Genomic DNA, 72,089 nt, shown 5'->3' with positions numbered 1-72,089 from the left:
GAAAAAAAGAAAAGAAAAAAAATATTGGCAAAAAAAAAACAAAAATATGGAAAAGAAAAAATAGCATTTAAAATAAACTAAAAATTAAATAGGTAAAAATAAAAAAAAAAATTAAAAAAATTAAAAGAATTAAAAATTAAAAATTAAAGACAAACTAGATTTAAAAAAAAAATAGAAACTTAACAAAACAAAAAAATTAAAAAATACTAAAATTAAAATTAAAATTTATATTACTTAAAAAACAAATATAAAATATATATAAAAAAGACAAAAATGAAAAATAAAAAATGTTAAAAAAAAATTATGTCATAAACCATAAAAGAATTTGGAAAAAAATAAAAATATAAAATTAACTAAAAAATAGAGAAATTAAAAAAAAAACATTAGCAAAAACTAGGAAAAGAAAAATTAAAAACAAGCTAATTTAAGAAAAAAAAAAAAGATTAACCAAAAAATTAAAAAACTAGTAAAATTAATATTAAAAAAAAAAAACAAAAAACAATTCAAATTATAAAAAAAGACCAAAACATATGAAAATTATTTAAAAAAAAAAAACCAGAAAATATTAAAAAAAATTAACATTAATTTTTTTTTAACAACTTTTTTTATTAAAAAAAAATATTATTATTAACTCTATTTTTAAAACAAATTTTGTTGCTTATTTAAAAACAAAAATCATTAAAAAATTCTTAAATTTTTTTTAAGCGAATTAAAATTTTTAATTTTTAATTTAAAAATTATTAAAAAATTATTTAAAAAATAAAAATTTAACTTAAAAATTTATTTTTAATTTTAATTTAAAGTTTTAAAATTTATAATTATTATTTAAAAAAAGTTATATGATTAAAATTTTTTTATTAAAAATTTATAATTATTATATAAAAAAAATTATACGATTAAAAATTTTAATTTAAAATTTTGAAATTCATAAATATTATTTCAAAATAATAAGTGTAAATTTTTAAATTTTAAATTTAATTTATTTTTTTTTTAAATAATTTTTTTTAAATTTTCAAATTTTAAATTAAAATTTTGAATATGCTTTAAAAAAAATTAAGAATTTTTTGATATTTTTTTTTAAAATAAGAAACAAAATTTGTTTTAAAAAAAGGGTTAATAATAATAATTTTTTTTTAATAAAATAAAATTGTTAAAAAAACAAATTTAAATGTTAAATTTTTTTTGGCTTTTTTTTTTTTTTTTTTTTTTTTTTTTTTTTTTTTTATATTTTTTATATTTTAATATTTTTTTGGTTTTTTTTTTTTTTTTTATTTTATTTGAGTTAATTTTTGTCTTTTTTTAATATTAATTTTACTAGTTTTTGCTAATGTTATTTTTTTTTAATTTCTCTATTTTTCATTTACTTAATTTTATATTTTTAGTTTATATATATATATATATATATATATATATATATATATATATATATATATATATTCCAAATTCTTTTATGGTTTATGAGATAATTTTTTTTAACATTTTTTATTTTTCATTTTTGTCTTTTATATATATATTTTTATATATGTTTTTTAGAGACAATTATTTCATGTGGATTGAAAATTTAATTAACGATGTATAAATATGTAGAATATCAAAAATGCAAAATATCGACCTTCTTCTTTAAATATGCAAAACAATAAAAACCTCACTAAAAAAAATAAAAAAAAAAATAAAAACAAGAAAATATGAAGAAGAAGACCACTTCCAAAGTTATTAAATTTACAAAATAATTATTTACATTTCATAAATTATAAAATTAAAAGTTAAAAAAAAAAAAAAAAAATCCTTTTAAAAAAAGGGCATGGTGTAGAATTACCACTTTTTTAAATCAACATCAAAATCACTATCATTCTAAAACGCAATGTACATAAAAAAATTTATAGTGCCAAAAACTATGCTCTAAAAAAAACATGTGTGTTCTGCATCACCCCTTTTCAAAATCAGGTCACTTTTTTGCTATCTCTACAAAACTGGTAATAGTATCAGTTCCCATTTCAAAGTTTACGTTGATGGTCCATGAGAATAAAAATGAACCATTGTGTGGAAAAAATGAGAAAGACATGAAAGAAAAGAGAAATTGCATTTTCCATGATAAAAAAATATTTAAGGTTATTGAATGGTTTCGGGTAACCTTGAAAATATTTGGGAAATGTATGCTTGGCATGACCAAGACACCTCCATATGCATTCTCTATATCATAATATGGAGAAGCAATGAAATTTGTCCTTCAAACCTATAGTTATGTGGTAGAGAACCATCATAGTAGCAAGATAAGATATCTATGTTTAAAAATATTATTGTTGTGTAATGGCACATGAACAACATGAGTGAAGAAAATGTTGAGTTTAAACACATTGTTGAATATGGTAGCAAGAATAATACCCACTAAATGTACTAATGGTGGAAATAAGGTAAAAGGGAGGAATTTAGATAAAATAATTACTTTGGCAACATTGGAAAATATTGTTTCAATTATATACATTCTTTACATAGATGCAGGAAGTTCTCTAAAATATGATCTCATCAACACATGTGATTATGTGTGTGTATCTATAATCATGAACATGGTAATGCATAAATGAAGATGTACAAATTCCATTGAAATTTATAGGTTCTCGTCAGGGATCATTTTCATGGAAGAATAACTAATCATGTTTATGAATTTAATGCATGTATGGAGATTCTTGGTTGTGCGAGGATTTAATTGGGAAAGATGAAACCTTGATAATTCATGATTTTGTCATCACGAGATTAAGATACTTTTGTTTATGTCATGTTTATGAATAGGAAAGGTTGAAGGTTATGTTAATAGGTATATTAATTTCAAACTATATCTGTGGTTAAATAATGAGACACATATCCTATCATTTACAATCCACATACATAGACCACCTAGATTGTGGGCTTCCTAAGCCTGGGGGAAGTGATGGGAAGTCCTGATGTTGTGTAATATGTATATGTGTATATCTTTATATGTTGTGTAATGTGTATATGTTCATGTGTGTGTGTGTGTGTGTGTGTTTGTGTGCGTGATGTGAGATCAATCGTCATACTTACTACAAATAGTGATTTGGACAAGCAAGATTGGGACTGCCTGGGCCTATGATGATATTCGGATAATCATGTATGGGACTATGTGAGTGAGCCAATAATAATATTCTTGTCAATAAAAAATTATTGAGATTCATAGTGCCCATACTCATGGTGAAGCGAATGGGATTTGTTTGGAGCATATCCACCACTAGATGATACCAGTTTTGGAAACCATATTAGTGTGTGTGAGTTGAAGGCTACATGGAGATGTGTGAGCACTACTAAGTGCTAACTAGGCTTGTAAAATCACTTAGTATCTATGGATTAAAAAAGAAAGAGAAATCCAGAGATAAGTATTAGTTGTTCCATTTGATTTAATGAATCTCTAAATCATTGGCATGATTTAGTTTGATTTAAAGTAATGATTTATGATGATTTGGGTTATGGACCAATTATGTTTGGATGTAATTGGAACTAAAATAAAATTTATGGTTTCACCTCAAAAATAAATATTCTAATGAGGTATTAGTTAAACTTATTGCAAATTCTTTATGAGGAGTCTCATGATAATTTTCATGTTGTGATGTATGAAGGACAATGGAATTCCCAGTTTGGGTTAAGGAAACTAGATAAAATGTAAAATAACAAGAAGTTTAAGCATAGTGGGTAGTAGTGAATAGGGGCATTGTGGTGTCACATGATCCCAATATTAACTCTTGATTTTCGTGAACCATGCCATGAAGGATATGACTTGTGTTGAGGCAACTAAATGCCTAACTTATGAAACTCTTCCAATGTGAGGAAGTCTTGCCAAGGGAAGGGGTTTCCAAAACATGGAAGCTGAGTGATTGCACAAAAGAGAAACTAGATCACTTGCGGGAAGGGGAATTAAAGAAGGGGATGTTGGGAGTTGAATTTGTTTTCAAGTATAGTCACAACCATGGCAGATTGGGATCAAGGTTACATTGGATGTGTCTGAGGAAGCAAGTAACCAAAAGTGTGTGTGTGTGTGTGTGTGTGTGTGTGTGTGTGTTTGTGATGTGAGATCAATAGTCATACTTACTACTAATAGTGATTGGGACAAGCTAGATTGGGACGGACTACCTCAACCTATCATGATATCGAGATAAGCAGATCTGGGAATATGTGGGCCTATAATAATATTCTTTTCGATAGAAAACTATTGAGATTCATAGTGCCCATAGTCATGGTGAAGCCAATGGGCTTATTTGGAGCATATCCACCACTAGATGTTACCAAGTTTGGAAACCATATTAGTGTGTGTGAGTTGAAGGCTACATGGAGATGTGTGAGCACTACTAAGTGCTAATTAGGCTTGGAAAATCACACAGTATGTGTGGATTACAAAAGAAAGAGAAATCTAGATATAAGTATTAGTTGTTCCATTTGATTTAATGAATTTCTAAAATATTTTCATGATTTAGTTTAATTTTAAGTAATGTTTTGTGATGATTTGGGTTATGGACCAATTATATCTGGATTTAATTAGAACTAAAATAAAATTGCAGGGTTCACCTCAAAAATTAATATGCTAATGAGGTATTTTTAAATTTATTGAAAATTCTTTATGATGAGTCTCATGAGGATTTTCATGTTGTGATGTATGAAGGACATTGGGCTTCCCAGTTTGGGTGAAGGAAACTAGATAAAATGTAAAATAACAATAAGTTGAAGCAGAGCGGGTAGTAGTGAATAAGGGCATTGTGGTGTCACAAGAACCTAATATTAACTCTTGAATATCGTGAACCATGCCATGAAGGATATGACTTGTGTTGAGGTAGCTAAATGCCTGAGTTATGAAACTCTTCAAATGCGAGGAGATCTTGCCAAGGGAAGGGGATTCCAAAACATGGAAGTTGAGTGATTGCACAAAAGAGAAACTAGATCACTTGTGGGAAAGAGAATTAGAGAAGGGGATGTTGGGACTCGAAATTGTTTTCAAATATAGTCACAACCATGAAAAATTATGATGAAGGTTACACTGGATGTGTCCCACGAAGCAAGTAACCAAAATTTTATTAAAGGAGCATTGAGCATGGTGGAAAGTAGTGTTAGACATTTTGGCAGACAACACTTTGGAAAAATAAAGTCATCAATGTTGGAAAGGCACATCAAGAAGCATAATGACCGAATGAAAAAATGTTTATTTAATGAATTTTTATGTCCATTGCGTTGCTAATTTAACAACTCTTTATGTAAAATTGTATTTGAAAATTGATCTATGTATATAAAGCTCACACTAATTTAAGCTTGGGGTTATGCATGTTTTTATATTTGTGCTTGAGATTAGAACATTGAGGATAATGCTCCTCCAAGGAGGTGGGATTTGTGATAGTCCCTTTGGAATAATCCCTTCTTGCAAACATTTGAAAAATTCTTGTAGTTAAAGTACAAAACTAGATGTGATATGGGACAAAAATTTGAGAGCTTACGATGGAGGTTGCTTGGGAATGGAAGGAAGCGGTTATTAATACAAGTCATGGGTTGACTAATGACCCTTTAAATGGTTGAATACACATTTAATTAATTTAGGGGAAGAGAGGATGAGCCCATACTCTTTTGTGAAATTCGACAAGAAAGAAGGTCAAGGATTAAAATAATTAAAACAAGTGCAGTGGTGTCAATTATAGGGGATAATGGTGTAGAGAGTTGGCATGAAAACATGGTCATAACCACTTGTGGCCATAATGGAATGAGGGGAGAATATAAAAAATAGAGTGGTGTAGCAAAGGGAGATAGGAGAAAATAATTACAAGGTGAGAGTTAGCGCGATATAATAGGGATAGGAGGGGACGAAAACATAGAATGAATGCATGGTGTGTTACAGGGAAAAGTGTCTATATATAACTGCTCTATCCCACTAAGGTGTGATAGCTGCCTTAGAAACAAACAGAGAAAAGCTACCTTTGTTTTTCCTTTATGAATTATAGATAGAGAGGAATAGGAAGACCAACCTCTGTATTGCGCTAATCCTTCGATTCGATCCCTCTCTTCTTTGATAGTCCTCAGCTACCTGCTTCCTTGCACACCCAGCTTCACAAAGTACCTGTAAGATCACAGAAGCATAGCACTATACAAAGACATGGATCTATAATCATAAACAATCTAGGATCAGATGTAAATTGACCATACAAATGTAGCAAGCATCAATGACACAAAAGCATGGAGGAAAACTCAAATAGTTTTTATTGATAAATAAGAAAAGATCCAGGAGGAGTTACAACCAGTTGTTCTGACCCAGCATCAACCTCCCAGCAAAGAAACCCCTCTTCACCTCAAACAAAGCATAGATCACCCAACAATCTGATGTTTGTCTCAAAAAACCAACAACAATTCCTTACAATATGCAAAATTCCAGCCTCTAGATCTCTGGGATGAGGGATCCATATATAGATATATGTAAGGGGGATGAGTCAGCTTGTGTTTTGATTAGTGTCTTCTCTCTAATAGTTCTTGCTTCCACTTGGAGATTGAGGGCCTCTTACTCATCCTTGGTCGAATTCAGTGAGGCAAGTGTCACAGGAGAAGATTCTGGAAGCTTCCATTGCCTCTCCACCTCGTGGAATGACACTTCCATTTGTCATTTATCGCCCATCGCACCCTACAGAAGGGACTTTTGAAATGCAACGCACCCTCACAGTGTATCTAGGTGAGATGCAACGCACTTAGCCAGTGGATCAGCTGCAATGATCCTGTTTTGACCAATTCTGAGTAGTTTCTCATGGAGAACTTCTGGGAGAAGCTGTAATCTGTTGACCTCATTCCTTTAGGGGTTAGAACAACACTTTTAGGGACTTAGGAGCCCTTGGTTTATGGACATTTCATGCTTGGGGTTGTAGGGCACAAAAATGTCTATAACAGTTGCCCCCTAAAGTATGAGGCCGTTAACCTTTTGGTGTTGAGTGAAATGCTTTATTATGAGGATCTGAAGTTCTTTCAATGCTGGGAGGAGACCTGTAATAAGATACAATACAATACATTATCTTTATAATATTTTCATGATCTAGCTGAGGCGGGCATTCCCATGCTTAGCTTTATAAATTCATTTTCATGTAAATAGGACAGACAATTGTTTGAGTGTAGACTGATGATTTTGATAGAGCCATCATCCTTTTGGTAGGATGATTATCTATGCTGCAATGATGTACATTTAATGTTTTTATTTCCCTGAATATATATTGCAGCCCGGATGGATGAAACTAGATCCGGGGTCTTCAATCTCGTCTGATCTTCACTCGAAGTACAAGTCGATCCATGTGAGAAATGTTCTGAAGTCGAACATGGAAATACATCGCTTGATTACCAGTCAATGACGTAAACTGTTAACAAGCGCGAGAGGAATCACCGATAATGATAATGACCCTCAAGGTACTGCAGTACAATTCACGTGGTGTGAATAAAGGACTTGGCGTCGAACACCACGCAAAATCTTCCGGTCGAATGCCATTGATGTAAACCTGTCGCCGGAAGTGAGAAACTTGCCATTGAGGCATGCAAGCTTCAAAGTACTGAATGGGGTGTTCCTAGATCAACTTCTTGGATAATGAGTTGATGTCGACAAGAAGTGATCCGTCACAGGAGGGCCTTAATGAATCCCACATCAATGACACGGAACGGAGAAAATGATTTTAATGGAGGTGAAAACGATCTGGTGATATAAGGTTCCGGGTGGCGGTCATGAAAGAATGGAGTATAATGTATGGTAGTGGGTGAGACACAGGTGAATCCTCTGAATGACTTCTCTTGAACATATCGGCGACACTGATGTGATGGATCGGTAGCATTAACCCCAAATATGGATGGTATGGTGTGACCATGGTGATGTGATCGGTGAATGGAACAACCCAACCCGACTTGGACACGGAGTGGAAGTGTCATGTTCAAGAGCGACTTGCTACCAACAAAGTTTCTTTGAGTTTTCTTCCCAATTTTTCCCTAGTCATTGCTGACCAGTACCTCTTTATTTTTGTCAAGCTTGAGGAGGATAACATATGCTTGTTCTATAATTTTCCCTTCGGGCAAACCCATCACTATGTTTTAACGAGCCTAGCGATAGTGAAACTCATTCTTGTCTATAGACAAGTTTGTCGCTATTAATATTTTTAACGAGATTAACGACAAAGATAACTCGATCCTTTTCAATTTTAGAGAGTCTGAAAAGGAACGTAAAGGTAACTCCAAAATTCCTTTTTTGTCATCTAATCCCTTAAGTCCGAAAAAGTATAAAACAATACAGAAGGGATGAATTTTCGATACTTTTAACGAGCCAAATAAAACAAGCGCTCGATCTTTTTGTGTAATAATCCCTCAGGTCCAAAAAGATTAAAATCTAGAGGAGGGATAGCACTTCCTGTCCCTTTAACGAGCTGGAGAGGCTAATGGCTCGGCAATCTTTTCATATTTTACGAGTCAGTTGAAAAGAGCTTAAAGGAGACTCGTCTTTTGAGGAACGAGTGATAAAACGGGTAGCAGCTGATTCCAAGTAAGGTTTGGAATTTTCCAATCACGGTAGTGTCACAAGTATGGCTAGTGAAATCACTCTTCGCAGTTGTTCCTCAAAATGGGTAAACAATCAAATGGTGGTGAATGATCGGCCAATGGAAAGTGGAGGTGACGGTGCAAACACGACCAAGGCTTTAATGGCTGAAGTACTACATTCACGATGGTTATTTACCGGGGAATAGTTCATTTTTTAACGAGCTTAAATGCAGGTGGAAACATTTGCTCATGTCTTATGTTTATTTTTTAACGAGCTTGAACTATGTGCTAAAACTGCTCGATTAATTCAGTCGTGTGATAAGAATGTCTCATATAAAAACGACAAATTTTAGAGATTTGCCCCACATCCTTTCTTTATGCAAGTTAGGAAATGACCAATCCTACGAGTTTAAACGATTATAGGTCCTATAAATTTAAAAAATAAATAGCCGCTCTTCGCTTGCACTCCAAAAGGTTTGCATGCCCCCAGGTATAAAACAGAATTTCAAGGTTACCCCTTCTTTAGTCCGTTAAAACATTTGTTTTACCAAGAGAGGCCTACCTCTTACAGGTTACCCAAAGATTGCTCTATTCACAGCGCAAACAAAACACTTCTTCGGTGATGTCTATTGAAACAAACAAAGGTGAGCGGCGATGCCCGCCAACTCACATAACTTTGACAAGAGAATCTTGTTCCAGAATAACCCCCTCTTCCAATCACGGACGAGGGTACAGACTAGTCATATTCCCTCGCGGAAACCTACCTTATACCCAAAGTTTCCCTACCGAAGCAGACCAGGGTGCATGCCCCCTAGGTTTCAGTCATGTCCCCACGAATCACTCGCGCTCATCGGGTGGACGGACTGGAGATTGAGACATTTCTTGCGTGAAAAGACCATTTAGGGATGGTATATGACTATTTGCTATGCGTGATCCGGGAAATGAAAGCTAGTATACGAGCTTGACCACTCTTCCTTCGTCAGGAAAACACATCACTCTAAAGAGTGATGAGACAATGGCTCTCATGCAATAAATATAGTCTCGTTCAAGGAGTAGATTGTAATCCAGGGGTCCTTGAACTACCATCACGTTCATGTGAACGGTTTTCCCTCTCAATGTTATGGGCACATTGGGAAGGATCCCTGACGGTTGACTGGTTCCTTTATCAAAGCCTGTCAGATTTCTCATCTCAGGCAAAAGCGATGGCGAACCAAGCGCTTTCCAAGCAGTTGAGGAAAGGATACTCACAGAAGCCCCCTCATCTATGATGGTACCAACCATAACCATTCTATATATTTGAACAATAATTCGGAATGGTACACTAGCTGGTAAATGGGGTCTACCTAGTTGATTCCAATCGAAGGAGACAACTAGGTTGCTTGGAGGTGGGACCGAATAGACGGCCGGATACGACTCTGACGAACTTCCTTCCTGCGGTAAAGGAACGGGTAAATTTCCCCCATGTTCATTGGAGTCTGTGCTTATGAAAAGAATTTGGACGGTGTCATCCTTGTTCTCTTCAGTGATTGCATCATCTGAAGATGGAACCTTTGAAGGAAAAACTGGGTCAACTGTCACCTCGACCTTTTGACTTTCGTCTGGTATGGATTCAGATGGTTTATATTCAATGATAGATGCTTCAGCCGACCACTTGAGCGGGTCTGCCGGATTTTCAACTGGTGACGGACTCGGTAAGAGTTTTTTATATCTAGGAGGAAGTCGTAATGGTGAAACCGGATGATCGTCCAAAACTATTTTAGCCTCGTCTAAGAAGGGACAATGGTGGATGGCATGATCGCCTTTGCATAGTTTACAAGGAAATCTATATTTTCCTTTTTGTCCTGGGTCTTCACTTTCACTAGTTGACGGTGTGTTTTCAACATGATCATCAGAGGTTGATGACACCGGGTTGTGCAAATGAGGAGACCAGTCCCTTAAGATCCGAGGGATGCAAGGACAATATCTGTGATAGTGGTCTCCCTTGCAAATGACACATGGCGATTTAGGCCTGGTCGGTGCAGTGTGTGGATTTTCGTTAGACGACACTCGTTTGCCCCCATTCGCTTTTGGCTCCTTCTTCTTCTTCTCTTTCTTCTTCTTTTCCTTCTCCTTAGGAACTTGACTTTTGGCTTTACCAGCCCCATCAAGCGAAGAGGAAGGAGGAGAGGAAGAATTAGAGGAAGTAGAAGGTTGGTGGGTAACTCTGGACTCGTCTAATTGCTGATTCGATTATTCAGGGATAGTGATGTTCTGAACGATAGAGGTTGAGAAGAGCCATACAGGCAGACCAATTGTCAATCCTGGAAGTGACAATGTGGCCATATGGGGTGCACCAACATCTCCCCAAGAGGAGAAGGGACTAGGATTTCCTCCAAGGGGAATTCCTTGGTTGGTGGACTCCATTTTCTCAACTCAAGATCAACGCAGGAAAGGGTAATGAATATTCTGTTTAAAATAAATTTTAGACGCTTTGACACAACTTGTTTTTTCAGTTTTTAAGATTCGAGAAAAAACAAAAGATGACTCTAGTCGCCTTCGATTTTTAATGAGCCTGAAGTGACAAGTGCTCAGATGGACGTTTTCCGTAAAGGAGTCTGAAAAGGAACGAAAGGGACTACTCTGGAAATCTAGGTAGAGGGAGTACCAAACCAATCGCAAAACTGCAGAATACTTATTACGGTACAGCAGTCAATCTTCCCGAATGTTGTGTTTAGTGCATTGCGATTGATAGGGCGGCAGACACGACTTCCTATGGATAAAGGATTTAAGCCTATAGGGGTCTCCCAAAATATACTCGATGGTACGTGGGAGCACAAGTCTGTACTGGCACTTATCGTCTCAGAGTGGAGGAATCACCCAACAATCAGTGAGAACAACAGTTACCAGGCTTTACGACGCTGAAATACGTCTCTAGCCTAGACTTCTAAATGTTGTGCGTTAAGTTCCAAAGCGTTTAGATTCATTGAATTTATTTTAAGTTGATCTTGTTTATGAAGTTTGCCTTTCGGGTTCACCACGAGATGTAGATGTAATTCCTAAAATGCAATCTAAAGATGATAAACAAACTTTTTATCTCTTTTGTGCAATGAAAATCCTAGCTACTAGGGAAAAGAAAGACAGAATCTTTTCACAAAGAGCAAAGAGCACACTGTAAACGCACTTTCCTAAATCAAGACAAACAGACTGTCTATATGCAAATGCACATGCATGTATTTGTTTTCGAATTTCTTAGTATATGGATGCTAAAAAAACAGTTGATGTACAAATCTGAATTTCTTTTCAAGCGATAAATATAAACAAGCTTCTTTTTGAAATAAAAAATAGAGATGATTACGACACCTTACGATTTTGAAATGAACACTCGTTCTTGACTCTAGAAAATTACAAATTCAGACCAAAAGAAATAGTAACAGGATAATTGACCATCAACAACAATCAAACTTTTTCCTACGATCGAAATCGACACTTGCGACATATTCAAATCAAAGGACGATAGTACGATTATTCCACTTTTGCAAAGGATAACTGTAAATGACTCAACAAACACACAAAAACATCTACAATTCTTTTTTACAAAGGAGGCAGAATAACAGCAAGGAAAAGGGGTTTCAAACAGACATATACTGATCACAGGCATCAAAATTTAGGAATAGAACTGGAAAGAATGAAGCACAGAAACCACAGCTGCACAGAGCTAGTCTGATCAGCGCACCTGTAAGACAGAGAATCTGAAATGCAGCGCAGGTTGTCCACTCGGGAAGTGCACTGAAATTTAGAATCTCTAAACAGTACCTGTGCTAGGCCAGAAACGAGACTTTGTTCGGATTCCGGGTCACAGTTTTCAATTCAGTTCTTGGTTTTTGGCTGAGTAAAAAGCAATCAGTAATGCAACAATCAGGGGTAGATCTAAGGAGGATCTAAGAGCTATCACAAGGGCAATCAGATAGTTTGTGAATCAGCTGTTTAAATCATAAACAGATTCAGTGAATGGATTGAAGCAGTAGTTATCTACTTTGCATTTGTTATGGCAAATGCAGTTCGAATGCTACTTGTAAGTTTATGAAACAAACAACAAAGAATGATAAACAAAAAAGCTAATTACCTCCCCAGCGGAGTCGCCATTTTGTTACAGGGAAAAGTGTCTATATAGAACTGCTCTATCCCACTAAGGTGTGACAGCTGCCTTAGAAACAAACAGAGAAAAGCTACTTTTGTTTTTCCTTTATGAATTATAGATAGAGAGGAATATGAAGACCAACATCTGTCTTGCGCTAATCCTTCGATTCGATCCCTCTCTTCTTTGATAGTCCTCAGCTACCTGCTCCCTTGCACGCCCAGCTTCACAAAGTACCTGTAAGATCACAGAAGCATAGCACTATACAAAGACATGGATCTATAATCATAAACAATCTAGGATCAGATGTAAATTGACCATACAAATGTAGCAAGAATCAATGACACAAAAGCATGGAGGAAAACTCAAATAGCTTTTATTGATAAATAAGAAAAGATCCAGGAGGAGTTACAACCAGTTGTTCTGACCCAGCATCAACCTACTAGCAAAGAAGCCCCTCTTCACCTCAAACAAAGCATAGATCACCCAACAATCTGATGTTTGTCTAAAAAAACCAAAAGCAATTCCTTACAATAGGCAAAATTCCAGCCTTTGGATCTCTGGGATGAGGGATCCATATATAGATATCTGTAAGGGGGATGAGTTAGCTTGTGTTTTGATTAGTGTCTTCTCTCTGATAGTTCTTTCTTCCACTTGGAGATTGAGGGCCTCTTACTCATCCTTGGTCGAATTCAGTGAGGCAAGTGTCACAGGAGAAGATTCTAGAAGCTTCCATTGCCTCTCCACCTCGTGGAATGACACTGCCATTTGTCATTTCTCGCCCATCACACCCTACAGAAGGGAATTTTGAAATGCAACGCACCCTCATAGTGTATCTAGGTGAGATGCAATGCACTTAGCCAGTGGAGCAGTTGCAATGATCCTGTTTTGACCAATTATGAGTAGTTTCTCATGGAGAACTTCTAGGAGAAGCTGTAATCTGTTGACCTTGTTCCTTTAGGGGTTAGAACAACACTTTTAGGGAATTAGGAGCCCTTGGTTTATGGACATTTCATGCTTGGGGTTGTAGGGCACAAAAATGTCTATAACATGGTGTTAGACCTAGAACAACACAAAATGAGGAGGAAACTCCTAGAATTCATGCAAGGAGGAATTCCTTGGAAGAGAAGTGATATTTTATTGAAAAGCTCAAGAGTGGCACTGCATGATAAAATATAGAGGAAGAGGATACACATGGAGAGGATGAGAAAAAGAGTAGAATACACACAAGGAGGAGAGATGTTGGATCAAGGAGGTGCACAATATGGCATGGAGGGCAAATAAGTGGCATGGGAGCACAAGTTTGTTTGGTAGAACCTTGTTGCAGTGATTAAACAATAACAATACCACTAGTAGGTAGTGTTCTAGTTCCTTTTGGTTTCCTTGGTTTAGGGTAGAGGCACTGGTATATCAAGTAGTTGGTAGTTGGGTGGAGATAGGTGAATATATTGACTCAAAAGGTGTTGAATGTGTGATTAGGTCTCTTGAGAACCATTCCTCAAGATTTAAGAGTTGTATCAAGAGTCACTGGTTGCAAGAAATATTGTGGTGAAAGCCAATCTAAGGTTGAATGGAGAGTTAAAGTCCCAATCTCAGTCGCCAAGTTTCCTACCTTAAGTTACATGTTATCGACATCTATTTGATTATAACTATTGTATAAATGTTCACTATGTGTTTAATGCACAAATTTATGCATAGAAATGTTATTTCCTTCATGTTTTTTAGGAGTGATTTAACTCCTATGTGATTGATGAAACATTGCCAAAATATGTGATATTTCTAGGTGAAAATTCCATCTAATTTACTGAGTATATGAGAAGGGTTAATCTATATGGTCTAACTAATATCTTAAATTAAAATGAATGGTAATAGAAGGCCCTATGTTATGTGATTTTCTTGTGGGATGCATGTTTTTCTGTTATTTATATTTATTCCTGTGTATGTTTATGTTTCTGTAATGGACGCAATGGCTAGGATGGATTAAATGCCATATAAGCTTAGGAGAGGTAGTGACACCATTATAAGCCAAGGATAAGGCCTTATGGATTAATTATTCAAGCTCGAGAGAGATATGTTGACATCGTAGGAAGCTAAGGGCATCCCTATCTAGATAGTCATAGATATGTATGTAAATCTTGGGGAGAACTTATCAATTAAGTGTAAAAAGTGGTATATAAGAACATATCTACATAAATGTGTGCTATATGTTGGTATAAAAGGAGTAATGGATAAGTTTTGGAGGGATTTTTTGGTTGGCTAAACAGTAGCAGTATCCCTATATTCATATATAAATATAAGCATGAACTAAGGAGAGATAGTCACGCGCTAAGTGCTAAGAGACTTAGTGAAGTCCCACCTAACCATATGTAGTTTGGGCATAAGCTCAGGAAGGATAGATTCCATGGTTATGCATTGAAAGCCTTCACAAAGGAATGAATACATACATACATACATACATACATACATACATACATACATACATACATACATACATACATATATATATATATATATATATATATATATATATATATATATATATATATATATATATATACCTAGGGGAGATGGGTAGTGAAATCGACTAATTATCAAGCAAGGAATTGAGAATTAATTTCCCTGTAGTTAATGCACTAGTAGAAAATGGTGAAATTAGTGACTAGGTGACTAAAAAAGTTAGTCACCACAATTTTTTCAAGTGAAATGCTACTAAAAATTAGAAATACTAGGAGACCCAACTAAAAATGACTAACATAAATGACTAATTTAGTCTCGATTTAAAATATACAACTAGCTAATAAGTAATATTACTGAAAATGACTAACGTGAATGACTAATTTAGTCTATGAACAAAAATATCACTACCTAACAACAACTACAATAATATGAATTAGTCATTTATGTTAGTCATTTTAATTGTGTCAGTTCAACAATCTATACCTACAACTGATAGGGGATTCAAAGCCTTTTATAGAGTGGATGAAAGGTTATACTTCCTTATACACTTATTTATTGGATCAGAGGATGATTGGAATTATGGAGCTTATTAGAATCCTTAGGGTTATATAATTTGATCACATTCACATGGAATTAAATTCAAAGGTTAACAAATTATCAAAAATGGGAGTGGGCCAACACCTCTTTTTGCAACATGACATGATCACCTAGCTTGGTCCACACCCGCCCTTAACATGACCAAATATTTACCTATAGAGTTTCAAATTGGTGACCTTATCACCATGAAATGCTTTCATAATACACCCTGTCATCATCTATTCTATGCCCCATGGACATAAATTACCACTAATTATTTTAGATAATTTACTTCTATTTATACGACTTATAAATTTTAAATAAAAATAATTGGTTCAATACCATAATCTCCCCTCCCTACTTTAATCCATTGTATATGAAAAGCTTTAATTACACCAAAGATATCCCTTTTTGAAATTTGTTAGGCTAAGCATCATCTAATACCCTTTTCATTTCCATTTGACATTTGTCTCGATGTACACCCATGAGATTTGTCTGATTCTCACGATTACCATTGTTATCAACTAGATTCTAATGTTGAGGATTGTTGGGAGACTTTCTCATGCCTGTTGGATAAATTCTTGGTATATCTAGTTTATTGGTTGTTGGATATACCCTTGCTTGTATAGTAGTATTCGCTAGTTTGACCATGAACATGGTCCAAATTACTTTGACAAATTATGGATTTAGCACCGTAAGAATAATGGAATAAGAGAAAAATTTTATGTAAAATTATGAAAAACAACAATCATCCACAATAATTATACAACTCTTTAAAAAAAAATCTAAAAATCTTGAATATATATATATATAAGAAAAAAATATCATAATTTTTTAATTAAAAAATACTAAAAATGTGCTCTTTATGTTAAAAACAATTTACACAATTTCTTTAAAAAATGTGCATTTCTTTTAAATACTTGAATCTCTAAACCATAGATCAGCTTACATAGTTAAAAAGAAAGCCACTAATATTTGAAAGTAAAATATATACATATTTTACATAAACATTGTTCATTTCTACAAAAATATATTAACTCTAATCCAATTTCATCTATAGTAGTAAAATATATTATTCCTAAAATAATATATTAAAAGTTAAATATCTTTTTTTTTCTCGGTAAAGGCTAATTCTATTAAAGGAAAATCAAAATAATGTTACAAAGAATTTGAAGCCTCAGGCAAGGGCATCTGAGAGCATTCAACGCATGAAAACTGTCCCAAGAATGGGAGAACCAGTTACAGAAAGCAAGGAGCCAAACATTGGAACCAGAATACAACGATAAGATCATAGGAACTTGAAACTGTCAAGACCAAAAACAAGAAACAGAGATGTAAACCAAATCCGCAGAAGAGCTACAGGCTGCCGCCCCACCAGGAAAAAAGAACCAAGCTACCCATCTACCGAGGGTAAACCAAAACCACCATCCTAAAACTGCCTGAACTTTAACCAAAGAACCACTAGTAAGAAACTGGGAGGACACGACATTGTCCAGGTGGCATCACATTTCCATGTCCTAGTCCGGAAGCTCCTCCACAACCAGGCATGCATTGCCATACCACGTTTCTTCATCCGTAGCCACGTCACCAGCACCACTTCTGTCTGGAGGAACTAACGAGGGACGGGTGTCGCTGGAGCTACCTACAATGGCCATCGAGACATAGGCTCCATGAGAGCTACCACCTGGTGCCTGAGTGTCGCCAAGAGCACCACCCTCGTCATGCTGCTCACCACTCCCTTCCACCTTGCCTTTATCTTCCAAATTCTTCTCAATGCCATGGCTGCCTACCCTTCTGTGACCACCCTGAGAAAGATCAACTGAAGTGCGCACTGTGGCTTGAGGTGGAGCCTCTTCTTCAGAAAAGATAACAGTGATATTGGCTGTGATAATGGGCCTATTTAGGCTGCTCTAAAACTTAAAATGAGTAGACTGAAAAGAATTATGCGGGAAAGGCCTGCAGGATGGTCTGAAAGGAGGCGAATTCGCCTGAGATAAGGGCTGAGTAGCAGGGGGGTGCTGATCGACAGAGTGAGCCATCTGAGAATGCCCACAACCACCATGGCTCCCTCCATGGTGGCTTCTCATGTGTTCACGGACCATGGTGAGGCCATGGAGGGAAAGCTTAGAAAAATAGGAATCTTTGGAGGGGAGACGAGACAGCACCAAGAGAATTCGAGCAAAGTCCAAAGAACAGTCCTGAGAATGGAAAGAGGTAAGTGCAATTCCAACTGCAGGAGCCACCAAGAGCGACCCACTGAAGGTAGAAGCCGAGAGCGACCTACAGAGAAATGCTACAAGGGACGGGCAAAGGCAAGTAGAAGGGGAGTAAATACTGGGATGAAGAGTCATATTCGCCATGATTATATCAGCAATAGCCTTGCCTCGGACAGAGTGAGAACTTAAGTCAATCTTCAGGTAAAATCGCTCTCGCCTTAGGTGAGCCAGCTTGAGCTAGATTTGAGCATGGAGAACAACACTATTCTGCAGCTGGCAGGACCGAGCTCCTGCGCCCTTAATTAATTCCATAAATTGACATTTAATTCACCCACATCCGGGTTATTAAAAGTTAAATATCATTTAAATCCATTAAAAAAAAATAATTATATTATAATGGCCTCCCACTTCCAAAGCTTCCATAAGAACAATGCCCACCATTAAAATTACCAAAGACCTTGTTACCGGTTCTACACAACGTGCAGTATGCAAGAATGAATTTGAAGTGCGCACCAAAGTAAGACAGATTCCCTATAAAACCATGTACCATTCTGTTTGCATTCTTCCGTGGCTTGAAAAACATAATTCTTGTCTAGTTTGTTGATATGAGATGCCACAGATGATGTGGAGTATGAGCAGGCTAGCTCCCTGCGCAAAGTTGTCCTTGTGTTCAGAATTCTGAGAGAACATCAGATGGTAAAGGTGGAAATCTTGATGGGTTTTTTTCATGGGGTATTTTTGGAACACCAAATAACAGTAGTAATGAATCTTTTGGGCCTGAAATGACCTCTAGCAATACCATGGTCGGTACTAGTAGCATTTCTCCAAATCATCGAGAAGCTTCTGGTGTTGTTGTTGCTATTATATTTCCTTCCCACAAAGAAACTAATGTTACTGCTATTATATTTCCTTCCCATGGAGTAGCTAATGTAAATGGTAGTGGTAGAGGGACAAGCAAGAACTTTGAGATCTCTCTTGTAGGGTCGTTCAGGGCTTCTTTTCAACAACTCAGCAAGCTGAAACTGAAATAAGCTTAGGTCATACAAATAGTGGAGAGATTGTTTCTAGCAAACCCAATGAGGGAAATGATGTTCATGGGAACAACGTAGCTATGATGAGGGCAGAGGATGATGGTGATACTCTTATGTATGGAGCAAGAGAGGGAGACTTGGAATGATGGTTTGTAACTTATATCATGCAACTGTGGCTAGCTAGAGTTCAACATTTTTAAAGGTGTGATTTTCAGGTCATTCAACAATAAGTAATCATTTGGAAAGGACATTACATTCCTCTCTTCTCAACATTGTTTTCCCTCAAGCAATCATTGTCACACTCTTCCATACCACAAGGAAATCCACTATGATGTAAACTATCCCTCATAAAAATCCCTGGATCCCAAGGCCACATTGGGATACTGACATTTCTATTATCTCCAAACTTCACCCCAATATTTGTTTCATTTCTCTGCAACCTAATATTGTACCCACCTTGCAGAAGTAAATTATAAATCCTGCAAGTTATGAATTCAAATTTAAAAGGATAAAGAACCCCCTCTTAAGTCGATGTATAACATGGCTTATGCCAACCATCCTTACCATCCTTATGTTGAAAAATGTGCAACAAGAAATGTTAAATTTACAGTGTACTAAAAATAGCATGTCTACAAATAACAGTTTGACTAGTGAGGTCATTGGCCACATTGGGTGAGAGGTGAAACTACTAAAAATAGAAAGTTCTAAAAATAGCATTTATGGGTCCCTTCCTATTTATAGCAGTCCCTAGTCTATCTATAGGAAGTAAAATTAATTTTCATCTTAACAGCAGTTGGAAATATTAATTAATTAATTCAGTTGAGTTAATTAGTTAAGGAAATTTGAATTTGAAGTCTTTGTGAGCATGCACATGAGTTGTCCCACTGATTGAGGAATTTATCACTAATTTTCTCCACTGATTGAGGGAATAAGTATGAGTTCTATAATGAGAGAATCAGTTGACTTAGTTTTAACTAGTCAAGTCCAGTTAGATTATTTTAACAAGTTGTTAAAATAATAAAATATAGTTTGTTAATGCTTGCATGCATGTGACAACTATTATTTTAGATAACTGAGAATTCACTCATGGATAATTGTTGCATGTCAGTTCTGTCAGAGACCCAGTTGAGATCAGATGTGGGACAATGTACTATCAGATGCTTGACTATTTCTAGTAAGCAGTTTTTTCATGGTTGAGGAGCTAGTGTCCTCAAGGATTACGTAGTTGGACCATTGGTTAACTTGGCATGTTTGGAATTAATTGCATAGGCTTTTTCTATTATTTCCTAAGCAAACTGTGCAAGGAAATAGGGATTGGACCATAGGTAAAGCCTTTATATACAGGGCTTGGTTGGTTCATGAGACATATCTTCATATCTTCATAGTTCATTGAGAATTGAATAGCTTGAGAGCTAATTCTTTTGTATTGTGAAGAGGATTTCCACTTGATTGATAATACATGGTTGGGGTTTTATGTTGGTGCTTTCCCCTGGATATATCTTGTGTTATGTGTGATTATTTCTCTTGATCAATTATGCATGTTTCTACTTGATGTTGCTCATGAATTCGATTATGCTTCCGCTTAATCTTTTGTAGAAGTAGAACAAGTATTATTCTTTAGGACATTGCAAATATCGGTTTGTTCTACAGGTGAAATTTCTACATGGTATCCGAGCACAGGTGATCAAGCAAGAATAATAATACTAGCAGGAGAAATTTGAAGTTTATTATTCTGGATATAGATCTCAAGTTCTTATCACATCTATTTCATTGATGGCATTCTATGGTTTGAGGCTTGAGTATGCCCTTGATGGCAGCTCAAACTATATAGCTTGGAAGGATCACATGGAGGCCGTTTTGGAAGATAATGGTCTTAAGGATTTCATTGATCAAGAAATTCCTAAGCCTACTGACATGACTGAGTAGGTGGAATGGAGGAAGTGTGTGGCTAGAGCTAGGAGAATTCTCTTGGAGGGAGTGCGAGATCACATTGTCTTGAGCCTCCATGGGAAGGAGACTCCGCATGCAATGTGGAAAACATTGAAAGATTTATATCAGAATAGCAGTGATCAGAGGAAGCTGGCATTGAAGGAAAAACTTCAAAAAATCAAGTGTGAATGTATCTGACCAAGCTCATCACATGCAGGGATGAGCTTGCAAGTGTAGGGGTTGTGACATCAGATGAGAATATGCTGAGTCTAGCACTCCTTGGCCTTCCTAAGAGCTGGCATAGCTACCAAGACTCAGTGAATGGAAGGGAGAAACTGCCAGATTGGGAACGGCTATGGTCAGATTTGATGCAAGAGGAGATTAGACGGAGCACCAGAGACAGTTCTTCATCCATGGAGGATGAGGAGAACTGTGCCTTAGCGAGTAAGGAAAAGAAGGGGAAGGAGAAGGTTTCTCTTTCCGAATCTAGTTCTTCCAATGGTGGGAAGAAGGTTGACAAATCGAAAGTGCGATGCTTTCGTTGTCATGAGGTGGGCCATTATGCTGCAAATTGTCCACAAAGGAAATCCAAGAAGGGATTCGGGGAAGGATCTGAAGGTGAGGCACTTGCTTCACAGTTTGAGTTGGATTTCACACTCTTCACATGCATGGTTTCATCCATGGTGGGAAGTGGTTGGTTTCTTGATAGTGGAGCTTCTTTCCACATGACCGATGATAAGAGTTTGTTCAGCACTTTGGAGGAGAAAGATCTCCAGATACTCATAACGATGGGTAATGATGAGAAGTATAGTGTCTCAGGTGTAGGCACGATTATTTTTCAGAGGGAGCATGGATCTTGCCTTACCTTGACCAATGTCAAGCATGTACCAGGACTAAAGAGAAACTTGGTGTCGATCGCAATGCTAGAAGACAGAGGCTATGATGTAGTCTTTAGTAAGGGAAAGGTTTTCCTTAGACATAGCATCACTAGACAGGTGAAGCAGATTGGTTCACGGGTCAAGAACCTGTATGCTCTTGAGGTTCAAGATGCATGCAAAGCCTTGAGCAGAAAGGCAACTGATGGAGACTGGTGGTTGAGAGGGAGGGTATATTACCTCTCAACATGCAGAGCCAAAAGAAGTCTCAGACGATTGTGGAGGAGCCATGATTGGTGCAGCAGCTTCAGGAGGTTGTGGAGAAGCCACAACAGGGGAAGCTCTGTTATGAAACCAGCTCAAGAAAAGATAGAAAAGAAAGATCAACGCCTTAGAATTCAGCCTCTTCGAGGGGGCAACCTCCTTTACATTACATAAATGAACAATTCTTGGATGATACAAATGACAAAACCTCCTTTCTATATATAGGAGTCTAAGGAGTCACAATATAATCCAGCCGACCTAACAATAATAATATAAAGCCACAAAAATAACAATAGAGGGATTCTATGGGGCACAAAAATAACAATATGGGGTAATAGGGGCACAACAATATAAATAAGGGGTATAACTACAATAGTAATGGGGTAATCACTAGTATTATAGGGACCCAACATGCCCCTCTCCTTCAAAAAAGTGTTGTCCTCAACGCTTGAGTAGTTCTGGATACTTCTGCATAAAATTCTCATCCTCCCATGTGGAATCTTCAGCGGATAAGTTCTTCCACTTGATAAGATACTCTGAAATTGATCGATTTCGTAGCTGTCGAGTTCTTGTTTCTGTGACTGCTTCCGGTTCCAATATAATTTTTCCTTCCTCGTCAAGTTCTGGCAATATTGTTTGAACTGGGAGCTTGTCGCCTATAACCTTCTTTAAACATGAAACATGGAAAACTGGGTGCAATCGAGAAGCTGCAGGAAGCTCCAATTTGTATGCCATAGTACCAATCTTTTGCAACACCTTGTACGGACCATAATACTTTGGTGATAATTTATTATCCTTCTTAGCTTGCTTTAGGGACATTTGCTTATATGGTTGTAGCCGTAGGAATACCCAATCACCTACATCAAAACTTCTTTCACTGCGATGTTGATCTGCCTGTTGTTTCATTCTATTTTGTGCCAACACGAGGTTATCCTTTAAGAGTTGGAGGACTTGTTGTTGATGTTCGATGTGATGTTCCACTGCCTGAACCTTAGAATTTTCTCTTAAATATGATGTGATGGATGGTGGTTGATACCCATAAAGTGCCATAAATGGGGTCATTTTTGTTGCTGTATGGAAGGAAGTGTTATACCACCATTCAGCCAGAGGCAACCATTTGACCCATTGTGTCTGTTTATCAGATACAAAGCAACGAAGATATCCTTCCAAACATTTGTTTACTATCTCAGTTTTCCCATCAGATTGAGGATGATAAGATGAGCTATGAGCTAACTGAGTACCAAGACAAGAAAATAATTTTGTCCAAAAATTTCCAGTGAAAATGGGATCTCTGTCACTTACAATAATCTTTGGGTTTCCATGTAGCTTTTGAATTGTTTCCATAAATGCAGTAGAAACTGTACTGGCTTTAAATGGATGTGATAATGCACAAAAGTGTGCATACTTGGTAAGTCTGTCAACTACCACCATGATGACACTCTTTCCCTCAGACTTGGGTAAACCTGTGATAAAATCCATTGAAACCTCCTCCCAACGTTGGCTTGGAATGGATAAAGGTTGTAATAGACCTGGTGTCTTAATTGTTTCAACTTTATTTTGTTGGCAAACCAAACATTCCGCCACAAACTTTTGAATATCTGATTTAAGGCCATCCCAAAAAAATTCCTTCTTAACCCTGTGGTAAGTTTTTAAAAATCCTGAGTGCCCTCCTAAGGGAGAAGTGTGCAATTCCATAAGAATCTTTTGTTTTAGCTGGGAATTCTTACAGAGGTATAAGCGATCTTTGTACCATAACGAATCATTTTTCCAGCTAAATGTATCAGAAGTACTGGAATCTTGTTGTAGCTTTCGAATAAGTGCCCACACTTCTTCGTCATTCTTCCATTCCTCCCTTGCTTCGTTTATCCAATCTGGTTGGATAATAGAAATGGCACACAACAATGCTTCCACATCCTCATCCTTTCTTGAGAGTGCATCTGCCACCACATTTTGCTTCCCTTTTTTGTAGATGATTTCAAAGTCATAACCCAACATCTTTGTGACCCACTTTTGTTGCTCTTCAGAGGATAATCTTTGTTCTAAAAAGTATTTAAGGCTATCATGATCCGTTTTTACCTTGAAGTGTCTTCCCATTAGGTAGGGTCGCCATTTCTTAAGTGCATGGAGTATTGCCAACATTTCCTTCTCATAAATAGCTTTGCTTAAAAACTTTCCCTTGATTGGACGACTTTCAAAAGCAATGGGTCTTTCATCTTGCATTAGAACAACACCAATTCCATTTCCTGAAGCATCACATTCCACAATAAAGGTTTTTGTGAAGTCCGGTGTAGCTAAGACCGGTGCTTGGCACATTGCCTCTTTAAGATGTTTAAAGGCCTTTGTTGCTTCCGGAGTCCATGAAAATGAATCTTTCTTCAATAATGTTGTTAGAGGTGCTGCTATTCTCCCATAATTCTTAACAAACTTGCGATAATACCCTGTCAACCCAAGAAATCCTCGCAGATGCTTTATGGATGTGGGGATTTTCCATTCCTTAATGGCTTTAATTTTGCTAGGGTCTACCTTAACTCCTTCATGAGATACAATATGACCCAAATATTCCACCTCCTGGACTCCAAAGAAACATTTGGATCTTTTTGCATATAATTGTTTCTCCTCCAATAGTTGTAGCACCTTGTCAACATGTTCAACATGATCCTTCCAAGACTTGTTGTAGATTAGTATATCATCAAAAAATACTAACACAAATTTTCTAAGGAATGGTTTGAAAATTGAATTCATCAAACCTTGAAATGTTGAAGGTGCATTGGTAAGGCCAAAAGGCATGACCAAAAATTCATAATGACCCTCATGAGTTCTAAATGCTGTTTTCGGAATGTCTTCAATCTTCATTCTGATTTGATGATATCCCGAACGAAGATCCAACTTGGTGAAGTAAATTGATCCATGCAATTCATCCAGTAATTCATCAATGACAGGAATGGGGAACTTATCTTTAATAGTGAGCTTGTTGAGCTCCCTATAATCTGGACACATGCGCCATGATCCATCCTTCTTGTGCACCAATACTACTGGAGCTGAGAAAGAACTTTGACTCGGTTGAATTATACCAGCCTCTAGCATTTCTGCAACCATACGTTCAATTTCACTTTTTTGGACATATGGATATCTGTACGGCCTGATGTTTGGAGGAACACTTCCTGGAATCAGATGAATAGCATGATCATGATCACGCATAGGTGGGAGACCTTTGGGAGTCTCAAATACCTTGGAATGATTGTCCAGGACTTTTTGGAGATCTGGAGAAATAGATGATTCCAATGTGGAAACATCTAGCGAACATAATTGTGCAATTACACCTCTTTGCTCCTTTTTTAGAAGCTTTGTCATGCCATTAGAGCTGATTATCTTTCCTGGTTTCCCTGCAATACCCCTTAATTCAACTTCCTTTCCTTCCACAGAAAATTTCATGAAAAGTTCTTGAAAATTAAAAGCTATTGTACCCAAGGATTGTAGCCATTGGACTCCTAGTACAACATCAGCACCTCCCATTGGAATGGAAAGCATTGGGCTAGTCAATACATATTCTCCCATGGATAGCTTGATATTATGGCACTTTCCAGAACAATTTATTGTTCCTCCATTTGCAATCATCACTTGACACTCTGGTGCTGGATATAGGAAGCAATTCAATTCTTTTGCTACCCTACAATGAATAAAATTGTGGGTGCTTCCTGAATCAATCAACACTATTACCTTTTTCTTCTTGATTTGTCCTTCTATCTTGATGGTTTGAGGAGTGGTAATTCCCGCCAATGCATTACAAGATATGGTCGGATTTATTTGTTCTTCATCTAGGCTTTGTTCCTGGAATATATCCTCTTCTTTTGACCTTTCTTGCTCCTTTTCTTCTTCCTCTTCACAATCTATGTAGAATAATTTCTTCTCAGCACACTTATGACCTTTTGTGTATTTGCTATCACAATTGTAACAAAGCCCTTTTGCTCTTTTTTCTTCCAATTGTTGTGGTGTCAACCTTGTAGGTTGTGGAAGACTATGGGAAACAACACTTCCGTCTTTATAGTTGTGAATGGTATGCTTCCTAGTTGCCATAATTTTGCTTTCCATTTTTCTTGCTAACCTGAATGCCTTCTCTAATGAATCAGGTTCCCAAAGGCACACATCATGTTGGATATTATCCTTTAAAGACCCTATGAACACATCAATCCTATGCTCCTCTGGAATATCTTTTACCCTTATGTTCAATTTTTGGAACTCCTCAATGTGCTCCATTATTGAACCCTTTTGTTTGAGACTTATCAATTGGCTAAAAAAAGTGTTGCTTTTTGTATCCTCATAATGTGCTATCAATTCTTCCGTAAAAATTGCCCAAGTGATAAATTGTTTACGAGAACAAAGCCATTGATACCATACAAACTGATTTGGTTCCAAATATAAAGTTGCCATACGTACCTTTTGTGTGTTTTGCACATTATTGAGATCGAAGAATTGCTCCATCTGTAATATCCATGTGGCGGGATCCTTGCCATCAAACTTCCTCATATCGATTTTTGGAACATGGTGAATCTTCGATCCAACATTAGAGTCTATGGAATCATGATTAACATTTCTTTTGTTCTCATCATGAGTTTCCTTTAGTACTCTTTCACCCTTAGTGACTATTTCTTGTAGCAACGTATCCATCTTATCACCCATGCCATCAATTTTAGCATCCATGCCATTCACCTTAGCTTCCATGCCATCCATCTTAGCTTCTACACCTTTCTTTAAACCATCCATCTTAGCTTCTACATCTTTCCTTAAACCATCCATTTTAGATTCTGTTGCTTTTTGTGCAAGTGACACTTGTTGCACTTGTTCTTGTAATTTTGATATATCATATAGCATTTCTTCTTCTTCTTCATGAGTCATGCTAGAGCTTTCAGGTTCCTTACTAGGTGTTTGCATTTTCTTTCCTCGGGGCATCAGTTACCGATAATAATTCTCTAATATGCCCTTTGAATTCCTTCAAAATAAATTTTCAAACCAAGCTTAAGCAAAAATTAAAGAAAATCTACACACCTTTTTTCACTTTGTAGGAGCTCGATATTGCCTCCAATGTATCTCTGTACTTTCTAATTATCTAGTTTTGAATTTGTGACCTGTAGTAGCCCTCTGTGTCCTCTTTCCAATGCCACAAGTCTGACCCAAATTGGATTCTCCAAGGAAGCGTTATGCGAAATCTCCCACAGTGACTTGATTATAGACTAGTTCAGTAGAGTGAACTTGTATGACGTGCCACGTGTCACTGATTCAACCTTTGACTCTAAAAAATATATAAAAGAAAACTACAATCCTTCCTATTTCTGTAACTTCTTACAAAATTTCAATCTGATGCTCAGAAAGAAAGTTATGACGATTTTCCCCAGGTCACCTGTTTTGAGTGTAATTCAGGAGTCTGCAAAAAGACCAACTTCCTCAGATCATATCTCCGAAAATATCGCGCGAAAAACTCTGAAATTCAGACCCAAGGTTCAGCGCGATTTCTTCTCCAATGGGTTTTTTTTGCAACTTCTGAAACGTCACATATAAAAGGTTATAGCAAAAATTCCATGATGACCTGTTTGGAGCAGCGAAACCCTAGAATCCAAAGCTCTGATACCAAATGTTATGTAACCAGCTCAAGAAAAGATAGAAAAGAAAGATCAACGCCTTAGAATTCAGCCTCTTCGAGGGGGCAACCTCCTTTACATTACATAAATGAACAATTCTTGGATCATACAAATGACAAAACCTCCTTTCTATATATAGGAGTCTAAGGAGTCACAATATAATCCAGCCGACCTAACAATAATAATAAAAAGCCACAAAAATAATAATAGAGGGATTCTATGGGGCACAGAAATAACAATATGTGGGTAATAGGGGCACAACAATATAAATAAGGGGTATAACTACAATAGTAATGGGGTAATCACTAGTATTATAGGGACCCAACAAGCTGAGTGGAGATCGAGTAGAGACATCTACTCATGCAGAGGCATCCAGTAGGAGGAAACTTCGAGCTAGGTGGGCTGACGGATCACATGTAGCCATACCTCTAGGAACTGACTAATTGGGTAGAGACATATGCAGATGGAGTGGCAGAGAGAGCGACAGTGCAAAGAATCCCAGGACAGTGCATAGCTAGCAGGCTACAGCAATGCAAGAGGCACAAGTGTTTTGCACAGTGCTAGGTGGCATAGAGAGGTGTGCAATGGTGTGAGATGCATGGAGATGTTGCAGTAGCGCAGATGTCAGAGAGGGAGCACTTGTCAGCTGCAGGTAGAGCTTCAGCATCAGAGTATGTTCCTATCCCAATAGAGTGGTTAGTTGGGAGTGTTTTTGTTCCAAGTGTTGTTGGAGCAAGTGGACCGGGTAGATGTGTTGCATGCAGAAAATTCCAGAGTTACAGGATCGGGTTCGAGAGAAAGCCTCTCTTGTTGAGAGGGAGTGCTGAAAAATGTGCAACAAGAAATGTTAAATTTAGAATGTGCTAAAAATAGCATGTTTAAAAATAGCAGTTTTGCCAGTGCGGTCATTGGCCACATTGGGTGAGAGGTGAAACTGCTAAAAATAAAAAATTCTAAAAATAGCATTTATGGGTCCCTTCCTATTTATAGTAGTCCCTAGTCTATCTATAGGAAGTAAAATTAATTTTTGTCTTAACAACAGTTGGAAATATTAATTAATTAATTCAGTTGAGTTAATTAGTTAAGGAAATTCGAATTTGAAGTCTTCGTGAGTATGCACATGAGTTGTCCCACTGATTGAGGAATTTATCCTTAATTTTCTCCACTGGTTAACGGAATAATTATGAGTTGTATAATGAGAGAATCAGTTGACTTAGTTCTAACTAGTCAAGTCCAGTTAGATTATTTTAACAAGTTGTTAAAATAATAAAATATAGTTTGTTAATGCTTGAATGCATGTGACAACTATTATTTTAGATAACTGAGAATTCACTCATGGATAACTGTTGCATGTCAGTTTTGTTAGAGACCCAGTTGAGATTAGATGTGGGACAGTGTACTATCAGATGCTTGACTATTTCTAGTAAGTATTTTTTGCATGGTTGAGGAACTAGTGTCCTCAAGGATTGCGTAGTTGGACCATTGGTTAACTTGGTATGTTTGGAATTAATTTCATATGCTTTTGCTATTATTTCCTAAGCAAACTGTGCAAGGAAATAGGGATTGGACCATAGGTAAAGCCTTTATATACAGGGCTTGGTTGGTTCATGAGACATATCTTCATATCTTCATAGTTCATTGAGAATTGAATAAGTTGAGAGCTAATTCTTTTGTATTGTGAAGAGTATTTCCACTTGATTGATAATACATGGTTGGGGTTTTATGTTGGTGCTTTCCCCTGGATATATCTTGTGTTATGTGTGATTATTTCTCTTGATCAGTTATGCATGTTTCTACTTGATGTTGCTCATGAATTCAATTATGCTTCTGCTTAATGTTTTGTAGAAGTAGAACAAGTATTATGATTTAGGACATTGCATATATCGGTTTGTTCTACAGGTGAAATTTCTACACCTTAGGGCAACCAAACTTATGTTCTAGAAAAAATCTTATTGTAGCTAGTCATTACCCTAGTTGTTATTAATAGATTAGATCTGTTGTCAACCCTATAACTTTACCATCAATGCAGCCACTGGTTAAAACCACTAGTTCCTCACTGAAATTAGCAAAGGCTAATGTTTTTGTAGTCCCACCAAGTTTATTCTCCTCAAAATCAAATAGCATAGGTGCATTTTTCAATACAAAAAGCAATGTATTAGCATCTATAATTCCCAAATCATACGAAGGATGTAAGAATTTGTTCCCTATAGTTTGGAACATGTGTTGAAAAACAAACCTCTTTGGCGAAGCAACACTATGTGGGAAAAAAATAAAAGATAATGGAATTACAACAACACTTAGTTGTACAAGCAACTGTAGTGGTACAAGATTTTTAACCAAGTCCCAACAGGAGGGATAAACTGAGTGGACAAGAAACTGTAGTGGTACAGGATTTGATAACCAACTCCCCATAATGGGGATCAATAGACCAACACACCACCCAACAATAATTCTAGTCATAGAGCCAACAATAATAGCTAAAACAAGATATCCATAGGGTTCTGGGACAGAACCAAACATTCCCATCTTTTCAATCAGAAATTGGAAACAAACTCCACCAAAGTAGAGAGAAAATGCAATAGGAAAAAAGAGTGGAATAATGTAATCCATGAGTGACCTAAGAAAATTTCGACCAAATAATTTGTCAGAGATAGTGAAAAATGGCCATGTTAAAATAAAAATTACTTCCCACCAAATGTCAAAATGCTTCCACCAAGTCCAGTATACAAGTAGACAAGTAACTGTAGCATAAAAGGTGACTTCTCCCCAATGGCTCGCCCATTCCTCTTTAGAAGCCTTATCAATGTTAGGCATATTATTAGCTAATGAGTCTCTCCAAATTTCCTTTGGAAATAATAAGCCAACAAGAGAACTTGGAACAAACATAAGCATTGCCTAACAAGAGTGTGCATGCTAGTTCATAGCTTAATTTGACACTAACAATCTCATGAAAGAAAACACCGCAAGTACAATTATTGATAAAATTTGCCCCACTACATGCAACACCATACCTTCAAAGATACACCAAATACCTGTGAGCCAGGAGAGACACATGAAATTGGAAGACATGGAAAATACAAGAGAAAGAAGAATAAATATCATAGGCAAAACATGTAATATCATGGCTATTTTGTTTGAATAAATAACCATAAACCATGAAAGGTAGTTGAAGAAAACTGGTCGATGCTCTTTGGTGCTATTTTATGCAACCATGTGATCAATTATTTCCTAAGAATTTATTAACTAGAAGGAACTTCAAAGTTCTTTCAATAAGCTGATTAAGTTCTCCCCTCGAAAAAGTATGCTTCTAGGAAAAAATTTATCCGGCTTGTCATATCCAGTGTGATAGAAATAGCCTCCAATGATGAATATAACATCTAATCTGGGCATATCCCCATATTCCTCAACAAATATTTGATAATATGTATCTCCAGTAATTAGAGGAAAAATATCTTGTGTTGCATTGTGCATCATAAACCGTTGACTTGGTGTATACCAAAAAAGGCCATGATCCATGACCAAATTGACAAACTAAATCAACTACTCCTACGCCAAATTCTTCCTCATGTATAAAATCTCTTACTGTTACCTTCCATTTACATGTCTTCATAAATCCATGAGATGCAAACAGAAAATCTCTTCTGCACCATTAAAAATGAAAATAATTGGATGAGGTGGCGCCCAACCAAAATCAATAATGATACATGACATTCCCAACATGGATGCTATGGATGAGCCATAGTCACTATCTCCTGGAGAACCCAATGGATTGCCAAAATGACTATTGATGAGAACAGTTGGATATCAATGGTAGTGGTATAGGGACAAGCAGGAGATTTGAGGTCTCTCTTGTGGGGCCATTCAGTGCTTCCTTTTCAATAACTCAACAAGATCAAGATGAAACAAGCTCCGGTCCTGTAAACAATGGAGATATTTTTTCTCGCAAACCAGATGAGGGAAATGATGTTCAAGGGAACAACTTAGCTATTGTGAGGGTAGAGGATGATGCTGATACTATTATGTCTGAAGCAAGAGAGGGAGACTTGGATTGATGTTTTGTAACTTATATCATGCAATTGCGGCTAGCTAGAGTTCAACTTTTTTAAAGGTATGATTTTTACGTCATTCAACAATTCCATGTAAAGCATGAAATAAGGACTAGTTAATATATTTTAATGTTCCCACACTAAATAATTATTTACAACTCGGGCTATTTTATTCATCACCTTAGCTTTAATTATTGTGGAATAATACTACTATAGTGAATAACTTGCAATGATGATCAACAAATCAAGTTATTTTTCGATGAATGATGCTAATTCTCTACTGTTAAGGGATTTTAAGGTAATTTTTAAGCAAATTTTACATGTCATTAGATCAATGCATATTTCTTTGCAAAACTTTTGAAGCACAAAGAATTACAATAAAAAAACATATTTTTTTGAATGTGGCAATATAATTCAGTCTTGAGAAATGACAATGGAAAATGATAGCAATAGAATGGTGATAATTCTTTGATTTCAGTTTAGAATCTGATTTGGTTAAACTTTCCAATATCAGAAATTGAATATAAGAACCTCTGCTACTTAGATGATCCCATGCACCAATTCTAAGCATGAAATTTTTCCATGCCTCCTTAAGAAGTTGTTCTTTTTATCAATGGAATGAACTATGACTTCTTGGAACCTATTTCAAGTATCTCTATAATTATTTTAGGGAATATGAATTACTTTCTTAAGATTTTCTATCAATATCAATTAGAAAAGATGAAAATAAATATTTTATGGGAATGTAGTAAGATTGAATCTCATCATATGAACTGTTGAACTCCAAGGCTTTAACATAAATATCTCTTTAGGTAAGCATTCTTATACAAAATTTAGATTCCACTGACAAGAGATTAAAGAAATCCCTCATGATGGTAACAGATTTAGCATGTGAAAAACATTTTGGAGGGAGGAGAGGGAAATACTCCATGAGAGATATGAAAAGGTTCAAAACAGGATGAGAGGACACAACTTGTCATCTGGCCCTCCTTCTAGTGCTAGAAATGTTGATGGTGCTAGACCCACCAACATGTCAAGGGATCTCCCCAATGAGAAGTCCCAATTAGACCTCAGACCGTTTGGTATAGGAGTCCCAACAGTGGGTTGTACGGTAATGCCTTGACCATGATTTCACATAGAGGAAAGTAAGATGTCCTTGTTGGTAGCAAGGGTGTGACAATGCAGCAAGACAGGGAAGGTGCATGAATGGTTCTAAGACACGGAGAGTGGGGTGAGTGCACCCCTTGGAAACATGTGATATCACATGGCTTGTAAGGGAACACACGAATGAAGATGCATCACAATTTGGAAAGAAAGTTAGCTAGCAATCCAAAGTGATGGTTAAAACAACAACACATTTCAAAAAAATTCATACATACATATGCAGAATAGTCCATACATGTATGCATAAGAAAACAAATACATACATCATTTAGAGTACTTAAGATAGCTTAAATACAATACAACATATGCATGAAATGTGTTGGCTCTATTATATTAAGTGTAAGCTCCGGTCACCCAATACATCCATGTCCAACCACTAGTTCCGACAGTAGAATGTTACAGCCACAACCACTTTCTCCTCCAAAGAGATATACTAGCTCTGTGTCATGGAGAAGCCAAGGTGTGTTACAATATTGTCCAAGCTTTCTCTAAGATACTCCTATCGAATCTTGGCTGACCAAAAGTCTCTACAATGAGTTATGAGGGAATGTTTATAGCAAAGGGTGGGGTGGCCCTTGACATTCCCCTTTATGACAGTTCATCTACCCTCATTACTCTTCATCTACTCTATGGTTTTTACATCCAACTATCAACACTTGAAAAGAAATTACATTAAAATGCACATGTACCCATGTGAGACAAAATGGCTTGAGCAATCCATGCAAGACATCACTATGACTCGGACAACTATTGGAAGGCCAGCTCTCCGACATCATCATGGTGGTCAACAATGGCGAACTGATGCCAAGATCGGTAGTCTGCAATTGTGTCCGTGTATGCTAAGGTGACATATTTATGGAACCTAACTCTTGCCTCCATAACATCCAGGTACACTGCTCGGGCTCCTCTATCCAACTCGTCTAATAGCATGTGAATCATGGTCTTCAATGCAACTAGACTAACAACATACTTGTCCATGGTGTCTGCACTGATTGACAAGTCTAGGCTGGTGGTTATGTTCATCAACTTGTCAAAGTATGAGTCAACCTCTAGCCAGAACTATGGGTTTGTCTTTTCCTGGGTGAGAGTTCCAATAGATGGGATTGCATGTGTGTGCACCAAAACATCCATACTCTTGAATACACATGCATGGGAAGCCTGTAGACTAGTGATGAGCTGTGAGAGCTCTTCATAGTTATGAATTGGACTTTGGATTCATTCCTTCAGTTCAACCACTCTAGTCTTCATCATCTTAGGTGAGTGAAGCAGGGCTCCCTTGTATCTCATCATTCATGTTTGCATGTAATCAACAACAACATGCATGTTTGATAAGATACATGCTCTTCTAGCACATCATTGCTCCCATCCATTGAGATGGATGACTGCCTTATACACGGTACAAAACTTGGAATACAACACCTGCATGACTGTGTCAAGGGACAATACTTCATCCAGTATTGCCTTCTTCAATTCTAATCGGGCGGGCACTGTAACCAACTATCATCCTATCTTGGCTATCTGTAGCTCCTTAGTCATTCCCTCGTTATCATGAAGCAAACACTCGAGGTAGTGGCTTCGGCATATGCTCTGGTAGCATCAGCCAATGTTGCTAGATATTTGTGCACATCAGATATGATCACTCGTTCCTCGAATTCCACAGGATATGTATGATCATCCAGAATTGATACTCTGCGAGATTGCACAACTCTATGTTGAGACTTGTTGAATGATATGTTGTGCATATCTCCTTCCGGGTGATCTCCAAGGATCTCAGTGTCTCCTTAGTTGCTTGGGACTTGCTCATCTTTTGGATGTGCTGAAGCTGCTGTGTCGACCTCTTGGTGGTGATGCATGAGGTTGATGTCTTGCTTTGAATCCTGCTACTCCATATCGTATCTCTTTGTTCAAGTGCTCGCTCTATCTGCTAAGTGAAGTCCTACCCCTATGATGGTTCACCTTGTCTGCCTGATTCTAGCTATTTTGATGAGTCCACTACCTGTACGGGTGCAGTTTCATCTATATGCACAAATTGCACCCCCTGTTGTACCTGTTCCTGTTGCGCTTCGTTATCCTATCTACGCAGCTCGTGTTCCTTTAGGATTTTCTCCTTCAACTCATGCAACTCCTTCTTTGTTTCCTCCATTCTCCATTTCTATCTCTGCCTTTGCACATTTCTTTTGTTGCATTGTTGCCTCTTTGCCTCTATTTCGAAAGCTGCATTCTGCACAAGTGGATCTGCTTGGAACTTGCAACTTTTCTCTTCCTCCATGTGATTGAAAATATTCCTCTTGCCCTTGTCGCACACTGGTATGGTCACCTCTGCTATTGTTGTTGCTTCAGGTGTTCTTTGAGATGCTCCTTCATGCTACTTCGCCATCCATTCCATAGCAAGGCCACTCATTTCATTGAGTCTAGAGTATTTGCAACAATATCTCCATGGGTCCTCCTCCACCCAATGACATGCCGCGTGGATCTAGTTGAATTGTACTCTCGTGAAATGATCTTTCACAAGATAATGTGAGTCATACAGATTGTAACTTTGATGGTCGAATGGATACTTCTTCATCTACTCTGCACTGGAATTCACATGCTTGAAACTCGATATCTCGTATAACCCAATTCACAACGGAAGAGTTGGCCAAGGTGCCTTCTTCTTTTGATGTAGCCTAGTTGTCAATCCTAGTGAGATGTGATATGATACTTCCTACATGATGAGTTTGTCCAAGAAAAAATTCAGTAGAACATGGAGATGATTCTCCATGTTGTACATACGTATGAAGGTGTTGCACGGTGAGGCATACCAATCAACTATGTCGATCAACAACTCCATTACTACCTTCGACATGTAGGGTGGATCCTATTCAAAGATCATCTTGTAAACCCAAGTGACAAAATAATCAGATAGCTACGTGATAACTCCTTTGAAGCTACATTCGGACAACATCTTACAATAAGTATTCACAGTAGTCTCTGCCGGTGTCCATTCCCACTTGAAGCCCAAGAACTACTAACGCACACAGATTGCATCCAAGATGTAGGCGAACATGTAGATTCCTACTTGCATACCTTTGGGTGGCTGTCGAGCCCTTGTTACCTGTTCCTTCAACTGATGAGCCAACATGTCAGACCAGTTGCATGCTTTGCCTTCTCTAGCCAGTTGGTCCAATGCGATCACCCAAATCTGTGGGAACATTGGCCACATAGTCGATATGCAATGATGACCAAGTATTGATATGCCTTCCACAATATCTTCATCTTGGAGATCTGGTTGGGTGTCTGATCGAGGACCTTAACCGTAGTTAAGGATAAAGGTTGCAGACAATGTTGCAAACAAGGTAAATGGTTGTAGTTCACATGACCTCCAATTAAAAGGTTAAAAAGGTTAATATTGGATTTAAGCGATAAAACCTTTATAAGCTTCCTCTATGTGAATTAGCCTTAAAAAGGTTAATATTAGCTTTAAGCGCTAAAACCTTTATAAAGCACCTTTTTCTTAAAATATGAATTAAGCACGTGGGCAGTATTCGGCCAAGCGGTAAAACAATTTCTCATGCAGGTGAAAGGATGGAAGTGGTATTCAACCGAAAGCACGTGATTCCACTCAATGTTCTACATGTAGTAGGGAAAAAACTACTTTTCTCGCGCGCCCTTGATTTGATATTAGTTATGCAGAAATCTCCGCAAGATTGCACGATGTTCATTGGATCAAGTGGGGTCACATCAATGGTTGAGATCGTTTAGGCTAGTTGGCCAGCGGATGAGGCGACACCATTGGATGGATGGGATAGATCGATGGTTGAGAGTTAACCCAATCACAAGCTCTATGGAGGATTATCCCTTCCCGCCAGGATTATACCACACATACGTGCGCCAGGAAGTTAATGTAACGGCAACCTCCGATGGTCAGCCTGGTGGGGTGGCTAAAGTTTAGCAGATATGATAAGTTTAGTTAGAGTCAAGTGCATTCGCCAATATTGGTGGATATATCATATACAATCACTAAAATATCAATTTTAATGCAGAGTCCAGAGAACAGAGAAAAACAAAGAAAAATAGAGGAAGTAGAAGAGAAGTTGAGAAGTAGCAAGAGTGTAACAAGAGGCTTGCTAGGATCATTAGAGCCTTATGAATCTAATGGGATAGTCTAGAGATTCTGAGGAAGTCATCTTCATGGAGAATTTCATTCGGGAAGCTTTATTTGGAGCTCAGAATCCACTAGAGGTTGGACGCAGTTATAGGAGCTACCAATACTCATTCTTGGTGATCTAATAGTCAATTCTGACAGTAAAGAACCTTCTAAATCCATTGCATGGATTTGTAGAAGCATTTGGGGACTTATAAGGGCCAAGAATCTACAAAGAAATTTCAGATAGCAAATGATCAAATGATCAGTCTGTTGTAGGTGTTTGATATGTGCTGGAGACAGAAGAAGAAGTTCCTGAGACAGTTGAATAATTCTGAGGTAGTTAGTACCATCAAGAAGCTCAAGACAACTTAGAGAATTGATTGAAGGAATCAAGTCCAAGGAAGCTTAGATCTATTTTCAGAGTGAGGAAAACCAGGGATATAGATGGTATTTTGAGCCCATTGGTTCAGTTTAGTAACCTTTGGAGTTAAGTGTGGAACTTGTAAAAGAATCTTTACCACAATCCCAAGGAGCCAAGTACAGTTGACAAGAGCTCAAGGAGACGTAGCCCATGATATTCGGGTGAAATACTAGATTAAATTTGTTGTTATTTGTGGTTTTCTATTTGTTTCATTTACTGTTATATGTGTTTTATATCAGTAGAAACACTTAAGCACTAAAACAGTTAAAAACAAACAAAGACATACACCTGTGTCAAGTACTTAATTCTGAAATTGTCAACATAAGCTAGATCATATATTTGTTAATCTTTGGAGTGGGAGGTTCTTGTAAGTATAGAAAGATGTTAAATCCTCATTTCAGATTAGGTCGTATCAGAGCTAGCTTCTTGATTGACAGAGATTTCTTGTTTGACTTGATAGGTGTTTGAACAATACAAAGGATTTGATTGTTTGATTGTTTGTAAACTGACTATTGTTTGAGTTTTCAAAGGTGAAGGGAAAGCTACAGATAGTTATGTCCAGGAGAGGACAAGAAGGAAGAAGGGCTGAAGGAATTCTCCTTACCCCTAGGACCTCAAGGCAATCCTTGAGACAAAAGAAGGTTTGTTTCCAAAACGTTGCTTGAATAAGCTCTTTGTGAATTTTGTTGAAGTTCTTCTTTTCATTTTTATAATAACAACTTCTACAAGTGAGTTCTCCTTCTTCAGAGGATTCTTCAATGAGGACATGAAGCAAGAATTTTTCATCATGATGGGTATGGTGAGAGAAATGTATGATGTTGAAAGGAAGAGCAACAAACTTCGAGGGAAGTTGAATTACATGAAGTAAGAGAAGTAGTTGCTTTCTGACAAATTGCAGGAAATCGAGAACCAACTTCATATTGAAAATATGAGCCTAGAAAGGATGATGCATGAGGTGGAGATAGAGCTCCTTATTTTCAAAGAAGCCTTAGTCAAGTATCAGCTTGAAGAATAGGTAAACAATCCTAGTTTTTCTTCAATTTCCTCTAAGAATGTTTATGTTGGTTCTCTTGAAAAACATACAAGAGGCATAGGGTCCAAGTTGATGACAAAAATGGGCTATGAAGGAAAAGGATTGGGAAAACATGCATAGGGCATTGTTGAGCTAATAATGGTTGAGTAAAGGCCTAAGTATTTGGTTCTTGGCTATGGACAATCATATGGAGAAATTTCCAAAGCAGCCATGAAGGCAAGTGAAACAGTTCCTAGAAGGAGTTTCATTTCAGGTTCTCTACCTCAAGTTTGTAAAGGCTGTATTCTTGGGGAATGAAATAGTTTGAAACATACTTTGAAAAAGGAAGCTGTTCATAAACATGCATTTGAACAAGAGAGTTATGAAATCTCTAAAAGCATTGAAGATATTGATGGTGTTCCAAAGGGAGCCACTTCTTCATTTGATTCAGCTCCTCATGAAGGTAACAAAGGTGAAAGAGAAAGGTACAAATCTGATTTCAACCATATTTCTTTTGATTATGTAAAGCGTGATAAATTTCCACATAAGAATTGGAAAAAAATTGCATGTCCCTTTTGTGGTTTGGATAACCATAGTTTTTCTAGATGTTGGAAGAGAATGGCCACATATAAGAAACTTTTGAAGAAAAGGAGGCAAGAAGCCAAAGGTCCATTGGACAAGGAAAATCATGTTGTTAAGAAGATGCAAATGTGTTGCACTTATTGCCATAAGCAAGGACATATTTCTATAAAGTGTTTGACTCTAAATCCAATAATGCTTCCACAAAATTTGAAGAAGGTAGGAAGAGAAAATGGCAAGAATGGAAAGGAAGTTTCCATAATTGATGTGCTACAGGATGATTCACATGTTGATATCAATGTGCAGACAAAAGAAGCATATTTGATGTGGATTGGTAAGAAATGGTTAGAGTTCTTATTCAATGAAGGTTGCATGTCTTTTCATTTGATGCATTTCTTTGCTAATGGAATGCAAGTTGTAGGGTTTTACCAAAAAGGTGAATGGCAAAAGTTGAGTATAAGACTCGCTATGTTGCAGTAAAATTATATTCATTTCAGCTTTGTAATTACACGTACATATGACTGAGGATCTTGTACTTAAGGTAGTGCTTAAGATAAAGTTGAAGAATGGAATACATACATGAAAATAGTATGTACGAAGACAAGGATGTTGATGATTTCCTTGTATTTGAACATGTATGTGTAATTGACTTGATGGTTGATTTCTTTGTTTAAAACATGCATGTAATGTCATATTGACTTGGAAAAAGTTGATTTTGTCTCCAAATATTAAAAAAGGAGATAATGGTGAAGTGCTTCACAAGAGGTGGAATTCTTTCTACTTGGAAAAATAATAATTAAGTTATTTTTGTACATGCTTGACTTGAAGAGTCAGTTGTTTGAAAAGGCATGTTTTTTGAAGGTTTGTTATTTAGTCGATCATTTGTATACAAGATGTAAAAAAATGATGATGATTCACATGATGTGAAATTTGTTTCTTTTGAAGGAGCAAGAGTTTATGTCGTCAAGTTGTTTTCTTGTATTATGTTGTTTTTGACAAGATGTCCAAAGAACGTTTGTGTGAGCCACCTTGGATCAATGATCAAGGAAGAGATGTTCAGCTACCTTATGTAAACTTCATAACATAAATTTTGAAAGAAAACCATTCTTAACAGGAGGACAAGTGCATTCAAAAAGGAAAGCGTTGACTACCTTCGAGTTTTGGTTCAAAGGCACTAGCCATGCAAGGCAAGTGTATGGAGGCTGAAAGAAGAGGGTGTGGTACTCTCATCTACTGTACAGATCAATAAATCAGTCTTTTGGGGTCCAAAAGATTCTCAATGGAGAGGAGTGATCAGATATTGATCAAGGACCTTAACCATAGTTAAGGATAAAAGTTGTTGACAATGTTGCAAACAAGGTAAATGGTTGCAGTTCACATGACCGCCAGTTAAAAGGTTAATATTGGCTTTAAGCAATAAGACCTTTATTAAGATTACTCTACATGAATTAGAGTTAAAAAGGTTAATATTCACCTTAAGCACTAAAACCATTATAAAGCGCCTTTTTCTTAACGACGCAACAACCATTGGATGGACGGGATGAATCGACGGTTGAGAGTTAACCTGGTCGCAAACTCTATGGAGGATTATCCCTAACCACCAGGATTATACCACACATACGTGCGCTAGGAAGTTAATGTAACGATGACCTCTGACGGTCAACATGGTAGAGTGGCTAAATTTTAGCGAATATGCTAAGTTTAGTTTGAGTTAGGTGCATTCACCAATATTGGTGGAGATATTGCATAAAAGTACTAAAAGAGTAGTTTTAATGCAGAGTCCAGAGAACACAGAAAAACAGAGGAAACAGAAGAGAAGCCGAGAAGCGACGAGAGTGGAACAAGAGGCTCACTAGGCTAATTAGAGCCTTTTGAATTCGATGGGATAGTCTAGAGATTCTGAGGAAGTCATCGTCATGGATAATTTCATCCAGGAAGCTTGATTTGGAGCTCATAAGCCACCATAGGTTGGAGGCAATTATAGGAGCTACCAATACTCATTCTCAGTGATCCAATAGTCAATTATGATTGTAAAGGACCTTCTGAATCCATTACAAGGATTTGCAGAAGAATTTGGGGACTTCTAAGGGCCAAGAAGCTACATATAATTTTCAGACAGCAAATGATCAAATGATCAGTCTGTTGTAGGTGTTTGATATGTGTTGGAGACAAAAGAAGAATTTCCAGAGACAGTTGAAGAATTCTGATGGAGCTAGTGCCATAAAGAAGCTCAAGATAGCTCAGAGCATTGATTGAACAAATCAAGTCCAATGAAGCTTAGATATGTTTGCAGAGTGAGGAAAGCTAGGGATATAGATGCTATTCTAAGACCATTGGTTCAGTTTAGTAACCTTTGGAGTTAAGTGTGGAACTTGTAAAAGAAGCTTTACCATAATCCCAAAGAGCCAAGTCAAGTTGACAAGAGATCAAGGAGATGTAGTCCATGATATTAGGGTGAACTCCTAGATTAAATTTGTTGTTATGTGTGGTTGTCTATTTGCTGCATTCACTGTTATATGTGTTTTATATCAGAAAAAACACTTAAAGCACTAAAATAGTTAAAAACAAACAAAGACATACACCTGTTTAGAGTACTTAATTCCGCAATTGTCAACATAAGCTAGATCATATTTTTTTAAGGTTTAGAGTGGGACGTTCTTATAAGTATAACAAGATGTTAAACCCTCATTTCATATCAGTGTCATTGATCCTAGTTGACTCAACTCCTAGATTTAACCAAGATCTTTTACTTTCATGATGTGATTAGAATTGCATTTATAATAACATAAAGGAACATAAATATACCACTAGACCATTGTAGACATGACAAAAATACATGACTACAAAAATACATATACATGACTACAAAAATACTTCCAACTCGAGATTCCTAATATAATTAAGTTAATTAAACTTAATTAACTATTTACAAGTTTCTATGAGAGTAGAATTCTATTTTAATTCACAGTTTAATTCAAGGACAAATTAAACTGGAATTTCTTGTTGCAATTTCTCAACAAAGTGGCCAATAGGGTTATAATATCTTGTATGGGAAATCATGTATAGGGATTTACAGTCTATATTGTTGGACATTTGTAGGAGAGAACAATTGATATCAACAACTTCTTATGAACTAGTTGAAAGATTGGCTAAGTAGAACAATAGTTTTTAGAGGAGACGATTGATGTAGGAGAAGTTGTAGAGGATTGGTGGTGACCAACCATGAAATAATAATGAGCTAAGGAGGAAGGTTCTTTGCTTAATTTGCAAGGAACCTTGGGGGCTTGACCATTGATGCTTGATTGAAACCAAGGAGATGATAGGGTTAGATCAGTAGGAGATTCCTTCTAACCTTCAAGATGATGATTCTTCTTCTTATTGAGTCCATGGGTTTTTATGAGGATACCTTTCAGGAGCATGAGCAGTCATGGGGAGCTTATGACAACATCTCAGAGAGAGAGGGGTGATTAGTTCGTATTCTACTAGTGGAACAATGTTCATGGTTAGAGATAGAATCCTATCAAAGTCATGGGGCATGGATGATGATTGACCATGGTGGCATTAGGGTCGAGGTGGATCTATTGAGAATGGTTTGAGTCAGATATGGGATTGGAATCTACATATTTATGGATCTAGTCATGTTTGGATTGCATGGAGGCATGACATGGTCTAGTGGTTCATATGGGATCCTAGTATTAGTTGACAGATGCCTCTACAATGGTCAAGTATGGATTGCTTGAGGGTAAGTAATCTTGGGGTGGGAGTATTTGTCATGTCCCCATTTTTATTTTCCTCTATAGTACACATCATAAGTAGTTTCAGAGAAGTTTTGCGGAGTTTCTATGGGATCTGATGGCATTCGCTTGACATATTCTATCATCTGCACAACTTTCCTTTTGTTTCGTTGCATTCCAACAACTTTCGAAAAGAAAGGTTATTACTTGTCCTGATTTAATTAATTGTGCTCAATATGGCATTTTGGGAGGATCATTTGATGGAATGCCTTAGTTCTATAACTCATTAAAACCAGAATGATAATTTGTACTTGATGGGATGTTGAGAAGTGATTTCCAGTTGCGGGAGAGAGTATGGTGGGTGATTTACCATTTTTCTAAATTAAAAATTGCTTTAATTGGTCATTTAAAATTAAAAAGGGAAAAATAATTAGTTGGAGGAAAATGCCAAAAAGTGATTTTAGTGAAATAAAATAAAATTAAAAAGTCACTTAAGATAAACTCAATAATGGAGCTTCTAGAATAATAATAAAATAATAAAATAAGATGCTTCTATAGGCTTGGAGATCTATCTATGGAGTCTTAAAAGGAGGATGAGGAGATTAGTTGGTACGTCCTTGAGTTGAGTATTTTTCTTGTAGATATATTTTAGAACCTATTTCTCTACTCTAGTAGCCCCAGGAAGGAAACCCTTAGGTGATTCAGTGAGATTAGGAGAGGACATATTTCTCCCCTTAATGGATTCCTCTAGAATTCACAGGAGCAATTATCAGTTTAGATTTATTTTGGAGGTCAGTGGAGTATTGTTGTGAATTTCTCAAAGGCATCACCTCATCCATTTCTAGTTTCTTGTATCAACAAATTTATATTAATAAAATAAGGGTGATATTATTTGCATGTTTATCTTCTTCTTTTATAGTTGCATATTATATTTCTAGTTTGTTTTTTACTTATGATTCAATTTGCATAATTTTTTTGTGAAATTAACAGTGGAAAATTCTGCAAAATTTACAATTTGGAACATTACACCCCCTTGATATGATCTAAATATCCTGATATGTTTACCTGTGTGCCTTTCAACCAAATTCATAAACTCTTTTAATTGTTAAAAAACATCTCTTTACTTTCTCAATAAATAGACCCTTGTGAACCCATTTCTATCGTCAATGACTATAAAAATTATGAAGCTATGTGAAATGATTTAGTTTACAATAGATCACACACATCAATATGCACTAATTTAATAAATTTTCCTTTCCACTTATATATCATAAAAATCTCATTCATATGTTGTTTTTTCTAGTGGATAACCATGACAATCAACATCATAATTCTTAAAACTAGAGAACCTTTCACCATATCTTTTCTTTGAAGTAAAACTAGATCTTTGAGATTTAAATGTCAATATCTTAAATGCCATTGTTGTTTTGTAGACATTGTTCTGGATAATAATTCTTGATGATTCAAAAAAAAAAAAAATCTATAGGAGTCCCACTCTAATTTAGTATGTTATGAATTCGTATTGATATTGTATATCCTTCATGTTGCAACCTAAATTCAAAATGAAAATTTTAAACCTTGAAGTGTGATAGCTAAAGCTAGGATTAGTATTTCTTAATCCCTAGCACATATGTTACATTTATAATTTGTGCCATATACCTCATGTGGAAACCTAACAACAAAATTCAAATTTTAGGCCTGGATATGTTAAGCAGGTTGACAGTTGCTTGTCATTGGTGTCAAGTCTAGTAATCAAAGTTTGATTCAAGGGGAGTTTAGTGTTTGATTCCTTGGTCATTAATATGTAGCCAATGTTTGAAGAAATTTTGTATGCAAGTGATTTTCTCAAAATATCTTGAAATATTTTGTCTTGGATAGCCCTATCGAAGACCCTTCCAACAATATATGGAACTTTATCTAACTCCTCAGAAATCAAGAGAGAATAAAGTTTGAAGTTGGTAAATTAAGAAAGGTTTCATCTAAGCCATGTCTCTAACATGGGTCCATTCTAATTAGATCAATGCAAAATAATGGAATAAAATCTCAAGAGGAAGAGAGTTGAGTAGAGGTTAGTAGTGTTGAATTTTTATAGCTTGGGAGGTACTCCAAGCCTTAGGGTTCAGGGTTTGGAGGTTGGAGCACCACAATAGGTCATTGTGGGCTTGGAACCCAAGGTTGGTATTTTGCACCCATTGATGTTTGGTAAAAAACCATGGATCATTTTGAACATGCAATGGGTGGATATGATAGAGGGTGTTGAGGAGAATCCAACGCAATGAGAACCATTGAATTTTGAGTTGTCTATGATGAGTTGTGAATTTTTGAAGGTAATGATTAATTTTTGGGCATTCAAGTCATGTAGGCTTGAGATAGAAATGTCCAAAAGATATGTCCCTTTGTGAATTCATGGAACCCATCTATTTTTTATAATTAGAACATGAGAGAGGATAATTTAGCACATACAAGAGCATCAAGTCACATCTAATTCATCTTTGAGGCAGTCGCATGAGTAGAGTACCTAGACATGGGAAAAAGGAGTTATTTTAGGCTTGTTTAAGTCTCACTAAAGATCATATTTATTGCACAAAGGAGGCCACATTGCAGGAGAGTGTTTGAGGGTTATTTTGGTTGTGGTTTTGAGTGCAAGACCTCTATTTTATTGAGCCGTATAATTTTGTTCATAACAGTCAGTCGAAATAAATGCTTGAGAAGCCAACAAGGCATCCACAATCATGTTCTGAGATTGGTAGATAGGTCGAGTATGTTGTGAGGGATTGAAGCCCTAAACTTGGGTTAATTTGTCCCTAAGGAGGAAGTGTTGAAGGAAAGAAAGGACAGAGAGGTGAGTCATAGTTGTAAGGAAGGTTTTGGAGATAGTTAGAGGAGTTGAAGCAGGATGATGTTAGATCTAACTAGAACCAAAACTGATAGAAGATAAAAAATCAACAAACAAGGTATGTATGCGTGAAGTATTTGTTGATTTTATGCCAGGGATGGTGTCCAAGTGTCGACGGACTTTGTAGCCTATGGAAGCCAAGTGGTTGGGCTTGACTTGGTGGTTAGAAGCCTAACCTAGGAGCATATCCTATAGTGATTGGATTGGGAACCTTTGGACTGTTCGACAAGCAATGTGTAGGTAGCCTAAAGTAGCCCCAGAGAAGCAATCAAGAAGGATGTTGACTGTTGTGTGATTGGGTAAATATTTGAGCCTAATCTGTAGCTTTTTGATATACGAAAGAAGTTACTAGATTATCAGATTGGATCCCAGGTGTTGGACAGCCCAGAGGAGCATATTAATGAGCTCTTATTCATTGCAATAGAAGTGAATTGCAACAGTGATAGGTGGAAACCCTCCTGGTATATATGTATTGTTCGTTGATGGACTAAGGGGAAACTAGAGAGAATATCAGAAGCAAAGGATTGGTAGGGTGAGCTACAACATAGAGGTTGTGATTGTGCACTAGAGCAGTGAGATTGTCATTGTTTATTGTATTATTGTACTTGTGGATAATTGAGGGCCGTTGTCCCTTTTCAAGGAGCCCTAGACTATTGTATTATATGTTGATAATATAATGAAGTTGGGTTACATATATTTTTCTTATTATGCATGTTATTGGTTTACTTCATTATATTGTTTCACTGTGTAAAGTAGCTTTGTTGAGATTCTTGGTCTGGTAGTGTCAAAGATTTAAGATTATATCCTAGCACCAGGGTTGTGGAAATTCAACATGGAATCAAAGAGTGTTTGAGCTACTTTAGGAGGCAGTAAATCAAAAGAGTGCACAACAAAGTATAACCTAAGAGGGAGTTGGTCACATTGTAGGTGAAGGGTTCAATACAATATTGAAGTTACAGGTTGGTCTCTAGTATGAAGACAGGCTGGAAGGGATGTCCAACTATAATCCTTGGAAGGAAAGGATCAATTTGGTATTGCAGGTCAACAGGATCTGGGAGTTTTCCTAGAAAGAGAAAGAATCCGACCAACCCTAATGAGTTATAAGTTTACGAGTAATTAGATATGAAATTGATATTGATCATCCTAGATGGTGTGAAGGCCCTAATCACTCATTTGTCTGGGAAGCACATTGCACATGAGATGCGTATAACTCTTCAAAATTTGTTCTAGAATAAGAACGAAAACTAGGTACTGGTATTGGAGGATAAGTTGAAGTCCACCAAGATGTTGTAGGGTGAAGGAGTGAATTCATATCTAAGGAGGTTGTCTCAGTTAAAATATGATATTGTTGCCATTGGTTTGACTACTTCAGATTCTAATATGGCAAGGATTGATTTGAAAGACTTCACCAAGGAATGGAAGCCCTTCTTTAAGGGGATCATTGATAGAGAGAAGTTGTTAGACTAGAATAGGTTGTGGGAAAACTTCATTTAGGAAGAGTTGTGAGATGAGGATATTCATCCGAAGAAACAGGCTTCGGATAATGATGTGGCATTTGCAACATGAATGAGGGGTAAGCAAAAGAAGGACTTGAGTAAATTCAAGTGTTTAAACTCTAGTAAGATGGGTCATTTTTCATCATGATGTCTAAGGAAGAAGAAGAAGAGAGATGACAAGAATAAGAAATAGAAGCAGGTTGTCGGTGTTGCCACTTCTGTTGAGACAGATTCTCTCACCAAGAGGTTGGAGACGGAGGACTTTGCTATGATCTCTCATTTCACAGGGTATCATCGATGAGGATGCATGATATGTGGATAGTGGCATGTCAAAACATATGACAGGGTCATAGGAGGTATTCGAGACTCTAGCTAAATGGGACTTGAAGTTGCACATGGTGTTGGGTGACAAGAGTTAGAAGGAGATCTGAGGATCGGGATTTGTGTCATTCAGGATGGAGATAGGATGGGTGATGCAGGTCTAGGATGTATTGTTTATACCAAGACTCATATATAGCGTGTTATTTGTCTTGGTGATTGAGAAGAAGGGTTTTGAAGTCTTATTCCAGGATGGAAAGGAAAGACTTAGTCATTGAGGCTCTAGCTCTAGAGGTATTGTGATTGGAGTTAGAGAGCATGGTCTATACAACCTGATGGGAAAGATTATGCATCATGAGAAGAAGAAACGGGAGGAATAGGTACAAGTTTGAGAGAAGCAGTTGCAGGTGTAGGCTTCAAAGGTGTTGGTATAAGTTCCAAAGAAGAAGGTCCAAGTTCCATAGGCTTAGGGGGAGTCGAGTTCAAGAGGGAGTTTGCAGGTTCATAGGGAGACTTTTATGCACAAGAAGAGAGCATGGTTAGTGGGGAGAAAGGGTGCTTCTACATATGACAAGAAGGAATCATGGAGGCATTGGAAAATGATACAGGAAGAGAAGAAGAAGTAGGAAGCTTCCAATGATAGTGACACTTCCAAGAGAGGTGTAGTGCATAATAGAGGGATTGTTGCAATTATGAGTGCCAAAAGTTCGATGAGTGTTGTGAGTAATGATGATGATGATGAGCTACTTCCTAGTCTTTGAAGTACTTCCCTCGCTAAGAGGGAGTGTTGAGTTTTGATATCTTGGGAGGTACTCGAAGCTCTAGGGTTCGAGGTTTGGAGATTGGAGCACCACAATAGGTCGTTGTGGGCTTGGAACACAAGGTTGGGTTTTTTTACCCACTAATTTTTAGGAACAAATCATGGATCATTTTGGACATGTGATGGATGGAGATGATAGAGGGCATTGAGGAGAATCCAACACAATCACAATCATCAAATTCTAAGTTGTCTACAATTAGTTATGAATTTTTGAAGGAAATGATTGATTTTTGGGCATTCAAGTCATGTAGGATTGAGATAGAAATGTCTCTTTATGAATTAATGGGGCCCTTTTATTATGCATAAATAAAAGGTGCGGGAGGATCATTTAACACGTCCAAGAGCATCAAGTCACATCTAATACATGTCTAAGGTAGCCACATGAGTAGAAAACCTAGATGTGTGAGAGAGGAGCTATTTTAGTGTTGTCTAAGTCTCATTACAGGTCTGAATTATTGTAGGAAGGAGATCGCATTGCATGACAATGTTTGAGGGTTTTTTTGGGTGTGGTTTTGAGTGCAAGGCCTATCTTTTTTTGAGCCGCAGATGTTTTTCCATCACAAACAGTCGAAATACCTATTTGAGAAATCAACAAGGGAGCTGCAGTCATGTTCTCAGATTGGGAGATAGGCCGAGTATGTTGTGAGATTTGGAAGGCCTAAACTTGGGTTAATTTCTCCTTAGGTAGGCATCATTCAAGGAAAGAAAGGAGACATAGGTAAGTTGTAGTTGTAAGGAAGGTTCTGGAGATAGTTATAGGAATTGAAGCAGATTGTTGTTAGCCCTAACTAGAACGAAAAATGATAGCAGAGAAAAGACCGACAAACAAGGTATGTATGGGTGAAGTATTTATTTATTTGATGCTAGGGATAGTGTCCAAGTGTGGACATACTTTGTAGCCTATGGAAGCCAAATGGTTGGACTTGAATTCGTGGTTAGAAGCCTAACCTAGGAGTATATTCTACAGTGACTACATTGGGCACCTTTAGACTATTGGAGGTTAGCATGTAGGTAGCCCAATGTAGCCCCAAAGTAGGAAACAATAAGGATGTTGACTGTTGCGTGATTGGGTGAATATTGGAGCCTAATGTGTAGCACTTTAATGGATGAAAGAAGCTACTAGATCAGAATATTGGAGCTCAAGTGTTGGTTGACCTAGAGGATCATCTTGATGAGCTTGTGTTCATTGTAGTAGTAATAGGTGGAAACCCCCTTGGAGTCTTTATGTGTTGTTCCATGATGGACTAAGGGGGAGATAGAGATAAGATCATAGAAGGACTGACAACACGAGATATGGCATAGAGGCTATGATTGTGCACTAGAGCAGCAAGATTGTCATTGTATATTGTATTCTTGTACTTGTGCATAATTGAGGGTCATTATCCCTTGCACAAGAGCCCTAGACTGTTGTATTTTATGTTGATAATATAACAAAGTTGGGCTACATATATTATATTTATTGTTCTTATTATGCACGTGATTGGTTTATTGAATTATGTTGTTCCACTATGCAAAGTAGATTTGTTTAGGTTCTTGGTTTGGTAGCATTAGATATTTAAGATTCTATACTAGCATGAGGGTCATGGAAATTCAACAGGTAGGGTGTAAAGCTCATAGTCACAACTCTTTGTTGCAAGGAGTTGAATGGCATCACTCAAGTGTTTATTAGACCATATGGTCCACCTGATTTGAAAATAATAAAAAGGGTGGCAAGCGATGAGTGGAAGGTGATAGGGAAGTAAGACACTAGTCATAGTCTCTAGTAATAAGGTGCTAAAATTAACCACCAACGTGCTTAATGACCTGCTAGGTGAAGACTAAATTATATATAATTACGCAATGAGTGATGAGTAGTGGTTGGAATAGAGTTTGTAGGAGAACAACATGGCTCAAAAATAAGGTGACATGTGGAAGTGATGTGTATTGGGTGACACATGGAACTCCATGGTCATGACACATTGGATGTAGATTTGTCATTTTTTGGTGGCCAAGTGTTGGCTTGAGGGTCTTGGACCCAGGTTCATAGTTTGTTGTGCTAACCAACAAAAACCTACATTACCGGCCCTTTCGGAAACAACCCACGTAGTGCAGGCTGTAGTCTCACCCAAGGCAGTATCGGGGGATGCTAGAATCAAGTTTCTGCATCCAAAGTACTATGTGATGTGTTTCTATTATACTTAGGGCTTTATCCAACCTTCGCAAACCCTAACCCTTAAAACCTAGAAACTATAGAAACTAACAATTAACATATTCAAACCCTTCATCGAGTGAGCTAAACATTTATAACATCGTGTAAATAAAAAGATATACTTCTTTTGTGCATCTATTAAGTACTTTTTATGATAAATTGAGTAATAGATCAAAACGTATAGTAAATTTGTTTATTGGTTCAATTGTTATCATTGGCATGGGTTTTTCCTGGTTTGACATTGGTTGAGCCTTGCTTTTCCATTTCCTACATATCCATAGTGTGATGGGATTTATTTCTTGGTGAATCATTAGATTACCAGAAGGTTTTGGAATTGGGTGAGGTGATCTTAGGAAAATTCCCAAGGGTTGGGGGTGGAGATGGTTTTCTATGGGAATGCCTCGATGGGTGGGTGGAGACAGACAAATTCCTCAATGTATGGTGAAGAAATTATGAGGCATCCAAGCTTGGTTTTATTTTTTAATCTCAAGACTCATTTAAGTGAGATCATGGTAGTTTGAGGGTGGAGGTAGCTTATCCTTTGGATTCCCTTGGTTTTTTGTGTCTCGGTTCATCCCATGAGATCCCACATTCATGCTTGGAATATGGCATGGGGGTGATTAACTAAAAAAAATATTTGGTTATGTTCAATCCATGGTTGGGTGGTACATGAAAGCCTTGACTTGGTTGGATTTTTCATATGTTAATAAGACATCTTTTCCTATTTTGATTTATGAGAATTTGTAATTTTTATTATGTTTCTTTAATAGTTGTTCTGTCATGGTTAATATTTTTGTTATATGTTGGTTATAAGCATGATTTAAGATGTTCCTTAGCTATGGATCTTAATATGCTTTGATAAGTTAATGAATGGTTGATGAATGCATGGGCGAACAAGTGTAGTTGCAGCTACTTGAGAGGGAATTAGACCTTGGTGATTTTTAGCAAAATTACATAGATCTACACTCATATATGCATTCATGGCATGTATCTTACATGTCTACCATGTGTTTGACAAAATTCCTAGTATGTTACAGTCAGTCTAAGTCATGTTTTGGCTTCAAGTTTGAATGATTAGCATTGGTGTTATGAGAAATATGATTCTAGAACATTATAGGAAGTTACAAAAAGTGATATGAAGGTTAGCCAAGAAAAGTGGCTTAGATCTTGGGGCTACATGTGAAAAAGCAATGATCTGAGGTCATAACTACATGGATCAATGCTTGTGAGTGTTGTGGAGGCTCACAACCACATGCAAATAGTGTCAAGGGTGTGATTATAGGTCCAAGTCAGAGAAAAGGGTTCCAGCTTAGGGATTGGTCACCTGGGGTGGTTTTTTAGCCTCTGAGTGATATATGGTTCTTGAGGATGGCTAGTAAGTCTTAGATGTAGGCCCCACTTTCTTAACTAGAACTAGAACTCAAGTTCATTTCATAGTTACACTCATCTCAGTTTTACCCTAGAAGGCTTATGAAATTGGGTAAATGTGGGAGGGGCATTACAAATTGTTATTATAACTTGTAGGTTCAAACACCTGGACTACATAGGCTAAATGTATATGGTTATGTATTCATAGTAGGTCATATATGCATCATGGTGTTTGTTATGTAGTTTTTGTCATCATGATACTATTGGTATGTTATGATGCTAATATATTGGTTGAGATGGAGTAGGAGATTCAAATTATCAGTGTGAGGTTACAATACTGGACCTCAAGGGAAAAAGAAGATTGTCATGTAGGTTTATATGTTTGGCAAGTAGTTATGATGGTTAATGGTTATTATATGCATTTTGGATATATTCATGTTGGTCATTATATCAATGTTATGGTTAAATGCATGATAAACATTAGTTAATTAGTGTGGTCATATGCATGTTCATCGATTAGTCATGCATAATAGTTAACTTGTTGTTATATGCATTGTGGGCATACACATGATGATTATAGTAATTGTATTTAATATCTTTATGTTATTATGTATTATTCTAAACTGGATTGGACTGTGCATATGATTATGATTATGATATTCAGGTATGAGTCGATATATTTGTGATATTGTGTCATACTATCTGGATTAACTTATGCAAATACAATAGCCTCCCCTGAGATATATTGAGGTATGAGTTTGATTATAGTTTCAATTGTAGAAAATCCTGTAGATTCACAAGCTCATGCAATGTACTAAAGCAAGTATGATGCACTAGTGCACTAACTGGTTGTTAAATCTCTATTAGTTCCACAAATAGTTTGGAGCTAATTTAACTGAAATTAACTCAGTAAACTGAGTGATCTAATTTCCAACTCAATTTAAACTATGATGGTTAATGGTCATTATATGCCACTACTCAAAACCCCGCTATCTGTATTTCATATATCATAAATATGAGTGAAGATACAAAGCTTGTTCTTACTAGAACAATTTTGCACAAGTATGCTCAACTCTCTCAGCTCACAAGCTAGCTCTTGGCCAACACTTAGCTAATTTTGTAGCTCTCCAAGACCCTAATCTCTTGCGTAATTCCTAGGATGAATAACCCATATTTAAAGGGAATTATGGCTTCCAAAACTATGCAATCCAAACATAGGATCAATCTTTGATGCATGCATGATATTTACACTCCAGTAAATAATACAATTGATAGTACATTATCCCTGCACTCTAGTGTCCACTGGGTCTTTCTATGAATAGACATGCATAAGTTTCTCATGAGTGAATCTTTAGTTAACTAGAGTGACACTTGTGGATGCACTACTGCACCAACTGATTGTTAACTCTCTATTAGTTCCACAAATAGTTTGGAACTAATTTAAATGAAATTAACTCAGTAAACTGAGTGATCTAATTTCCAACTCGATTTAAACTATGATGGTTAATAGTTATTATATGCATGTTGGTAATTCCATTTATGTTATGGTTAAATGCATGATAAATGCTAATTAATTAGTGTGGTCATATGTATGTGCATTAGTTAGTCATGCATAGTAGTTAACAATAGATCGATGAAAAAAAAATGAACAAGAAGAAGATAATCAATGGCACATAACAAAAGATGTATCTGGGGAAAGCCACTTCTTGAAACCCAACTATTTTTATTGCATATATTATAAATATGAGTGAAGATACAAAGCTTTTTCTTACTAGAACAATTCCGCACAAGTATGCTCAACTCTCTTAGTTCACAAGCTAGCTCTTGGCCAACACTTAGCTAATTTTGTAGCTCTCCATGCCCGTAATCTATTGTGTAATTCATAGGATGAATAGACCATATTTAAAGGGAATTCATACTTCCAAAACTATGCAATCCAAATATACGATCAATCTATGGTGCATGCATGATATTTACACTCTAGTAAATAATACAATTGATAGTACATTGTCCCTGCACTCTAGTCTCCACTAGGTCTTTCTCTGAACTAACATGCATGACTTTCTCATGAGGGAATCTTCAGTTAACTAGAGTGACACTTGTGAATGCATTAGTGCACCGACTGACTGTTAACTCTCTATTAGTTCCATAAACAGTTTGGAACTAATTTAACTTAAAGTAACTCAGTAAACTAAGTGATCTAATTTCCAACTAAATTTAAACTATGATGGTTAATGCTTATTATATGTATTTTGGATACATGCATGTTGATCATTCTATTGATATTACGGTTAAATGCATGATAAAGGCTAGTTAATTAGTGTTTTCATATGCATGTGCATCAGTTAGTCATGCATAGTAGTTAACTTGTTGTTATATGCATTGCGATCATACACATGATGATTATAGTAATTGTATTTAAGATCTTGATGTTATTATGTATTGTTCTAAACTAGATTGGCCTGTGCATATGGTTATGATTATGATATTCATGCATGAGTTGATATATTTGTGATATTGTGTCATACTAATTGATGAGGCTCATAATTGGGTTAATATATGGACCTTAATACACCTCAAAGCTTACTAAAGTCAAATCTTCTCATAATTCCTTACATGTTTTAATTATATTTTGCTTAATGAGATGAGTAAAAGTAATATGTTATGTCTAGTGGTCTAATGTGCATTGGTTGCAGGCTTTTGGTAGAAAATTATGGAAATTATGGCTAATTAAGGTGCAGGAACTCGAATGAGACAAGAAGGAGAGATTATAGGAGATGGATCTTCCTCATTAAATCATCACTCATTCGACTATCCTTCAATCAAATCACACTAGCTCAAAGTTGCAGGGAATCGAGCCAGTCATAGTTAAAGAACTAGTTCATCTTGAGTTTGGGACCCAAGCCTCCCTAGATTTAAGGAAGTTGGTGGAAACTTCATTTATATAAATAAGGAGTACTAGAGCTTCATTAGGATTTGAATTTTTTATCCAAGATAACTAAGAACTTTCGAGTTGAAGGATTGTGGCAAAACACTGGTATGCATTTTTTTGAATGAAAATGAGCATTTCCTTGATCTAGCACTAAGTTGACCTAGAGGGGTAAAGCTCTTGGGTTACGACCCAACCCTAGCAATAGAGGTTCCTCTTATTGTACTTGTATGTTTAGGGTACTTTATATATTACTTTTTGAATTAATTTTGGCATTGTTTCATTGCAAGTATTAGTGAATTTGATTAGTTTGCTTCCATTTGTGCATAGATTTAGCAGTAGATTTAGAGAGATAAAGGAATACCAAAAAGGTTGATAACAGGTGGTTCTTGCCTCACTCCTCCCTTTAGGGACCATGGTTTGAAGGAAAAACTCCCATTCAGCCCCAAAAAGACAGAATTCTGATTTCTTATGAAACTTAGGGTTTTCTGCTAATTAGGCCAGCATCTTCAGTTTTCAAGGATAGTTTGCAGTTGTTATTTATGTTATCTCTAGCTTTGTATTAGATTTCATGATGTTTCACAATAGGCTACAAAGTATTTCCATGCATGAACTAGGCAAATGAATGATGAAATTTTGTTTTCTTATATTGATGGATATATTTCTTGTTTTGACATGATATATGGGTAAATGCCAGTGATGTGTGTATTGAAGGAGTTTAAATAGTGCAAGAAGATCTCATGTTAGTGGCCCCAACCTAACCTCATTGTTGGGATGGGGTCCCCTGGGTCAGTTTTGGGGCAAAAGCCCAAGTTTTGGGGAAAAATCCCAAGTTTTGATGTAAAAAACTATAAAGTCTCCGCAAATTGTGGTCGTGGAGCGTGTAGCTAGTTAAGAGTCAAAAATGGTTTTTACCCTCCTTTATGTAAAGTTGAGTTAGCTTTTGAGATCTACCCATGGCCTGCGGGCCATGGGATTGTATAAATAGGTGTGTCTTAAAGAGTCTAAGGGAATAGAGATGTTTTGTCGATGGGCACGAATGAAAATTCTAGCACAGAGAAGGAAGTATTAGAAGGGAAAGGCTCCGTAGCTGAGTGCACAGAGGCCTAGAGTAGTGTCCGCAGTTGAGTGCACAGACCCCTGCATTTGAGTGCTCTAGGAAGTTTTGAGTCTGTAAACCTTTGCTAAATATCAATAAAGAATATTGTTCTAGAAATTGTTGTGTTTAGTCCCTTTACTTCTGTTATGTATGAATGTGCTATATGATGTGATGAATGATGATTTTATAAAATAATGATGTATTGATGCATGACTTTACTTAATCTGTATTGCTTTCTTAATGCAATTAATGTTAAGTGATTATGTGAAGATCATAACACTTTATGTTAAAGTTATCGAACACTTAGGTAAGTCGGAGTAATTACTGATCTAAGGGTAATCTAAGGTGCACGTAAGTAGCTAATTAGCATGTTCAAGGTCCCTCAAGTCACTTATAGACCTTCGTAGAGGTCTAGAGGCCGTTTAAGGGAAGTTACAACATTAGGCCGCAAGAGCATATAGGTCTACACGAAGGTAGATCTAGGTCACCAAAAGGTCATCACACTGATCTCTGGGTGTGGAAAATTGGTTCCAGCATCCCCCCATACTACTTTGGGTGACACTTTAGTCTGCACACCGCGGATTGATGTCGAAAGGGCTTGTAATGTAGGGATTTGTTTAGCGCAACTAAATCTGAACCTAGGTGAAGACCCTCTATGCCAATAAATGGTTACATTTCTGGGACCGGGATCTGCATAAAGAGATGTGTGATGTTGCATCACTTGAATCTGACCAAGAAGGAAATTGAGAAGTGGTTGGATACAAAGATCCACGAATTCGTGGCACAAGAAAATAGAAATCTATGCCTAACAAAAGAATAGTGGTTGGACAAATGTTTATACATAGAAATATAAAAAATCTTCTTCTGCACCTTCTCGATCAAACTATACGAGTGGATCGCTAAATTTGCAGAAAACCAAGGAAGGTGAAGGCTTGACAATCCGATAGTGTGGACCCCAGAGCTCATGCGGAGGTTAGAAGCTTCTGAAGATAAGATCACGTGCGAAATTGATCACTTGATTGATCGATTCATTGAAGAATTTGTTACAGAGTTCACAGTTGATACATCAGTTTGTTACAGCGAAGCAGAGCAACACTTCTTGAAGGGACCACGACGTAAGTATTTGAGATCCTTGAATACTTGGATTAAGATGCTCTTATGTGAAAAGAGGGCTATGCCACTACCTTGATGTTTGGATCTACGTGAAGTGGATGAAGCTTTAGAAATAAAGGAAAATAAGACCCTGAATATAGCCCATTGATTGAACCTCCTTTGACTGACGACGAGGGAGCAGTACAAGCTTCACCGCGGAGTTCTATCTAGTTTATAAGACAAGTTTTTCCACGGATACCTCATCCGCCCACACCACCTTGTTACACAACATTTTGTCACTGCCCCTGTACTCCCCGTTCCTTAATCTTGAAGGACCTCTACAGTGCGCCCTACATGTTTTCCCTTCACGAAGAAACCCCCATTGTGTCACTCTCCATGAGAAGATCAATTACCTTTTGCACCATTTCCCCAGAAACTTATGTTTTTCCCAGTTTACAAGACCAATGCTAGTGGCCCTTGTCCCCCTCGCACCGATATGAAAGGATTAACGCTATCCCTAGTGCTGACCGGAGCGACTAAGCTTTTTTTTAGTCACGCCAGTCGTCTTATGGAAATTGTTTTAAATAAATAGTTGAAGCTTCCAACTCTAGAAGCTTCGTAACATTAGTTTGGTAAATAGTTTGGCCAGATGGGGCTGAGGATGTTAGTTTGGGCTCCTTTCCCCTATAATGATTGAATCACCTCAAGGGATAAGACCTTGTCCCATGAGAAGAGGATCCATCTCCCATCCATTCATCCTATGTAAACCTCCCTTTTTCCCAATCAAAATCTAGTGTTAATATTAGTGTGTTAGTGCTAATTAAGTTTGGAGCAAATAGCAAGCTATTCATAGTTGTAGCTCTCTAGTTGTGTGAGGGAGAAGTGTGATTTGGTTTGGAGTGAAGCCTAAAGGGAAGAGCCTTAAAACTATTTTTGTTGAGGCCATCATGGAATGCTAACGGAAGTGTGTGGGAACTTGGTCTTGTCAAAGGAGAAAGGCAACGTCAAGGCAATGGTTGTAATCTATTATTGATTCAATATATATATGCAACTATCAATTGATTTCTTACATGATTCATCATCTTACATATTAGTGGCTTAATGTTTCTTGACTTGTTAAGTAGGTTGAATTATAATTTGTCTATTATCATGGTCATTGTTTGTTGTTGTTTACTTGTTTCAGGTGTTTGAAGCAAGAAGCGAGAGATAGTTGGAGCGAGCAAGCAAGGACATCATCAAACAGGATAAGCGTACTAAGAGGTAGGCCCTCTTAATTCATTCTAACTATGGAAATATTACATAGAATGTATCAATTGGGGCTAGACCCATTATCGGACTAGAGGAATTTGATTGTGTCCACACTTATAATTTTACTTCACCACAAATTGGCGACTCCACTGGGGAACCAATCCTTTTACTTGTCTTACATTTCATGATTTCGTGTGGACTTCTCTAGTTCCACTTTTTTCCTTTGGTTCTTTTTCTCTTCTCCTACTTACTAGCCTGAGTTTGAAATTCATAGTAGCAGATCTGGTCCCTGTTTCAATTTTTTTTTTTTTTTTTTTTGGCTCCCTCGATCAGCATGCTTACTCCATTGACAGTTGCACCGATCAGCGTGATATGTTGAGAAACAGTCACGCTGACCAGCCTCTAGCACTTGTTTTCAATTAGGAAATTGTGTTGATGCCTGTAAGTGAAGATTAGGGTTTGTCCCCAATCTTGGCCAGTGTGTTTTTCTATCATGATTTTGACCCCATAAGCCTTTTAGATTGTTTTCTCCTTGACTAGAGAGTTGCTTTTCATTTGGTTTTGTTTGCTTGTTGGCTTATCATCTTTTTGCTTGATTTCTTGAGTCATTGAGTAGTTGGTGACACTAGGGCATCTAGATTGTTGTCCATTCAACTATTTGTGAACTCAATGAGTCGAGTTGTAAGTGTACTTACTCCTTGCATTTCATTTGCAGTCCTTTATGACTTTGACTTCCAATACACAAGTTTGAAAAGTTTTCATTTGCTTGTCTAAACATTTCTTTTCCAGCATGGATTACATTGCTTATCTTGTTGTTGGTAAAGTTGGTGCTTCATTAGTCTGAATGAGCCTCTCTTTTCATGTTTTCATTTGCTTGGAGGGCTGATTGTCTCGAAAAATCTTTCATTTAAGTGTTGTATGCGAAAAGTTTATTTTGTTGTTTCATGAAAAGTATGAAATTCTAGTTTCTTGCATCATGGTGCTATAATACCTGCATCATTAAATACTAGGATTGCATTGGAATTTGAAAACAAAAAGAAATCTTTTGCATTTGAAAGGACAGTTAGAAATGTGCTTGTCAGGAAATTAGGAATTGGAATACATTTTTCATTAATTTATTTTTTCGAAAATTGAAGTAGTGAAAGATCATTTTGCTTTCAGTTTCTTGGTTGTTTGCATTTGATTGTGTAGTTTCTACCCTCTCTAGTGTAGGAAATGCATCAAATTGAAAGGGTCTTGTCTCATTTAGTTGCATTTAGGGTTTTTGGAGTCACATCGGTAAGACCTGAAAACTGAAACATAACTCAAGATAAAGTTTAAAATGATTTCAATTAACATAAGGCACATTTGACATTAAACGATCATATCTAGAATGTCTAGGCTAGAGATGTGTTCCAGCGTCATTAAACCTAGCTGTTGTCATTAGATTCAACATTATACAACGCTAGTATGGATTTGTGCTCCCCATACCATCGAGTATATAATGGGAGATCCCTCTAGGCTGTAATCCTTTATCCTTAGGAAGCTGAGTCAGTTGCCTTGCAAACGTGATACACCAAACATAGCATCCAGGGATATTGCCTACATGTACTTCTCGGTTCGCTGGTAGGTATTCTGTAGTTCACGGTTGCCTGGTAATCATGCTTACCTAGATCATCCAGAGCATTCATTTGATCATTTTGACTCAATAAACTTAAGAGATCATTCGAGCACTTTTCCTTTCGAGCTCGTTTCCAATTGAAAGTGATAGAGTCATCTTTGTTTCTTTATCGACTGTTAAAAAATGAAAGAGCACCAGAATTTTTATGCATCTTAATAATTGATTTCCCACAATCTGATAACACCCTATTAATCTTTTCTGAGACAAAATCATGAGTTTCCCTTAAAAAACATTTTAGAACCTTGAAATTTTATTTTTTCTGTTGACTAAGACAAGGTCATCATGGCTGAACCATCTAGTTCACCCAATTCCTTTTCCTCTCCTCCATCTGAAAGATTGTCTAAGGAGTCGTTTCCTGAGTTACCAAAGTCACTCGAGCACCAAGGTGTTGAACTTAGAATTGTTCTAAGCATTCAACCTTTGTCATCTCGTCCTCTACCTGCTTTCGATACTGGATCATCCTTTGATCTTGGCCTAGAATGTCTGGACAATCCCATTCAAAATCCTGAGAACTCAATCACCACTTACGATCAGCTTGGACTAGTTTTCTACCCTCTGAATCCTCTATTTGACCCTGTTGTGATATCATCGCAGTGTCCTTAAAGTCTGTACAACCAACCGGGTGTTTCTTTGGGACTATTCCCTCGTACTTCTTCAGTCATTCATCGTCATTTGTTCTCGGATATGGAACCCGAAGGTGATCCTCTAGTCACCTCTCCGGAAGAGTCAGAAGTTTCTACTCCACACACTGTCAAAGAGGAAGAACAACCTTTTGCTCCTAAGGGTTTCCCCTGTATAGGGGGTATTTGTTATATACCTAGGGGGGATAATATGAGGTACCAAGGTAGGTACCCAAGGTAATAATGTAATAATGGGATGGGCCATAGTAATAAATATGGTGGTTAACCCATGTCATGTAAGGGACCACAAGTAGTTAATAATAATGTAATGGGCCCATGGTATTAGTTGATGGTATGAGGGAACCATGGTAATGACCCATGGTATTATATGTATGAGGCCTATATAGAGGCTAGAGACTCCACTTGGGAGATGGTGAAGAATTATTGTATGAACAGGCATATGGCTTGTGGAGTGTTCTCCTTGGCCCATTACATTATTATTAACTACTTTTGGTCTCTTACATGACATGGGTTAACCACCTTATTTATTACTATGGCCCATCCCATTATTACCTTGGGTACCTCCCTTGGTACCCCATATTATCCCCCCTAGGTATATAACAGTATTCCCACCAATTTTCCACCTAACTATGTGTCTTTGGCACAATTGGTTTCGGGTACACTTAGTGCCTCATCACTTTACCATAACCCTGTTTTGGCATCAGGTGCCATGCCTACTTCAGGTCCCTTCATTGTGAACAAGACTTCCCAACAAGTTGTTACCTCAATCCTGGTGCAATTCACCATTCCGAACACCCTTGTAACATCAGTCCCAGTCACTCGTTAGTCCCAACCAATAGTTTCGAAGAACTCCTGTTAGTTCTTCCATCCCTCTAGTCAGTGGCCAAGTTGTGCCAATTCCTAGGGGGAAAGCCTGAATGTTCCTATGGTTTCAGGTGCAACCAATGTGAGTGGCTAACAATCTCACATGCTTGGTATGAACCAACCTTCTTCTGGTGTTATTCATAACCCTGCTAATCCTATTAGATCAAGCAATGTCTAGTACCAACAGGTTTAGAATCTCGTTGGTCCATCTGGATCGAGCAATGTCCAATATCAGTAGCCCTATAAGGCTCAGGTCCAATACCAGACTCCTTACATTCCATATGGTTCACAAGGAATGGTTAATCAACCTTACACCCTTTAGTCTGGGCAATACATTCAACCTGGCTCATCCACCTTCCAGGGTGGCTATGGCCAGATTCAGTTCGGAAAATTTCTGAGCATTGTTCAAGTACCCTTGCAACAGCAAGGACAACCTCTACAACAACAAGTGCAACATTTGTTACTGCAAGAGAAACCTCTGTTGCAACAAGGGCTATCTGTGAAATAGCAAGGGCAAATGATTCCGCAGCAAGTTCAACTACAACAACCACAAGGTCAACCCTTGAAACAGTTGCAATAAACCATGTAGCAACAGATGCAATATGCTTTGCACACCTCCCAGCCCATGTCCTCACAGGGCCAACCTCTATAGCCCCAAGGACAAATTTTACAACCATAAGGCCAATCCTTGCAACATCAAAACCAACCCGGGTAGCAGCAACCTTTGTATACATATTAGCAGGGTCAATTCTTACAAGGGAAAGGCCAAGGTCAAGTCCTATAGCAACATGCCCAAAATCCTAATGTACTAGGTCAACAGGTTTAGAACCTTTCTGGCCAAGGGCATCAGGTACAGAACCCTAACGCCCTAGGTCAACAGGTTCAAAATCCTTTTGGTCAAAGGCAGCAGGTATAGAACCGTATGTCCAAGGGCAACAAGTCTATCAAACTTATGCCCAAGGACATCAGGTCCAAAATCCTCTTGTTCAGGGAAAATAGGTTCATCACCCATATGTTCAAGGACAACAGGTCCAATATCCATATGTCCAAGGTCAACAAGCCCAACAACCTTTTAACCCATATGTTGCTTATCAGCAACCTATGGCCGGACAATTCCAAGGTATTCAATGTCAAAATCCTCCCTATGATCAAGGTAACCCACAATGGAGGCAACATCAGATGCCATATGGCCAAAATCCTTACCAGCAGGGATGGCCTCCACCATTCGAACCCACTTACTAAACTCCTGTGCCTTTTAACACCCAATTTCCATTCTTGGCCACACTCATGTTGCCAGTTGTATCTCGCCTTACGAATGATCTAATCCTTCATTCGCCATACTGGCCTCTGGTGCCGTCCTAGACAATTAGCAATTGTCCAAAGTTTGATGGAAAAGAAAAAGAAGATCCTCAAGCCTATGTGATGACATATCACTTCTTGTGCTCGTCGAACTCGTATGTTGATGATTCCATTCATCACCATCTTTTCCAACGAACCCTCACAGGCACTACAGCCAAGTGGTACATCGAGCTTCCTTGAAGTACTTACCATGACTTTAACTCTTTAGCCATGGCTTTCCTCATGCATTTTCAGTTGTCGGTTCAATATGAAACTAGCACCTATTTGCTCACATCGCTTAAGAAAGATACTGCGACACACATCTCCGATCACATCCATGAATGGAGACGTAGACGTTGCCCTATAAAATTTGAGATTGTTGATCAATTGCTAACTGAATGGTTCACTAAATCATTTGTGGCCCAAATTTTTCGTGATATAGCTATGGGTGGATGCATTACTGAAGAGTAAGCCATTGCTCATGGCCAGTATTTAGATCTAGTTTACTCTCAGTCTGGCACTTTGTATGATTTATTACCCGATGCTTCATGGCCATCATCCGATCCCACAATATCAAAGTCACAAGCGGTACCTCCTATCAATGGAGTTATTGGTTCAATATCCCAGACCTCTGCTAAATCTTCTTGCAAACAGAAGTCGGTCTCAAATTCTGTTCCTAATAGTTCTTCCTAGAATCCACCTAGGCCTGGTAAAACCTTAGAGGTCCACATTGTCTAGTCTACCATAGCGGACAAATCCTCAAAAGGTAAGAAGAAAGGCAAAGGCAAGGGTAAGGCCGATGCCCCAAAACAGGGTCCTCCCAAATCATCTACTGGCGAATCTTCACAATGGAAACCTAAGTATCCCCTCCTCATTTGTGAGGAAGATCACTACACTACAAATTGTCTCCAATGATCCAAAGTTATTTGCTTGCTCAAAGGGACCCCCATTGTCCTCAAAGATCCATTTTCGTCTCAGCAGACCTAAATGGTAGACCAACCCCAATCTTCTGCTTCCTCAAGATCTCAAGTGTTCATGATGAGTAAGCCTATTAATGTGGCTACTAGATCGAAAGATTATCAAACTTCTACTCTGGCAACTGGGAAAGAGAAAGATGCCACCCCTTATTCTTTTTCCCTGAGTTTTGGCCCTCTTCATATCGAGCGCCCTAACCCTGATTCCGTTGTACGGCCTCCCTCTCAAGGTGTGTTGCGGAAATCCTCATACAATCCTAACGCCTGAGATACTCAACACTATAATATTGTTGAGGATTTGTCTCTGGCGACATCAGCTATGTCAGCTCTCGAGGTGCTCCAAAGCTTCCCATCGTAGCATAAATCTTTGTTGTCAGCTATCAGGGGTATCGATCCCACAAATTCCAATTTGATGTGTTTTGATCTAGAGAACCATGTTTCACACCTCCCTCATCAGATTGCCTTTCTCATTCAGCTAATCATCAATGATAAGACCATCCATAGGACTATCATCGATGAAGGTGTTTCCTCCTGCATCATGTCAATTGCATGCTGGAAGGCCATTAGTTCTCCTGCTTTGAACCAATCTCCGAACACTTTGGAAGCTTTCAATGGGCATGATTCATGACCCTTCGGTGTCTTACCTAACCTTTCCATTACTCTAGAAGGCAAGATAGTGCAAGTCGAAGTAGAGATTATTACAATCTTCTGCTTGGTTGGAGCTAGACCCATGCTATGCATGTTGTAACCTCCTCCCTATTTCGCGTGATTCATTTTCCCCATCAAGGGAAGGTTGTCACTGTCAACCAACTATATTTATTTTCCTCTTCCTCCTTGAATGGAAATGTTCCGTATGTCAAGCACACTGGTGCTCCCTATGAGAGTGTGGGGGAAAGTCTTTTTCAAGATTCTTCCTTAATGGGAATTTTTCCGCTCCCACCTCCTCATGTCACCTCTGTAAACATGTTCTCAGTTATATCTGATCCTTGGGTCATACCTTCACTAGATCTTGTTGCTACCTAGGGCAAGGTCATGCCACTTAGTCCCGCCGAAGTCAATTATGTGGAAATTGTTTCGGCTTCAAGTTCTGCATCCTCTGATTTTTCTGTTTCGAAGACCTCTCTCGATACGTACTGTCAATTCTCATGCGTTGGCACTTTGGAATCACCTGATCCCTGAGCCGAGACACTCCTTGATGATGAAGGTATCATGGAAGTCATGTTTCTCTAGGAACCACCTTGGACCGATACTCATCATCGCTCCTCATTCCTGCCTCATCTGGTGGTAATGTCTACTGCTTTCAAAGAGTCATCTTCTCCATTTCCTTCCCTCCCACTCCCACCATCCGATCATGACTCAAGAAGTATAGTCAGAAGCAAATTTGGGTAATATTACCCAAACAATGTTGATTTATATTTTTATCAAGCCCAATATCATTGAACATGTCCATATTGGGGTATCTTGTTCTCCGGATGAGATCAGGACTTATACTCGTCTATTTTAGAAATTTCGTGATGTGTTTGCATGGTCCTACAAATAAATTCTTGACATTGATCCTAACATCATTGTGCATGAAATACCAACTTATCTACATGCGAAGCCCATTTTCCAACGGTTCCACCTAGTGCACCCTAGGAAGGCTGTCGCTATCAAGGGTGAAGTTGAAAAACTTCTCAAAGTTGGGTTCATCTATCCCATCCCTCTTACAGATTGGGTGTCCAATATTGTCTTGGTGACTAAAAAACAAGGCACAATCCACGCTTGCATTGATTATAGAGATCTTAATCGTGCTTGTCCTAAAGATAACTATCCTACTCCCTTCATTGATCAAATCATTGATGAATGTGCCGAGAGCGAGATCTTTTCTTTTATGGATGGTTTTTCTGGTTACAACCGGATCAACATTGCTCCGACCGATCAAGAAAATACATCTTTTATCTATCTATGGGGTACATTCACGTACAAAAGCTCCCCTTTGGCCTAAAAAATGTTGGGGCTACGTTTCAACGAGCAATGTCCTATGTGTTCCATGATATCCACAACATTGTCAAACCTTACTTGGATGACCTTCTTGCTCATTCTCGTGAGCGCCAAGATCACCCAGACCATCTTCGACAGATTTTTCTATGTTGTAGACACTACAACATTATGTTAAACCCGCACAAACGTGTTTTTTGCATAGAATCTGGACGAATCCTTGGCTTCATCATTTCCAAGGATGGTATTCTCCTTGATTCACAGAAATTCGAGGCCATTATAAACTTACCCCTCCATCTTCATTGCACCAACTCTAGAGCCTGCAAGGAAAGGCAAACTTTCTCCGTCGTTTTATACCCAATTATGTTGGGCTAGCTATAGGATTTACCCGGTTGCTAAAATAGGGAACGCCATTTGTATGGGATGAGGTAGCCCAAAAATATTTTGATGATCTCAAGGTCATCCTCGTAAATGCTCCTCTATTGCACCCTCTAGATTATTATCAAGATTACTTCCTTTACCTAGCCGCAGCCCCTAGCACCATTTCTATGGTCTTGGTCCAAGACGACGATGAAGGCAATGAACATGATTTCTACTACCTTAGTCGTAATCTCCTCAATACTGAAACACATTATGCACATGTCAATAAGTTGGCTTTGGTTGCTGTCGAGGTTGTTCAATGCTTTTGGCACTACATCCTTTTGCGCACAACTACAATGATTTATGAATGCAACCCCATGACCTATATCCTGACTCGTTAGTTTTTGGGGGGAAAATATTCTAAATGGACCATGATCCTGCAAGAATTTGATTTGGTATTTACTACTTCCAAATTTAAGAAGTCACTCATTTTCACCAAATCGATTTGTTCCCTTCCCTCTAAGTGTCTCCTTGCTGGTGCAGATGAATAGCTTCCAGATGAGACTCACTTCTTGATTAGCACCCTTTTTCCATGGTACAGTGATATCATCGTGTATCTCCAGACGTCCATGTTCCAGTCCGCGTTGACTAAGGATGATCGTTGAAGGATAAGGCATCACTCCCAACCCTACCGTATTATTGGCAGTACTTTATACCATGTCTGTGTTGATCCAGTTCTTCGTCGATGCCTTAAAATCGAGGAAACTGAAAGGGTTCTCAATGATTGCCACTCTAGGGCATGTGGTGGTCATATGTTTGGTTACGCTACGCTCAAAAAATCCTTCGCGTTGGTTATTTATGGCCATCTATTTTTAAGGACTGCATCCTTGTTGTTCGCAAGTGCCATGAATGCCAAATTTACCAATGCAAGATGCGTGCCCCACCCGCTCACCTACACCCTGTCATTACCATTGGTCCTTTTGCCAAATGGGGCATCAATTATATGACATGTAACCCTCATTCGGCCATGGGGCATGGCTATATTATCATCGTTGTGGATTATTTCACCAAATGGGCCGAAGCAATGCCTACATACTTTGCAGACGGTAAGATGGTGGATCAATTCCTTTTCAACCATGTTATTTCCAGGTTCAGCTTACCTCAAGACATTGTAATAGACCATTCCTCGCATTTCAAAGATTACATGATGGTTAAGATGACATTCACATTGGGCTTGCGCTATGATGGCTCGACCCCATATTACACTCAGGCTAACAACCAAGTTGAAGCTGGGAACAAGGTTTTGGTTACAATGCTTCAATGTACTATTGGGATGCACAAGTCAAATTGGAATCTCATGCTCTTTTCAAATCTGTGGGCTTATCGAACCTCAACCAAAGACGCAACTGGTTTCACACCATTCTAGCTAGTCTATGGTCTAGAAACAACATTGCGATCAAATGTGAGATTCCTTCACTCAAGTTAGCTGTTGAACTCCTCCCTGAAACATCACCTCAAGAGGAATGCCTCTTATATTTAGAACGACTAGATGAGACTTGTTGTCTCGCTGCCTTGGTCATCAAAGCACAAAAGAAATGGGTCAAGTCTCATTTCGATCAGTCAGTCTCCCCTCGCGCGTTCTCTGAGGGTGATTTAGTCTTACTATACGACCAAGATAATGATAAGATGGGGGAAGGCAAGTTTGAACCCATGTGGCATGGGCCCTACGTTGTGAAACATGTTGTGCAGAAAGGAGCCTATCAACTTATTGATTACGAAGGAAATCCTCTGGATAAGCCTCAAAATGGGATTTACCTCAAGAAGTACTATGCTTAGGTCATATTGCATGGTTACTTGTGTAAATTAGTGTGTCATTCATTTTTTTGCAGTGTGGTTTGGCGTGTTAGCTTTCAAACAACTTTCCTGTTTACTATGATTTTCTTTCTTTGCAAATGTCTGTGATTCCTCACATCGGTTTCACTGATGGTGCTTTCCGTAGTATCTGGAACATATCATCCATGGCATGGGCTATTTATGACCCTAACAGTGACTTGATTTACCTTCAAGGATCTGTTGAGGTCGTACAACTAACAACATTGTTGAATATAGTGCGGTCATCAAACTATTGTCAGAAGCCATTGCCCTTGACATTAGAGAGTTGGTGGTCAACATGGATTCACGGCTTGTCATCCTTCAACTCAACGGGCAATATTCCATTAGAAACCCTCAAATATTGAGAACATATCTCCGTATTCATCTATTGGAAAGACATTTTGATTACATTACATTTCATCATATTCCTAGGTGCATGAATACATTGACAGATGCATTAGCTAATTATATGTTTGATAGACATTTACGAAACATGTGAAAAGATAAAACAAACCATTTGTACCATAGTAAGAAAGAAAATACAACAAACATATATATGGTGATAATGTTTGACACATCAAAACCCCAAAAAGTAATATGTGTGTCCAAAATAACATTGACGACTCGTAAACCTCATATATTCGTGGCACACAGACCCCAAAAAATGTAAGTGCTAGACCTATTAACTAATCAGCATGGTGATCGTGGTAGCATGATACAACTCATGCAACACAAGTCAGCAATCGGCATATCCGATCCAAGACTCCCACCGTGTGTCTCTGGTACTGGTGAGGAATGTCTCCTACCTGAGCATACTGGGGGATACCACGAGTCAACTCCTCAAGGTTTCTCGTGATCTCCTCCTCATTGTCACTCCCCTTCTGATAAGGAGCGATAACATCAATCAGGAAGGGGACACACCTAGTAATTGGGGACATCCCAACAAGCTGCTCTGGTACAACGTCTGCATTAACAAGAGAAATTTTATAAGAAAATATATACCAAAAACAATTAAAAAATCTCAAAATTTAAAAAATAATTTTTAACCTTCATCATCAAAATCCTCCCAATCTAGTAAGGGCATGTCCGAATCTCCATGAAGTTGGTGCCACTATATGGCCAATCCTCCATGACAATCTTTTGTCAACGTAGCCATGAAAAAAATGCAGGTTTGTATGACATGTGTTGATCCCTAGTGATCTTGGGCATCAAATGACTCCAGCGGGCCATCCACGGATCATGTGGCATGGGAGGATCCAGCTCAGTCAGCTGATACTAGAACAGTGGCACCTGTTCCAAGAAAAAGGTCACAAGCATAGATCTGAACCAAAATTGCTTTAGATTCCCCGCCTTAGCGTTGGTTAGCTGATGCTTTATGTTGATCTTCATGGCCTCTACCCAGTTGAAGATCGTAGGTGCTATATAGTTGATAACATACAGGAACTTTGACTTGTTGGTCTTCTGAACTACCTGGGACCCCGCCACTCTGTTGATGGTCAATAGAAGCACTCTTAGTGTTAGATCATGAACAGTGGAAATCTCAATCTTCCCACTCTTGGATTTTAGGGCCTCATGATAGTGTTCAACAAGAAATGAGGATATGCTTGCCCCAGTCGGTCATGACCTCTACAAGTTGACTGGTTCTGTCTTTGGGATAGTCTAGTGATGAAATATATATATGAAGTTTCCAACTCTAGCTCCTGGTCACCAATGACAACTATTTCCCGATTTATGTCCCAAAGACTAATAAGGTATTGAGGCAACTCAAGTTGGGCCCGCATCCCTGGCGTGAGAAGATTTTGAGGAGACCGCAAGCCCTCAAAGCTTCTAGGAAATTTGGATCATTCAGTTCCTGGGTGTCCACATCCTCATGTTCCCATTCTTTCCAGTCCACCATTTTCAGTGATTCTTTCCTGCAAAAGCCATTAATTTGAGTCAACAACCATGCTTGGCCCATAAAATTCAAGTTTTAACAGTGATTTTGTGAGGAAATAGGGTTTTTTCCTATTCATGGCACTAGCGCACCTGTTTTAAAAATGGTTGTGCTGACGGCATGACAGGATTTGTTAATCACCCTCGGCCAGCGCAATTCCATGCCCGGAAGTCACGCCAACCGAGGGCAATTTTTTTTACAAAACCTCCCTCAAAAAACCTAAAAATGGTTAAAAATAGGAATAAAAGACATGAAAATGGAGCTTAGGGCTTTGGCTCTTACTTGTAAGTGACGGCTCAACGAATGACCTCCCGGATCTCCCGCAATCTGCTCTAGAACAATAAGGGAAAAAGTGAGTGAAAGTCTTCACAGCAAGGTAAAATGGTAAAACTATATTTACATTTCTCTTTTTTATTCATTCTTCCATGAAAATATAAGGTTTTGTAAACATTTTAACCCATTTTGCCTCAAGAACTAGATAATACACTTTACCATTTTTCATAGTAACAGGTGATGGATGTTCGACGATGATGACGAGTCATGTTTCAGCTCTTTTCTCAACTCGTTAAGCTCATATGAAAAGATTTTCGAGTATTTTCCATTTTGACTTGTAAAATAGAATAAAATGGGGGGTCCACTTTCAAGCTCTTTTCTGACCCTTTAAAAGCGAAAAGATGGCCGAGCCCTTGTGGTTTCAAACTCGTTAACGGATGTAAAACATCATGTGCCTAGTATAATTTTACCCCTTTTTCAGGTTGGGAGGAACTATTTATGAAAAGGGTACTCCTTGGCTAAAATGATCAAACAGTTCTCTCAAGTATCGTTTTCTACCTTTTCGGGCTCAAGAGACACAAATGTATGAAAAGGGACCATTTGGAGTTTTCTGTTACGTGTCTTTTTCAAACTCTCTAAACATGAAAAATATACAAAGTTACACCTTTGTCAGACTCGTTAAAATATTAAACGACATCGAATTTGTCGTCATGAGGAAAATGACCTTCTCCTTCCTAGGGCTCGTTAAACTTACTTGGTCGAATTTGTCCAAAGGATAAACTTATAGTGCAAGCATATGCTATCCCCTTCAAGATTACGATTAAGAAATAATTGGGATACCTAACAAAAAAGGTGGGGGAAAATTTGGAAATCCAATCAATTGTGTCGGTAGCCCACTCTTGAACAAGACACTTTTTGCTTTGTGTCAAGTTGGGATATTTTCCTTTGTATCATTGACCTTCCTGGGTTGGTCCGTTCATTTTTTCCTTCCATTTGATCTCTACCACGTCATCATGACCATCGATCCTATGGATCCAAAAGCTGCCAAACCTCCAGTCATGTAACCGTTATGTTCAAGAGTTGTCCTTCTGCAGTTACACTTACCTTTGATTCTCTGTATCACCCAAAATCATTTTGCATCCTTTCATCTCGTGTCGATGATGTGGGAAAAATTATGGCCCTCCTTCGACATGATCACTTTTTGTCGACTTCAACTCATTATCCAGGAAGTTGACTGAGAGACTACCTTCTAGTACCTTAGAGCTTGCATGCCCTAATGGCAAATTCTTCACACTCAACAACAAGTTCACATCATTGGCTTTCAACTGAGTGATTTCACAGGTGTTTGACTTCAGTTCCTTTATTCACATTCCGTGAATTATGCTAATAGTACCTTGAGGACCATTGTCATTATTGGTGGTTTCTGTCATGCTTGTTAATAGTTTGCATCATTGGCTGGTAAACAAGTGATTTTCTAGCATGTTCGACGTCAACACATTTATTCACATGTTAGAATTTGTACTTTGATCTGGTCGTATTGGAGCGCAAGACCCTGGACTCAAGCTCACACAAGTCTAGGTTGCAAAGTGATGTGACATGGTTATTTTGGTATACATGTCTCTTTCAGATGGATGGTTGTGACCATACCATGAGTTATCATATGTGATCCTTCTCATTTTTGGATGGTTGCGACCATACCTTGGTTTCATTATGATCCTCTTTGACGGATGGCTATGCCCATACCTAGATCCATTTACATGATCATTCTCTAGATGGTTGCATCCATGCCATGATTCATGTATCATTTGACAGAGTTCTCAGTTATGTATATGTATTTGTACTTTATTGCAAGTTTTCTGACGGTAAACTACGATTCCCTGCATTGATTTATAAAGTGTTTCATCCCTCACTCTAGTTCGACCTTCACGCTTTAGGGGGCATCTGTTACACAACATTTTTTCACTATCCCTGTACTCCCTGTTCCTTGATCCTGGAGGACTTGTACAATGCACCCTACATGCTTTCACTTCATGA

General features: G+C 37.7%; 1 pseudogene; it reads right to left on the bottom strand.

Annotated features, from left to right (window-relative positions):
* Positions 1–17,196: 17,196 nt before the first annotated feature.
* On the bottom strand, positions 17,197–62,062 carry LOC149195754 (uncharacterized; annotated as a pseudogene).
* Between the last annotated feature and the right edge of the window lie 10,027 nt (positions 62,063–72,089).

The sequence above is a fragment of the Pinus tabuliformis genome, chromosome 2_2 (assembly GCF_031772625.1).
Source record: "Pinus tabuliformis cultivar Carrire ecotype Pingquan chromosome 2_2, CPIR1, whole genome shotgun sequence".
Classification (NCBI taxonomy): domain Eukaryota; kingdom Viridiplantae; phylum Streptophyta; class Pinopsida; order Pinales; family Pinaceae; genus Pinus; species Pinus tabuliformis.
Note: the sequence above shows the minus strand (reverse complement) of the source record. Positions and strands in the feature narration are given on the sequence as shown.